Source organism: Bidens hawaiensis, unplaced genomic scaffold (genome assembly GCF_021521415.1).
Source record: "Bidens hawaiensis isolate Kalapana, Puna unplaced genomic scaffold, B.hawaiensis_p1.1 tig00032777_1, whole genome shotgun sequence".
Lineage (NCBI taxonomy): Eukaryota > Viridiplantae > Streptophyta > Magnoliopsida > Asterales > Asteraceae > Bidens > Bidens hawaiensis.
In genome coordinates, this window is record NW_027495595.1 from 87,208 (window position 1) to 159,296 (window position 72,089).

The following is a 72,089-nucleotide window of genomic DNA, read 5'->3' on the forward strand; positions in this document are numbered from 1 at the left end:
AATGCACTCTCTCTCTCCAACTAATACAACTAATATAACCATAATAAATATCTCTAATTAATATATCTAACTAATTTAACTATAATAATTAAAAATATAAAAACACTACTTTAGTTTTATTTTTTATTTACACATTCTTCATTTTATTCAACATAAATATAATTTATTAATATAATACTATTTCTTTATATTAAAAAAATAATTTCCACTCAATATATTAGCATATATCAACGTATTTAAGTTCAATAAATATACAACCTACACAAAGTTATATAACTTACACTTGTGTTGAGCAATAAAAACGTACATACAAAAAGCATATAACTTACATATGTAATTTGACATCAACAATTATATAAACTACACAAAGATACGCATATTTTACATATGCGTAGGTCATATGTTTTTTGTATGTAAGCTATATGTTTTCTTATTCTTAGAACAAGTGTAGGTTATATGTTTTTGTGTAGGTTGTATATTTTTTATTGACATGTAACGCAACCATGTGTAAGATAGATTTTTGTATTATTCATCACAATGTAACTACGTGTTGATGAATATTGATATGTTGAATTTGAAGAAATTGGTTTTGAAAAGAAATTAATATATGAATAAATTGTATTTGTGTAAGATAAAATTTTCGTGTGTAGGTTATATGTTTTTTGTGTGTAGGTTATATGTTTTCGTGTGCGTGTGTATTTTATTGATGATGAATTTTGTGTGTATGTTAAATGTTTTTCGTGTGTAGGTTATATGTTGTCTTATTCTTAGAACAAGTGTAGATTATACGCTTTTGTGTAGGTTGTATGTTTTTTTGTTGATAACTAATGCAAACACATGTAAAATTGTTTTTTGGTATTATTCATCATAATGTAAGTATGTGTTGATGGATATTAATATATTGAGTTGGAAGAAATTAGTTTTAGATAGAAAGAAATTTTAATGTATGAATAAGTTATACTTGTGTAGGATAAAAATTCAAGAAACAAAAAGTAAGCTATAAAAATAAATGAATTCTTAATATTTTCTAATTATAATAATATAATTAGTTATATTTATTAAATAAATAAGTATTATGGTTTATTAGTTATATTAATTAAAGAAAAAGAATAATTAATAGTTTCTTTATTTAGCTTTAAGCATTTAAAACTTAAAACAAAACTAGTGGTCCATATTCATTTCTTACAATTCTTGCAATAATATCATTTCTCTCTTGAACCATCCCATATATATATATATATATATATATATATATATATATATATATATATTAGTTTTTTTATCCCTCGTATTACGGGAGTTGTTTTACATTATTCCTTTCTAATATTTATATATATTTTTGGATTTTAATTTTATTTATTGCAAAGAAACTAATAATATAGTTAAGGTTTGATAATGAAATAGTTTCACAAATAAATAAGATTTATAACCCGATAAACTATCTGGGTTTGGTGAGACCAATGACCCACTTATTTTTTTTACTGTAAATTGTTTCTTAATTATAAATAATATATTTTAAAAAAAAAGCGAATATATGTTTTAGTATATCCATATTTTATAGGATTTGCATATAAAATATTTGGTGGGATTAATTTTTAATTTAATAAGACGTTATATCCAATAAAATGACTATCTGGGCTTGGTAAGACTCATACCTCTGAATTCGAGTCAAATGCATAAGAAGTCTACATTTACAAATAAAGCAATATGGTGACTTGAGATGAGGTAATGAGCAACCATATAGTTTTTAAAGGTTTATTTTATGTATATTTAGTAGTTTTTATCCATCGTATTACGGGGTTGTTTTACATTATTTTTTTATATTTGTATTTTTTTTTTTGGATTTTAATTTTATTTATTTAAATGAAGTTAACAATATACTTACGATTTGATGATGAAAGGGTATCACAAATAAATGAGATGTTATAACCTGGTGTAAAGGCTATCTGGGTTTGGTGAGACCTATGACTCGCTTATTTCTTTTTACAATAAAATTGTTTCTTAATTATAAATAATATATTTTATAAAAATTGGGTATTAATTTTTAGTGTATCCCTATTTTATAGGATATTTATATCAAATATTCGGTGAGATTAATATTTAATTTAATGAAATGTTATAACCCGTTTAAGGGTTATATGAGTTTGGTGAGAACCATACTCGTGAATTCGGGTCAAATGCATGAGAAGCCTCCATTTACAAATAAAGAAATATGGTGGCTTGAGAAAATATATGAAGGTTTCGTTTATATATATTTAAGATATATATATATATATATATATGAGTTGATTTCTTTTAAGAACATTTTAAGTTTTAAGAACTCGAAAGAACATAACGTAACATTTTTTATTATTTCTTGTTTTTGAATTTTTTTTACATATATGTAATATATGAAGGTTACATATACGTAGAAAAATTACAAAATATTTTACGCATCGAGTCGACTTTTTACATAGGTGTAACAGACGTTTAAATTAGTGTAATCATTGTACATATTTATTCTCTCTTCTCTTTATTCTTTTAGTCAGATTTAATCTCAACTACATAATCTAACCAATTTAATTAAAAGGATTACTTCATAAAATAGTAACCAATATTCTAAATTGTTCCAATCAAGTCACTTAAATAATCTTTTGCTCCAATTAGGTCATTAAAGTTTCTTTTTTATTTTAATCCTAGATATTTTACCTAAATTGCAGATAATCTAGGTTTTTTTAATTTTTAATTATTTTGGCATTGCAAAATAACTTTTAAAGGTTGCGAAAATTAGTAAAAATTGTGAAAAATAATTTTAAAATTTCAAAAATTTGCAAAAAAAAAAGTTGAAAAATTGCAATAAATTGTGGAAATTAATAAAAAAAATTGCAAAAACGTTCAAATTTTTTTTTTACAAAATGCAAAAATCCACCACTTTCATTATAAATATTATAACCTTTTATAAATAATTCCAAATTTTTAACAAAGAATTGAAAATTTAAGATCGTTTTAATTATATTGTTCTACAAGAATATGTCTAATTAATGACTCTCATTCAACTTTACCATGTCAAAACATGTATAATGCTCAAACGATCATAATATACCAAAACCCTTAAAATGTCAAAATAAACCAAAATAAATCCAAACGATTCTGATACCCCCAAATGGATCAAAATACACCAAAAACCTTAACATATCAAAATAAACCAAAATAAATTCAAACGATTCTGATACGCCCAAATGGGTCAAAATACACCAAAATACCCCACAAAAAAGACAAAAGACACCAAAAATGCGCCCAAACGGGTATAATCACCTACTCTGCCCCCTCGTGGGTCACACTTCTTGACTCTACCATTTTATTTCTACCTTTTGCTCTTGCCACCTTTGGTTGTGGATCTTATTTCTCCTTCGTGCAAGACCTGATGTTATGTCCAGTTTGTTTGCAGTTTTGACAAGTTACTTTTCTTGCAGTTCCAACCTTTTTGTTCTTATTTTCTTTCTCTAAAGGGTCTTTTTTCCTTTTCAATGTCGGTCTACCGGGCATTTGTCTTTCTTTTGGAGGTAGGGGTTTTTAACATCATCTGTTTTAGGCCAATGCATACTTCCCTTCAACGGTTGGATAAGATGTTTATAAGCTTCCTTAGACATGTCCTTTGTAAACCAGTTGCTGACATAAGTTTCTGGCTTTATGTTAATGAACCCTAAAGCTACTATCGTATGAACACAAGGGATGCCTAACAATTGCCATGATCAGCACGTTCAAGTTTGTTCCCGAATCTTCACTACATATGCATTTTTTTCATTCATTACTTCAAATATGTTGTTACCGCTTGGAATAACTTCATAGTGTCTACATTATCAACACAAAAGTCTATTAAAATTAATAACAAGATAGCAAAAGGATAAAAATATAATGATTACCTTTGTTTTTTTAATATCTTCTAGTTTTTTTTTCTGATTATAGGGCATACTTCATGTTCAAATATTTCCAATTTTTGCGCCATTAAGAACATTCTACGCATCACAAATCTTCTAATATTCTCTAATATACTGATAATGGGTTCCTTCGTGCGGTTCGTATGCACGAATTAAAGCTTTCACTCATTCCATTCTCGAATGCATCACATGCCCTACCAACTTCAAAAAAATCTTTTGACCAAGTAATCGGATTTCTTTCCATAATATGATCATACGCACCTTTGCTACTGATTTTCAACTTTTCCATATTCATCAAACCATTGCTTACTGGTAGACTTCACTCACAACCACTCTTAACCCTATACTATAATTTACAAAATCTTCTCACGAAATATAAAGATGGGTTAAGAGTGCTTTAAGGTATCAAGTTTGAATTGGATCCCATCTAGGTCTTAACATAATGAGCCTTAGGCGGCGAGTTTTTCGCAGAACAGGAGATGGTGAGCTTCGTTTATCTAACGCTATATGCGATTGTATGCGTATGTGATCGTCTTCTGCCATTGGGTTAACCCGAGTAGCATGGCTTATTCGTTGGTCGCTCAAAAAAAAACTTTTTTTCTAAAGGACAAATGTTACTCGTACTTTATTTTACACCAAATAAACCAAATCTTTAGAACCCCTTATTTAAAAAGACAAGTATCTCTACCAAGTGAGTTAGCCTTGAATTCAACCCAAGGTTTAACAAGAGTGAAAATTCCCATAATAACTCCTTTTAGAGAATCCCATAATAGCCCAAAAAAATTTCAAAATCCGAAATAACCCTTCAAATCTCACCTGGGGCGACAACTAGGTAATCGAGCTTATGAGATTCTAAAAGGATTTGAATCTTCTAGTTGGCTCCGTCCAAATACTAAGTAATCTCGTTTCCCCCCACCAAATTTTAAGCAACCACATATGCTCCATCCAGCTTTTTGTTTAAAAAAATTGTCCTCTTCTATAATATTTTTTCTCTCATTCAACCTTTCTCTTCTCTTTCTTTCTTCTTATTTTTAATCCTCATCATCTTCATCTTCATACATTTTAAAGGAAATTATTAAAGTTCTTTAAATCTAAATTTTAATTGGCCCATATGATTTACAAGCCTGATTTAAAGTTTAATCATTATCCATAGAACGGTGAATCAATTCTATATTTTAAGAGCTGATGATCATTATGAAGATGAAGATGAGGAGGCAGAGGACAACGGCGTCGAAGAAGAAGAAGGGTGAGGAAGATGAGGAGCAAAAGGAGGAGGAAGAAGAAAAAAATTGTTTTCAGAAACTCCTTTGCTTTTCTTACTCCTAATCTTATTAATAAATTCATTTCTATCTAAATAACGTGTTTTTAAAGATAAAAGAATACAATATTTTAAGGCATGCCAAAAGAGTTATATAAAAGTGTTTTTATGTATTTTAGTGTTAAAATAATATTTTTTTTGTTATAGTCTTCATGTAATGTCATTTTATATTTACCCATCAACTATCCTGGACTACTCTAGAGCTCCATCCAGCATTGTCACATCATTTTTACTCATCAACTACTTTGGACTACCCTAGAACTCCATCAATCACCCACCCATTTTACCATCAACTACCATGGGCTACCCAATAACTCCACAAAATTTCGTATTTCCACCTCAATATTTACCTATCAACTACCTTGGATTACCATAGAACTCCAATAAGCATGCACTCTCACCTCTATTTTACCCATCAACTACGTTGGACTACCCTTGAACTCCATCAATCCTACATTGTTATCTCAAATTTACCTATTAACTACCCTGAACTACCCTCTAGAGCATTCTCAATGTCACACCCCAACCTACAACGAAAAATTTTGGGGGCGCAAATGATTGCGCAGTAGCTCACTAGACACTAATAATAATATAGCGAAAATATCTAATGATTTAATTTTAAATAACCAAAGTGTCACACCCCAACCTATGGCGGAAATGCCGGGGCGTGAACTGATTGTCATAGCTCTCAAGGTTACTATCATACAACATTATAAGTTTCTATATCTATTTAATAACTTCAAACAAATATTCATTACAATATCCCAAAAACAAATAAAACATCAAACAAATATAAAATCATAATTAATATTGTCTCATTTAAGTTCTTCTAGCATAAATCCTTAAGTGATCTTCTAACTTCAATTACTTCACATCATACGATGACCTGCATATGCGTTGTAAATAAAATAGTTTTGTCAGCACAAGGTTGAGTGAGCAACACACCAGTTTAAATGTACATATAGTATATATAAAAAATAAGTAGTGCAAAAAGTCATATGAGAATAACAAATTAACCAAGTGAGCAAGTATAAATGAGCTGTCGAGAAGCACAAAGCTATAACGACTGGCGTATGATCATACTATTATGAGATTATGTTGGACCTCTCCAAATGCAGTTCACGTAAAGCAAATAAGCACATAACAAGTACGGTATACAATTCATTAGCATATAAGATAATAGTTGCAGTTTTGTGTATAAGAATATATGAGAAATACAATTTACGCATATGTCCCCAAAAAGATTTAAAATAAGTAAAAGGGGGAATGTGGTACTCATTTAATCGGATGAACGAAATAAAAAAGATGATGTGAGAATGATGAACCCTTCGAGATATACCGTCAAGGATTCCTAGTTAAACTATATTATTTCAAGCGTTAATTATAAATGGTATAACATGATTTAATGAATTAAGCTTTCGATGCTATTTAAGTTCTGATTGGGATTATAGTAGTATAGTTTAAACGATTGATATCTATGGATTATTGTTTATTATGAAATCATTATTATTAGTTTAATTAAATATTTATGAGTTGAATAATTATATGATTATTTAAATAATATTTAATTAAATATAATGCAATTATAAATGTGTACATATATAAATATAACTTGTAAGGTATTAATTAATTCAAGACAAACGTAAAAAAATATATATTTTTATCTAAAATTAATATAAACAAGTTTATGCAGATATTCAATGACAAGAAAACACCAATAATGGTGTCGGGTTCAAATAAAATAACGATGATTTATTATCATTAAAATATATTCATAATACATGTATATATACACACATATACGAAATCTTGAGACGAGATAAATTTACAAGAACCATAAACCCTAAAGATGTCGGTTTAATAAAAATAATGTTTATTAGATATTAATATTAACTAAAAATTCATTTAATACATAAAAATATAATTAGGAAAAACAAAATTAAAATACAAAAGCCGCACCCAGGGGAGCTTGAACCTGCGCCCCTGGCCGGCTCAATCATTAAACACGTACGCACCAACCAGCTGAGCTGGGGTGCCATATGGCAACCAAACAAAAACAATAATTTAAGTAGTATACTGATAGAACCCCAAATTGGTTCACAAACCCTAAATCTGCAATTGATGAACTCTGATCAAGTTTGTTGATTTAAGTTTAGGGCTATTGTAATACTGATTTAGACGACCATAATCATGTAATTAATTACCTCGAACAAATAATATTGATGGGTTAATGGGATACAACCATAGCCAGCTATAAGGACGACGAACAAGATACCAGGAGCTAAACAAACTTAATTGTTAAAGGGGGTTTAGTTGGCGCTGGTCTGCGGATTATATCGGTAGTTTTAATTAGATTATATTGTTCGTTATTGTAACATCCTACTTTTGGTTATAATATTAAAATAAATTTCGTTTATTTTATATTGTGTCGTTTATCGGTTTAGATAATAAACTGTACACGGTTGGCTTGGACTTTAAAAGATAGAATAAAAGATGGAATGGGCCTTAGGTCCATGGGCTTAAGGGAGTATAAATACCCCTTAAACCCTAAACCTTTCCATTTTATCCATCTCTAAACCATAGCCTACACCTTGAAAAACACACACAAACACTATTCTATATCCCGAGACGATATCCGAAGGTGAAAATCCGAGCTTGTTGGTGCTAGATCATCGTGACGAACCTAAACAACATCAAGGCTTAACCGTGTCCGTAGTTCGACTCATTTAAGGTACGTTTATATTTAGAAATCGTTCATAGAGGTTCGGTTTGGTTTTGGAAATCATAGATCTGTTGTAGTATGTTATAAACGAGTCCAAAGCAACAAATCTTATGGAAATTGATTAACATTTGATGGGTTAATTGTTAACCTAAAAGAACCCGTATATATATGCCTAAATCGCACCCTTTAAACGTGAACGTTTGGATGAATAAATGGTTAGGGTTTGTAGGCGCTGTAATTCTGAATCCATTGATACCTAAATCGTGATATTTGGTTAAGAAACGAGGGTTTAATTGCAGATCTGATGAATGTTGACTATTCCGTGTTCTTGGCAATTTTGACTTTGAACCTAAGTTAAAGTTTGGATAAGAACATGGATGATTCGTTAAGAATGGTGCAATTCGTTATGCCCAGATAGCGAATCAGCTCACCCAGTTCGTTACATCAAGATAACGAATTAGGCTAACGAGCTAGGATAACGAGCCAGGTAACGAATCAGGTGATTCGTTACTCAGTAATTCGCTAAGTTCCAATAACGAATTAGACCACGAATCAAGTCGTGTTTAGATAACGAATTGGAATGACGAATCAGAGGATAAGATGACGAATCAGGATAACGAATTATGGAAGAAAAACATAACGAATCAGAGGCAAACTGCTATAACGAAAGAGTTTTTCGAATTAGAAAATAATTTAAAAATCCTAGTGGAAAATGTGTTAAGACAACTAATGAAAATAAAATTTTTCCAAGCTGATCTGGCAGCTTAACCCCAGCCAGGGGCTCTGCCCCTTGGACCCCGCTAGGGGTTGCCGCCCCTAGAACCCCGCTGCCAGGGGCGCTGCCCCCGGACCCCTGTTCGTTGTGGGTTATAATTGAACTAGAAACACAATATAGATAGCGATTGTTGATTGATACATGCAATTGTTATACAGTTAGCTGTGCACAGCTCAAGAAAGGAATAACGATTAACGGTGAACGTAACCGTGTTCAGGTGAGTTTCTAGCCCCATTTCCTTGTTATGTTTTCGGGGCTGTGTGCATACTCGATGTGAATGTTAATACACTTACCTTAAATGGTAAGTGTATGTCTAGATGATGATTGTGATAGTTATGTATGTATGCTTGGCAGTACGTGAACGACCTTCGGGTATTGCACGTATTGTTAAGGCAAGTATAGTGTAGTATGTATGATATGTGTAGGTGAATAAGGAAGTATGTACGACTATGATATGTATGGTATTAAATGTATGGATATGATAATGAAAGGTAAGGTAAAGTTAAAGGGTTGCATACCCTAATAATATATGCGAAGGATAAAGGGTTGCATACCCTAATAATATATGCGAAGGTTAAAGGGTTGCATACCCTAATAATTTATGCGAAGGAAAAAGTGTTGCGTATCCTAATAATATATGCGAAGGTTAAAGGGTTGCATACCCTAATAATATATGCGAAGGTTAAAGAGTTGCATACCCTAATAATATATGCGAAGATTATAGGGCGAAATGCTCTTTAAAACGTAAGGTACGTTTTAAATATGAAAAAATGCTCTTTATAAAAGAAAAAATGAAGGTAAGCAAGTATGAAAATATGAAAGTATGAATGAAAGTATGTATGTGTGTATGTAGTGTATGTTATGTGATTAACTAGAACTCACTCAGCGTAGCTGACTTTTAGTATGCACGCAGGTGAGTAGAATGAGGCAGCTCGCTTGAGGGGAACACATGGCATGGAATTGAAGAACTGGCATCTCAAGGAAGTGTTATGTTATTATTAAGACAATGTTTTCTTTTTAAACTACTTTTGAATGTTTATGCTGATAAGATTTGGAAGCTATGTATTATATTCTGGTTGAAGTTTTAATATTCCGCGAATGTTTTTATTAACTCTGATATTTAGAACTATGTTTATGAGTAAATCCAACGTCCAATGTGAGGCGCCGGTAACGGGGCCTTACAGTTATGATGCTTCCTCATAAATGAGTTGAGACGGTGAATTATATTTAGTAATACGTATAATGTTTGATATGGATTTCTTAATTCGTGTTGTCGGTAGGGTTGATTAAAGCAAGAGGATCACAAAACATGATTCAAATTCCAAAAATTTTGACGATAATTGCGGTGCAAGATTTAAACTGGGTCACGGGTTTGGTTATGGATCACAAATACGGGTTTTGGGTTATTGGATTTGAATGTAATATTATAATATGGGCAGTTTTGCATTTAGGTCCTTGAACTTTAGAGATGGAAACAAAAGGGGTTAAATTTCTATTCTAGGGTTAAAATTGTATAACATTGAATAGTATTTATATAAATTAAATTAACAAATAATAATAAAATAATACTAACTTGAATAACGCGACATTTTAATTTACAAAAATAATCCGAAAACGAAAGTGGGTCGGGTATTGGATAAAAGAAAACCCGAGTTGTTACAGTCTTCCCTTACTTTAGGAAATTTTGTCTCGGAATTAAGGAATACTATAACAAATCATTTAAATTTCGAGGAAAGAAAATTTTAAATATTGTAAGGTCTCGATGCCCTACTTTAGCGTCGGATTTACACATAAACACAGTTCTATAATCAGAGTTAATCAAAACTTTCGTCATTCTTTACAAAACATTACAAACTTGTCTTTAAATCATAACATAAAACATCATGTTAAAACATCATTTATTTTTTCATTAGATGCCAACCATTCAATCCATGTCATGTGTCGTCCTCGTGCTAGCTCTTTTAAACCTATTTACCTGTGTGCATACTAAAAGTCAGCTACGCTGAAGAGTTCTAGATAATCACATATCATACAGTACGTACACTTACCTTCAATTATGCATCAGAAGATACATAATAATTACTTTACTAGTTTACTTTCATTACATAACTTCATACATACTTTCATACTTTATTACTTTCATAACAAATAATTATTGTCCTTTCTATCTCAGATATTATTAGGGCCTGATTCCTTCCTTTTCTATCTCAGATATTATTAAGGTCCGATCCCTCTTTCCTCTGTCTATCTCAGATATTATTAGGGTCTGACCTCTTTCTTGTCTATCTCAGATATTAGTAGGGTCTGATCCCTCTTTACTTCTCTATCTAAAATATTGTTAGGGTCTGATCCCTTTCTTCTCTATCTCAGATATTAACAGGGTCTGATCCCTTACTTCTTCATCTTCGTACAATGTGTCTTTACATAACCGTAACATATACATTCTTTACTCATTCATACATATTCATATGTTGTACATATATCTATCATACAAATTCATCTATTATATACATACCTCCTTTGTTAATACGTGCAATATCCGAAGATCGTTCACGTACCGACAAGCTTTCGTTCACATTCAAGATATACATAATGAACATATAAATCATACATGGCATACACTTACATTTTAAGGTAAGTGCATTAACTATCACATCGAGAATGCACACAGCCCCGAAAACATAACAAGGAAATGGGGCTAGAAACTCACCTGAACTCGGTTACGTTCACCGTTTACGGTTATTCCTTTCTTGAGTTGCGCACGACTAACTGTATAACAATTACACGTATCAATTGACTATCACTACCCATATCGTGTTTCTAGTTTAATTATTACCTTCAACGAACGGGGGTCCGGGGGCAACGCCCCTGACAACGGGGTTCTAGGGGTGGCAGCCCCTAGCAGGGTCCAAGGGGCAGAGCCCCTGGCTGGGGTTAATACCGTGAATTGTGAGCTTCGTCGAGTATACAAGTACGAAGGTCATCGCGATTGGGAACCCACAAACGATTAAGAAAGTACAAAAGACCATCGGGTTTGGTTTTGAGTTGAAGTTCGGCCCCACATGACATTTCGTCATACATGTTACCTTCTTCAACGGAGGTACGCTAAGCTTGAAAGATACGGATTTGAAGATCGGTTCGAACAACAACGCTTAAGAGCAGAACGGATTTAACATTAACCTTTCGACTTAGGGCGTCGGCAACAACATTCGCTTTACCGAGATGGTAGCGAATCTCGTAATCGTAATCACTAAGTAATTCGGCCCATCGTTGTTGTCTCATGTTGAGATCTTTTTGGTCAAAAATATGATGAAGGCTTTTATGATCGGTAAATGCCACACATTTTGTACCATAAAGGTAATGTCTCCAGATTTTGAGAGCGAAAAGGACGGAACCAAGTTCTAGATCATGAGTCGTATAGTTCTTCTCGTTGACCTTAAGTTGCCTTGATGCGTAAGCTATGACTTGACCTCGTTGCATGAGAACACAACCAAGACCTTGATGGGAAGCATCGCAAAATACAACAAAATCATCATTTCCATCTAGAAGGGTTAGAACGGGAGCATTGCAAAGCATGTCCTTGAGAGTTTGAAAAGCTTCCTCTTGTTTCGAACCCCAATCAAATGGTTTTCCTTTATGAGTGAGGGAGGTAAGCGGCAAAGAGATCTTGGAAAAATTCTGAATTAAAGCCGATAATATCCGGCCAAACCGAGGAAGGATCGAATTTCCGTGGGAGTCGTTGGAGTTTTCCAATCCTTAACGGCCTCAATTTTAGCGGGATCAACGTGAATACCTTTGTCGTTTACGATATATCCCAATAATTGAACTTCCTCGAGCCAAAATTCACATTTGGAGAATTTGGCGTAGAGTCGTTCGTTTCTAAGGAGTTCGAGAATGGAACGCAAATGATGCTCATGTTCGGCTTTGGATTTAGAAAAGATGAGGATGTCATCAATAAAGACAAGAAAGAATTTATCAAGGAATGGTTTGCAAACGCGGTTCATTAGGTCCATAAATACCGCGGGTGCATTTGTTAACCCGAATGGCATAATCAAAAATTCGAAATGTCCATATCGAGTACGAAAAGCGGTTTTTGGAATGTCTTCTTCGCGAACACGCAACTGATAATAACCTGATCGAAGATCGATTTTTGGGAAACACGTTGCGCCTTAAAGTTGGTCAAAAAGATCGTCGATTCATGTCAAAGGATAACGATTTTTAATAGTGAGTTTGTTAAGTTCTCGATAATCAATGCAAATGCAAAACAAACCATCATTCTTTTTCACGAAGAGAACGGGGGCGCCCCAAGGAGAAGAGCTTGGAAGAATGAAACCTTTATCGGAAAGTTCTTCGAGTTGGTTCGATAATTCTTGCATTTCCGACGGGGCTAAACAATAAGGAGCCTTTGCCACGGTGTGACATTCGTCAATTTCAGGTCTTATTTGTATTCGTTTATTATGTAAACCGGAGCGTTTTGTAAACTGAAACCGTCGATATAATCAAAATGATGGATTTTATGTTACAATATTGTTTTACATATGTTGGGTCTTGAAAACACCCTTTTCGTTCCATAAACTGACCTTAAAACGCTTAAAAACAACTCCAGGGGCCAAAACTGCCAATTTTGAAAGTTCAGAATTTCCACCTGGTGACCTTAGCGCCGCGCTAAAGTCCAGTGGCAGAGACCTTAGCGCCGCGCTAAGGGAGGTCTGCACAGAATTCGTTTTTCGCTTATTTTTATGCAAACATGTGACCAAAACACCCCATTTTCATGCAAAACACTTTATGCTTGACCCATTTCAACTTAACCTATATATACATCACCATTTCCACCCATTAATCCCTGCTATAAAACCAAAAAATTTCTCAAATTTAAAGATTTAAAGGTTGTTTTATTAGTTTTCTTGAAGGTTTGACTTCCAAAGTCAAACTAAGTTATTTCTTTCATTTTAATTAGTTTATGTAGTCTTATTAATACTTGTTTACGGTGGTACAACATATATATATATATATATATATATATATATATATAATACACACTCCTTGTTACCTTTGGTAGTTACTTCTCCGACTCCGGTTGGTTAAGTATCGGACCTCGTAAGGTAAGGCTGCTTGGAGGAATTCGTGTTCTTGATATATATACACACACATAACTTGTTGCACATATTAATCTTGTTTAAATTATGATCTTTTTAGTTTGTTTGTCATATTTATGAAGTTCTATGGTGGGGGTTTGTAGAGACTAACCTCGGTTTAACCGTAAATAGTCCAAACCGTGAACCGAACTTGTTACTAGTTTTGTTAAATAATTGTTTTAAACATGCTTTATGTTAGATTTAAGTTTCTAAAATTCATTTATACAAGTTCTTGGTTATTTGGGCATGTGGAGACCATCAAGGAACGTATTGTGAGATGGAAATCGAACCGATCCGATTTTCACACGCTTAAGACACACAAGTGTGTTTTTAACTATCAAGACTTGTATATTTCTATAAAAATAGTTTACAAACTGATTTTAATTATCTTCATAAGTACTTGGAAATGTTGGATACAACTTGATCTCATAACATAGTTTGGACCGACAAAACCGAACTCTCGCTTAACGTACGTTGTTAGTTCTAAAACAATAGATCTACATACTTGGTTAAGTCTTATAAAGTTTTATTGAGTTATTTCATAAAATTCATTATTTTGGAAAGTTGACTTTAAGTTTGACCAATTATCAAGACCCAAACCAACAACCCGAAACACTCGTTAAAGACCCGTTTTAGTATCTTTATCCCAAAGGAACTTGCATCTTTGCATTTTTCCCACCTTATTACTTAACATAGGTTAAGTAAATATTAAGGTTAGATACTTTAACCCGGTTTCGAGCAAACTTACATTTGAATGGGGTTATTATTATACATTCTTAAATAGTTACATTTTAAACCTTGAACTTTAATTGTTTACTTTTCGCAACATGTTTTATTTAAAGATCTCCAAGACAACCTTTCTAAATCCAAGAATTTCTTTTATTTAGGCTTCATACGTTAAACTCATCGTTCCGACAAATCTCCAAATTACCAACCTTTCAAGTTTATTACTTGAACGTGGGTACTTTCATACCCCGTTTTCCATCTTTTATTTTAGGGGTGACATTTCATACTTATTCAACTAAATGCTTTATACTTGAATCTAAACCCATAAACGTTGTTGTATACTTTACTTAAATAAATGCTCGATTTGGTGTTCTATGCTTACATGCGTATATGCTTATGTGTTTACCGCTTTTGGAAGGTTGATTCATAAATCCGTGAACTATCTGGTATTCTCTTATAGCACGGTGCCGTTAATGTATTCTTATTAACGACCTCATGAAATCCGAATCTATTTGGTATTCTCTTATGGACGGTGCCGCTAATGTATTCTTATTAGCGACCTCATTTTATCCAAGTTCTTGATTTTATTTATTGTTTTGTATACAAGTTTTGTGGCTTTTTATTACTATATACTTATATGCTCAAACTTATGAATTGCTCACCAACCTTTGTGTTGACAAACTTTATTTTATGAAATGTTACAGGGTTGACTTTTGTTGACTCGAGGACTTGACGAAAAACGTTACCAAAACTATTAGGATATTAGTAAAACGAACAATATAATTGTTACTTGTATTCAATTTGTTTGTATGAACGAGATTTATTGTTTATTGATTTATGAAATAAAATGAGTTGTTTAAATATTGTCACTTTAAATAGTGTCTTGTGTATTTGTCCAATAACGTTGCACCCCCGGCATGTTCCGCCGCCTTTGGTCGGGGTGTGACACACGGGAATTCCGCCGGGCACAAGATCGATTCGGATTTCAATAGGACGAACGGGTGGAAGATCGGAGACATCATCAGGAAAGACATCGAGGACATCGCGAACAATAAAAATATCTTGGATTTTCTTTTCCTTTTTGTCTTTTGTCACCGCGAGAGCTAGAAACGGAACATACTTTTGGCGTAAGTATTTTTGCAATTGGGAGCACGACATAATATTAAGCCTTCTAGAAGTTGCTTTGCCGAAGACTTTAAGAACTTTACCATTGACAAGCGGAATTCGAATGAGTTTATCAAAGCAAACGACTTCGGCACAGTGCAAAGATAACCAATCCATGCCTACTATAGTACTATGACATCGAAACTTTCCATTTGCATCGGAATGAGATCGATGGAGAATTTATGATTAGCAAGGATGAGAGTACAATCGCGGAAGACATAATTGATGGTAATAGAATTTCCATTAGCGACTTCTACAGAAAACGGTCGGGAAAGCTTGGTTCGAGGCATAGCAAGTTTAGACTCAAATTTCAAAGAAATAAAACTTCTATCGGCACCAGTATCAAATAAAATAGAAGCCAAATGATGGTTCACCAAAAACATACCGTTCACGACATCGTTTGCCACTTGTGCTTGATTAGCGTTCATCATAAAATCTCGCCCTTGATTGCCATGGTTGACTTGAGGTTCTTGCTGGAGAGGTGGAGGTGGTGCTTGTTTGGCTTGGATGGCTTGGATGAGTGGTGCATTGAGTTGAGGAAGTTGGGGTTGGTAAGTTTAAACTTGGTAGGCTTGGGTTTGGTAGTAAGGTATGGTTTGGGCTTGGTTTGCGAAGGTTAGACGTGGGCAATTGTTGTGGAAATGGTTAGGATCACCACAATTGAAACAGGCTCGGGGTTGTTGGGGTTGGTTTTATGGGTAGGGTGCATAACGGTTTTGGGCATTTTGGGGAGTGGTTCTTGATGGGTTAGGTTGGGTTTGTTGTGAGGATCGGCATGTGATGTTGAGATTACCAAAACGGTTACAAATAGTGCATTGGCGACATGGCAAGTGTGATGGGTGGTGACGTTGGCAATTGTTGCATAGTGGAAAGGTACCGGTATAGGGTCTTCGGGTTTGTGGAGGAGCCTGGGTTTGTTGTTGAGGTTGGGGTTGAGTAACGGCAAAGTTTCGGTAGATGGTTTTGGGTTTCTTTTTGTTATTGTGGCGGGAAGAGTTTGAGTAGTTTATGGCTTGGGGTGCTGGTTTAACTTTGGTTTGCGGTGCGGGTTCGGGCTTAGCTTTCTCACTTGGTTTCTTGAGGGTTAGTGTACCCGCTTTCACATGGTTTTCCGATAGCACACCGGCTAGAGTGATAACTACCTCAAGGTTCACGGGTTTGCTACTCACTACTGAGTCCCATATTTGCATTGGTAAGCCCCAATGTATTTGTCAAGTTCACATTCGGTCGGGGTAACCAAGTGCGGGACGAGGATGCTCAACTCATGGAAACGGAGTGAATAGGCGGCGTTATCACCATTTTCTTGCTTGAGGTTCCAGAATTCCTCCTCGAGCTTTTGAAGTTCGTGCTTGGGACAGAACTTCTTTATCATGAGTGCCTTGAGATCGGACCATGGAAGAGCCATAGCAGTTTCCGATATTTGCAGGTGCATGACACTACCCCACCATGTAAGAGCCGTTTTTCTAAACATGCTCGAGGCGAGATTTGTCGTTTTCAGTTCGGGGCACTCGCTATGTCGGGACACACTCTCAATCGATTTGAACCATTGCAACAAAGTGGTCGCACAGTTGGTTCCAAAGAACTCGGTTGGGTTAGCACTTGTAAATTGCTTAAACAAGTAAGATGCGGGTTTAGGTTCAACGATTGAAACAACGGGTGGAGGTTGGGTAGCTTGGATATGGGTTACAAGTTTGGGAATCATAGCGACCATTTGCTTGACGATGAAAGCAGCCATACGTCGGTTGGAGCTCTTGCGCGGGTGACGTCTTACCGGAGGCATGCTAAAAATTATAAAGAAATGGGATAAGTTTGAGGTAAAAAAAAGAAATAGATATGAGGGTGTATAAAAAAATAAAATAAGATTTCAATTTTTGATTGTGAATGCTAGAGTTAGTGAGGAGGAGATGTTAGTGTTAAATAAAAATATAAATCTTTGTATATAAATAACAAAACCGAAAGCAAACGTAAATGATTTTTTTGAGAGGTTAAAGCTTGAAAATTTGAGATTTATAGAGTCGGGAAATCGTACATGAACCACCATGATTTGATATTCCGACACTAAAAAGTTTTATAAAACACCACGTTGGAGTCTAAACATGTGCACGAACCACTGCGACTTTTTCATGTTTTCGACTCAAATAACGATAATAACACATAATAAAACGGAAATACAATGTCATGTCAAAACACTAGTCCACGAACCACCGTGGTCCTATTGTTTTAACACCGAAAATTAGGATGGCAACCGGAACGCTCGCATTCGACTACTTAAAGCATTGACATATATAGCACGGCCCGTTGGCCTAGAAAACGAGCACTATAATTCAACCATCCCATGTAAGTAAATCACCTTTGATTCTTGGAATCTTTTTGTCAAATGGTCGTTTTATAATGCCTCGTTTCCTATGATGGCTACAAACCCGATATATACGCTACCTTTAAGGGATTTGAAACGACGGGATCCAAGTTAATCTTGTAATCCATAAAACACAATAAAAATCTACTTTTTGTGTTTTAAGGTAAGGATACCTTGAGTATACTATGAAAGTGTGTGTATGTGAAAATTTATGATATTGGTGAATTTTAAACAAGTTTATAAATAGCATGCGATATGAACAATCAATTATAGAGTAAACACGTATAAGCACACGTATAGGACCCTAAGCATAACAATACTAGGTCGTTACGTCTAACCACTTATCCTATTGTCAAGGCTCTGATACCAATCTGTCACACCCCGACCAATGGCGGCGAATCATGTCGAGGTGTAAAGATTGCCCATAAGCGCATGACACTAATTAAAGCGACAATATTTAACAAACTCATTTCATTTCACAACGTCGAAAATATCACATAACAATATTCATAAGGTAGTCACAACAAAATATAGCAATTCAAATATTGTTCATTTTTGCTAATATCCTAAAGGTCTTGATGACGTTTTCTTCAAGTCTCGAGTCAACCAAAATTCAAACCTGTAACATTGCATAAAATAAAGTAATCAACCATCCAAAAGCGGTAAACACATAAGCATATATGCATGTAAGCATAGAACACCAAATCGAACAATTATTTAAGTAAAGTATACAATAAAATTTGTGGTTTAAGACTCAAGTATAAAGCATTTAGTTTGAATAAGATTCAATGTCACCCCTAAAACGAAAGATGGAAAACGGGGTATGAAAGTACTCACGTTCAAGTAATAAACTTGAAAGATGGTTGATTTGGAGTTTAACCGGTATGTCGGGGTTTAACGAACGGGGCCTAAAATAAAAGAAGTCTTGTATTAGGAAAGTTGTCTTGAAAGTCTTTAGGATAAAATAAATGCTAAGTATGTAAACAATTAAAGTGAAAGGTTTAAAATGTAACTATTTAAGAAATTATAATAATAACCCCTTAAAAATGTAAGTTTGCTCGAAACCAGGTTAAAGTATCTAACCTTAATATTTACTCAACCTATGTTAAGTAATAAGGTGGGTAAAAATGCAAGAATGCAAGTCCTTTGGAATATAGATACTAAAACGGGTTTTTAACGAGTGTTCAGGTTGTTGGTTCGGGTCTTGATAATTGGTCAAACCCAAAGTCAACTTTCCAAAATAATAAATGTTATGAGATAACTCAATAAAACTTAAATAAGACTTAACCTAGTATGTAGTTTTATTGTTTTAGAACTAACAACGCACGTTAAGCGAGTGTTCGGTTTTGTCGGTCCAAACTTTGTTATGAGATCAAATTGGATCCAACATTTCCAAGTGCTTAAGTAAATAATTAAAATCAGTTTGTAAACTATTTTTAAAGAAATATACAAGTCAAGATAGTTAAAAACACACTTGTGTGTCTTAAGCGAGTAAAAAATTGGATTGGTTCGGTTTCCATCTCACAACAAGTTCATAAATGGTTTCCACATGCCCAAATATCAAAGAACTTGTATAATAATGTACAAATGAAAATACTTAAGTTTTACAACCAAAAAGTTAACAATAAAGCCTTTAAACAAAAGTTCGGTTTACGCTCTAGAGATTTATGGTTAAACCGAAACATAGACTCTTAGAACCCTTAACCATGGAACTTGTAAATATGGCAAACAAACTAAAATGAGCAGAAGTTAAACATGATTAATATGTGCAAGCAAGTTATATAAGTGTATATATATCAAGGACCACGAAAGTCCTACATGAAGCATTGCCTTACGAAGCCCGAAACTTAACTGACCGGGTTCGAATAAGTAACCGCCAAAGGTAACAAGGGGTGTGTATTATAAATATGTTGTGTCATATGCTTCAAGCATTGATAAAGACTAAGAAAACTAAATAAAATTGCAAAACTAACTTAGTTTCACTTTGGAAGTCAAACTTGACATAAACTTGAAAATAACCTTGTATGATCTTTGATTTTGAGTGAGGAAAGAGTTTATGAGCAGGGATTTATGTAGAAAAGGGTTGGGTATTTATAGGACAATCTTAATTTGGTTAAACAAGAGGTTTGTTGGTTAAAAATCGGAATCGTTGGACAATAAAACATGCAAGGAGACACAAGAAACATTTTTGTCTGCAGGTGGCCGCTACCCGCGACCTCAAGGGGTTCCCCCGTCGCGCGGCGCGGCGGGGTAGAGCTTAAATATTTTTCTAACTTTCAAAAAGTGACAGTTTTGGCCCCTGGAGTTGATTTTAATTGTTCTTAACGTGTTTTAAGGCCCGTAAAGGATGTTTTCAAGACCCAACAAGTGTAAAACAATATTGTAATATAAAAACCATCATTTTGATTATATCATAAGTTTCATTTTACAAAACGGGTTGGTTTACATAATAAACGAATCATAAAACGAATACAACAAGTACAAACGGGACCCGATTTTGACGAATGTCACATAAAATTTGAGCAAACGTCGTAGCATGGGTTTTAGAATTACGGCATAGACCGTTGTTGAACGTCTTGTGGTATATGGCAAGCGAAACATAACGAGCAAATTTTGAAGTAAGGTTTTTAGTTGGAGGCGCTATGATTTTGTTGAGATTGGTTGTTAATTTAATTAACAACATATAGTTGATGTTTAGACTTGCATTTGTTATTATTGTTGTTATGAGAATGAGTATGGGTAAATGAATTGAATTTATTAGCGAAGAACTTAATGAACAGGATTGAATTAATTGTATTTATGTTTTGGAAATTTAGTTTATATTTTAGAGATCGCGGGAGCTATCTCCTTGACTAAACATGTGACCATGAGGCGGTTATAGAAAATAAATAATTGATGTTGTTTGATGTTGAGAAAATATTCTATGAGTAATAGAGATGTGATTTAATGAGAAGATTAGATAGCTGTGTAGATTTCATATGAGTTTTGTGTAAAACGAAACGTAAATATGTTATGTTGATGTTTATCATAACTTAAGGATAAGTTAAAATCTAGATTGAAAATCAATGAGTTAATTTGATGAGTTAATAAGTTTTATCAAAGTTTGATATGTTTTAACAAATTAAAATTTGAGGTTGAGTACTTGAACTATGAACATCCCAAGTATTAATGTTGTTTGGTCTGAATCGATTTGGTTCGCCATCGGTACTAGTACAATATTGACACTCGAAAAACTTATGATATCAAAAAAGTATTTTAATTTGAAGATAGCTCTGTTTTAACAAAATTTTTATCAGAATGTTAAGAAAAAAATAAAACTATGAAAAACCATTAAAAAACGAACAAGGGTACCGATTCCAATAAATCATATATCAATAACGATGTTGTTCAATCAGAATTAGTTTACCTTGTCACAAAACTAATATAACGACACTCGTATAGCTTACGATACAAAAAAAAAGTATACTTTCAGTTCAACTATATTTCCACAAAATTTATACCAGAATGCCGAGATAAAAAAAATTAAACAAAACCTTGTATTCATCTTTTTTGTTTTTTATAAATTTAGTGAACACAGAAATTTTTGACGTATATTATTTATAATATAAAGAAGAAAAAAAACTAAAAAGGAAAAGAAATTTGCTATTTGAGTCATAGCTTAGGAGGAAAACAATTTGAACGAAAAAGGAAAAAAAATATTAATAAAGTAAAAATCAATAAAAAAACAAATAAAAATAATATAAAACTTTTATTTACATTAAGTTATTTTTCGGTTTATTTTTATTATTTTTACTTTAATTACAATTTTTTTAATAAAAAATATTTTTCCAAATAAGATTAGGAGTTAAAAATAGTAAGTTATATAGAAAAAAAAATCTATTATTTTTTTTTGAACGACCAACTAAGTAACGCCGGGTACTCCGTACGCGGCCCCCATTGGCTAAAGGTAGCCCGAGCCGGCCACTAGTCCGGACAGACGAAGCCCATAGCGGTCCACCTATTGAGGGATTCACCGGATAAAACCCGACCCCCACGCCTGCCAAATGGCACGACAGCGAGGAGCCAGTAAAACCGGGTGAGATCAGGACTCGAACCATGGCAAGCCATGGTCATCCCTCATATCTCCCATATAAATTGATGGTAGTGAGGTTTGAACCCCCTACTTCTCACTAGTAAAGTGAGTGCTCTACCATTGAGCCACAACCAATTTATAAAAAAAAATAATTGTTCCCATTTTAATAAATAACTTTCAAAATCCCCATTTTAATAAATAATTGTTCCCTAAACCCCATTTTAGGTAAAAACTCCCAAATAAAATACTAAGACAACAAAAATGAATAAATTGTTAACATCCTTATGTCGTGAGTAGTGAATGATTGATTGGATGATCTTTTGAAACTTTCCTCATTGCCAAGTGTTTTTGTGCAAATCTATGGTTGTGTTCGTACTTGCGTAGGGTACCGGAAATTGCGTTTTCATATTCAAATCCCTCCACTTTTAATCGATTTGGTGTTCCGTGCGATTTACCCCAACAATATTTTGTCGAAACTCCACAACAATTGTCGTCTAAGATCCTCCGTTTATGCCTGTCGGGTTATCCGGCGCTTTTATTAAAACCGTCGCCAAGTTCGTTTCTTCGTCATCAGTCCAAGCTCTTCTTTTGATGGTATTCTAGTCTTGTGTGTGATTGTGAGTCTTAATGTAGAATAAAGAGAAATGCATGGAAAAAAATTAATAGGTGTGTATTCAAATAGGTAAAAGTTCGATTAAAAAATACATATTATTGAGAATCAAAGGGTTGGAATGAACATGAATGTAATCAATATTCTTGGTGGTCAGAGAGTTTTTTATTTTATATTGCTTTTGTATATGTAAAAGTTACAGTGAAAGAAGAATATAAATAACATATGTTGGCTTGAAATATAAAAGGAAATACTATAAAAAAATGATCTCTCAATCTCTTGAATGGAGCCTATAACGGTTACTAAAGCTGTCAATCATGCCTAAATGGGGAGATGTTGACCATTGTAATCTTTGCCTTTATTTTTAGTTTTCTAACACTCCCCCTCAAGCTGAGTGATGGGGTCTCCGATGCTCAGCTTGTGAAGACAATTCTTGAATATGGTTCCATTGACGACCTTGGTTAAAATGTCTGCAAGTTGGTCTTCTGATCGGACGAATGGAAGTTCTATAATCTCTGCTTCTAGTTTTTCTTTAATGATGTTTCTATCTACCTCCACATGCTTTGTACGATCGTGTTGGACAGGATTTTTTGAAATTTGTATTGCGGCTTTGTTGTCACACATGATTCTACTAGCTTCGGTTTGGATAAAACCAATTTCTGTCATAAGTTTAAGTATCTACAGAACCTCTGTTACGCCTCGTGCAATTCCTCGGAATTCTGCTTCGGTACTAGATAATGCAACAACATTCTTCTTTTTTCTTCTCCATGTAATTAAATTTCCACCAACTAGAGCGAAGTAACCCGATGTTGATCTTGCATCATCTTTGTCCCCTGCCCGGTCTGCATCAGTATATACTTGAACTTTTAGGTGTTTATTTGGTTTGAAGAGAACCCCGTGGCCTGTTGTCCCTTTAAGATATCTGATAATTCTCCATACTGCTTCCATGTGAGTGTTTTGAGGTTGATGCATAAATTTGCTAACTACCCCTACTGCATATGCGATGTCTAGACGAGTATGCGCGAGATATATTAATTTTCCTACCAAGCGTTGGTATCTTCCTTTGTCTGCCAATTCGCCTCCTTCTTCCATATGGAGTTTATGATTAACCATTATTGGTGTATCAGCCGGTTTGCAATCGATCATACCTGTCTCGGCTAAAAGATCAAGAATATATTTTTTTGACATATAAAGATACCTCTTTTAGATCTCAGTACTTCAATTCCGAGAAAGTATTTAAGCCTTCCTAGGTCCTTCATTTCAAATTCTTTAAACAAGTTTGCTTTCAATTTCGTCATTTCTTCATCGTCGTTTCCTGTAATGATCATGTCATCAACATATATGATTAAACAAGTTACAAGTTTACCTCTGTTTTTAAGGAAGAGGTATGATCGGAATTGCTTTGTCGAAATCCATATCCCTTCATCGCTAGGGTGAATCTGCCAAACCAAGCTCTAGGAGATTGTTTCAGCCCATATATAGTTCTTTTTAAGCGACAAACTTCCTTTGCTTTGAAATTTTTGGTGAACCCAGGTGGAGCTTCCATATATACTTCTTCTTTTAATTCTCCATGGAGAAAAGCGTTCTTAACATCAAATTGATGAAGTGGCCATCCTTCATTTGCAGCAATCGAGAAAAGGACCCAGATGGTGTCCATCTTGGCTACTGGAGAGAATGTTTCTTGGTAGTCAATTCCATACGTTTGAGTGTAACCTTTAGCCACTAATCGTGCTTTGTATCTTTCAATGGTTCCGTCGGGATTATGTTTAATTGTGAAGACCCATCGACATCCTACGGGTTTCTTACCTATTGGACGATCACATATCTCCCACGTATCATTTTTAATCAATGCTTTCATCTTTGTTTCCATAACGTCCTTCCAGTTTTGATCCTAAAGCTTGTTCCACAGAGTTTGGAATTTGTTCAGTGTATAAAGAAGCGTTAAAAGCCTTAGCTTCTTTAGATAGGTTTGCTTCTGCTATGTTGGCAATGGGGTATTTGGAGGATTTAGATTGTTTTTCTGGTGAATATCTCTTTGCAGGAATTCCTCTGTTAATTCTTGGCGGGAGGACATATCTCTATGTTGTTTCTTCTTGTCTTGTTTCTTCTTGTATAGGCTCTTCTTGTTCTTCTTGTACCGTTTGTTCTTCTTCTACTTCATGATTGCTAGTTGTATCAAAATTTTCACCCGTTATATTTTCGGGAATGAGATTTTGAGAATTACTTACTTCGGATTCTATGTTGGAAGCATTTGGATCTGGAACACTAATTGGTGGTCCATGAGGGTGTTGTGAGGCTGGTGACTCATCTTGGGTACTATGGTTAATATCTTCGGACGATGACGCCCATTTTGGAACCCACTTTAACCAATTAAGTGTGTCATATTCTTTCTCCCCCTCACCACTGTGTTGGGAGGCATAAAAGAATTCTGTTTCAAGGAAATCATAGTTCATAGTGGTGTATATTTGACGTTTTGTCGGACTATAACATCGATAACCTTTTTGGTTGACCTCATAGCCTGCAAAAACACATTTTTCTGCACACTCAAGTTTGCTTCGATTGTTTTTTGGTATGTGGAAAAAAACAGAACACCCAAATATTCGTGGTTGAAGTGTAAGGGGAGGTGGCAGTTTGGTGAACTCTGAAAGGGCTTGAAGAGGGGTTTTTAGATTGAGAGCCTTTGTTGGTAGTCTGTTGATAAGGTATGTAGCAGTAGCAAGGGCTTCGGGCCAGAAAGATTTTGGGACTTGTGATTCGATCAGAAGTGCCCGGGTTATTTCAAGTAAAATACGGTTTTTTCGTTCAACGGTACCATTTTGCTCGGGAGTGTGGGAGCATGATGTTTGATGAATTATCCCCTTTGTTTGACAAAATTGTTTCATAGAATCATTTACGAATTCACCCCATTATCGGATCGAAGAACTTGGATATTGGTTTTAAATTGTGTTTGTATCATGGTATAAAATATAGTAAACTTATCAAAAACTTTATATTTATGTTTTAAAAAATAAATCCATGTCATACGAGTGCAATCATCAACAAATAGAACAAAATAACGGAAATTTTGCCCCCCGATAATTTTTGCCGATCCCCAAACGTCAGAATGAATAAGTGAAAAAAGTAAACTAACTTTTGTGTTATTTGGTTTAAAGGTGTGTCTATGGCTTTTGGCCAAGACACAAGTTTCACAATCTAGCGTTGCCTTAATAGGAAATAATTTAGGAAATAAAATATGCAAATAATTGATAGATGGATGTCCCAATCTCCTGTGCCATAACCAGGCCTCTCTATTTATAGTTCCATGGGCTAACATCACGGTACCATGGTGATTCACTTCTTCAACATAGTACAAACCTTGGTGTTCAGTGCCACGTCCAATTATTGCTCCTGTCCTAATATCTTGTAAGATACAGAAGGTCGGGTGCATTAAAACAGTGCAATTTAATTCCTTTGTCACATGACTGATAGATAATAGTTTATGTGACAAGGACGGGACATAGAGGCAGTATGAAAGTTTTAATGTGGGTGATATCTCAATAGTCCCCCCTCCCTTTACGGGAACTATCCCCCCATTAGCAGTTTTTATATGATTGATTTTAGGTTTAGAATTTAAAATAATGTTCGACAATTCAAATGTCATAGTATCGGTAGCACCACAGTAAAAATCCAACATTTATCTAAATTTTCACAAGTGTTGGCCATATTAACTTCTTTAACAATTTTTTTAATATCTTGGTCTGTGTTTGAAAAACGTTCTTTTTGGTTTTTATTGCAAATACTTGATTCTTTAATGTTTTTTTGTAATTTAAAGATTTTTTCATGGGGATAGTTTAACAAATCTAAAACATGGGGGTCTAAAAAATTAGGGTTACAAATACAAGGGTTTGAGAATATACCCTCAACATGTTACCTCTGGTGTCATCGATGTTGGAAGAATCTGTACCAGCTTCTTCTTCTGCTAATGCCATACCACTGAACTCCGATCTCCGATCTTCGTTGTTTAATGTCTGTCTGAATGAATTCAGATCTTCATTGTTCTGGTGATTGTTGCTGTTGTTGGTAGTCATAGAGCCGCCGACAGCCGCCGCCGCTAACCCTAACCCTTCCGATTCAATCGATCCATTGACAACCAATCTTGTTGTCACGCTAGGTTGTGAGGAAGAATTTGAGGTGATTTCAAGATTTCGTTGGTGTGCCATCTCCTTTCTCACATCTGCATAGACACCCTCTTTACTGGGTAACGGGTCCTGTCGGAGATTAAAGGTTTGGAAATTGTCTTTCCCATTGTTGTAAGTCACCAGTAATGCATCTCATAGTGACTTAGCGGTGGGAAATTTTGTAAGATTTCTCACAAGTGCAGGTTCTGTATTTTGTATAAGCCACGAGAACACGACTAAATCGTCATGTTCCCACTACTCATACTCGTTATCGTCTGGATTTGGTGGAGATGATTTCCCGGATAAATGGCTAAGCAGATTTTTAGATTTGCCCTCAATAGCAACTCGAGTCATTCGAGCCCAAAGAGCATAGTTTTGATTGTTTAGTTTGAGACTGATTTTCAAGCTATCTAAAAGGGTGTGTTTCTGATTTTGAGTTTGGGTGTTGAGGTTGGTGCCGGGGAAGTTGGCAAGTTGAGTTGTAAAGTCATCATTACGGAAGTTTGAGTTGTTTTCTACCATGGTGGCTCACCGGTTAAGGTTAGAATGGGTGTACGATGAGAAGGAAAAAAAATTGGTCCAAGAACCACCCACTGCTTTGATACCATATTGAGAATCAAAGGGTTTGAATGAACATGAATGTAATCAATATTCTTGGTGGTCAGAAAATTTTTTATTCTATATTGCTTTTGTATATGTAAAAGTTACAGTGAAAGAAGAATATAAATAACATATGTTGGCTTGAAATATAAAAGGAAATACTATAAAAAATGATCTCTCAATCCCTTGAATGGAGCCTATAACGGTTACTAAAGCTGTCAATCATGCCTAAATGGGGAGATGTTGACCATTGTAATCTTTGTCTTTATTTTTAGTTTTCTAACATATATTGGTTTTTAATACCCCTAACTTTCAATCATTGGTAAATAACACTCTCAACTAACAATTTGTCTCTTACCACTCCCAACTTGTAACTTGTTTTCTTTTGTCACTCCAAAACTTAACGAATCCTAACTTCATTAGTTTTTTTGATGACGTGACATGCTTTTACAGATGTGACAAATCACTCCATCAATGTAATTACTAATCATTATTCTTTAACTCCCTTATTCATCTTCAATATGTTGAAACCCTTGTATTGGCAAATCACTTGAACCACCATCACACCATTGGCCACCCTGACACCACCATACCATTAGCCACCACGGCTGACCACAACATATGCTTCAACCACCTCCATTGCCACCACCCACCTCCACTTCACATAACAAGATCATCGGATCCAGAAAACTCTATTCTCCCTACATCAAACAGCCTCCATATGCCTCGCCACGACTGCTCCATTGTTCACAGCTCAATCTCCGGCCAAAAGAACCCTCAAATCCCGTGAAACACACTTCCCCGGTATACAAGAACACTGCAAAAAATGGCGGATAAGGTTTTGAGGTTCTGATGGCGAATCAAAATCGCAGATAAGGTTTTGAGGTTCTAATGGCAAATCAAAATCGCAGATTTGGTTATGGTATAGCGGCGGTTGTGGTCGATATTATAGAGGGAGAAAAAGAGATGACAGTGGGTGTTTTACTGGTTGTGGTGGGGGTTCAGCTTACCGGAAAAATAGCGATGGTGGTTCAGACACATTTTTGTTTGGGTTCAAAAGTCTTTGATTCGATCAAGGGTCTAGATAGCCACGAGTGTATGTTCTTGGTGTTGGAAATAAGAGAAGACGGCATATGGTAATCTTGCCAGAGAAGATGACATGAGATGGTGGTGGCCGGTCATAGGAGGTGGTATACATATGGAATTAGTTTCTTTTAAGAGATATTTAATTTCACATAATGCCATGTGTGTTAAAAAATCCACGTTGGCAAGAAAACTAACGAAGTTAATGTCCGTTAAGTTTAGAAATTTAGGAACCGCTCTTCTGTTAGCGGGCGAGACCCCTAAAAAAGGAAACATAGTAAATTAATTTATTTAGTTAAGATAAAAGGTAAACTTGATAGTGAGGGACAATACTTATATAATATATAGAGAGAGATATCTGGTTTAAGTTGTTTTCCTCTTTTATAATTATATAAACCCAGCCTGCTGATCATTTTCTTTTCTGTCGATCGGTTGGTGGTTTTGGAAATTTGAATTCCATAAACCTCCCTCAAAATACCATTTCTACCAATATAAAAACCCTAATAATTTTGATCTCATTACAAATCCTTCGATTAGTAAATGCATCGATGCGTATATACTCTCGTAAGATGAAGACCACCTCTTCCAATAATAATAAGAATCTCGATGTCTTCGATTTCAAACCAGATGATGATGTCACCACCCCAAACCCTACGACTCCACTAATTCACAACTTTACGCTGGGCAATTTCACTATTATTATTATCATCCACATTTAGTCTAATGCCGTTGTGAGATATATTATGTTGTAGCCGAGGATCAAATTTTGTTTGTTTATCATCTATAACTATAGGAACCTCCCTAATTGTAGCTGCTTAAAAACCCTAGATAAACTTATCTTAATTTAGGCAATCTAAAACTCGGGTAAGAAACATGATCCAAATAAGTGAGATTATTGTCCCAAGTACCTTTTTCCACTTTTAGAAGCAAAAAGTGATTTCGATGTTTCTTACTGTGTTATGCTACACCTGTTTAGGGATGCTGAATGAGTGGCAGTAGAATTTAGTTAATACACTATAATATTTAGCATTATGCACACTTGATAATGTTCATTCCTGGGGTTGGAGGACGTCTTTATTCCATTTATTAGTATTACTTCAACAACACGTTCACATGCCAGTTTATGTGTCTCCTTTGACAATGCTTCACTTTTCTAAGAAATGAGTATAATGCAATCTGCTTCACCAAGGGTGTAAGGGAGGAAACTAGCTAGTTGCTAGTTTTTGAAAGCAGTCATATATATCTTGTTTTGACGTTCGGACTCTAATTATTTTACCATAAAGACTCATAAGCAGCAGCCTACCTTTTGTTCCGTGATGCTATTAATTGGATGATCCGAATTTTTAGGTTTTTTTTTTATTTTTTTTATTATATATATATATACATATATATTTATGAAATGGTAGTTCTCTATACTTATTAGATATTTTTTTGTTCATCTATTATTAAGCTTTTTTTTTTGTCTCGGGTGTGCACTTTTTGGTCTACCTAGTTGCTAAGTGCTCATATGTTTAGACTATCCTCAATCAATCAATCAATCAATCATACCCAGTAAAGTCTCACCAACAGCAACTAGCAAGCTATAGGTAGGGTCTGGGGAGGGTGGGATTTAGGCACACCGTACCTCTATCCAAAGGGATAAAGAGGTGGCTTCCAGAAGACCCTCAACTCTATATATAAAGCAATACAAAGGAAATCCAAGTTCAACAGTAATAATATATATATATATATATGTGGAAAGAATATACTAATATTATATATATGGGAAGAATGATACTAATAATAATAATAATACTAATACTATATATGTGACCAAAATAAGGTAAATAGAAGCCCTAAGGAATTCTTTTCTTTCTAAAAATCCTTAACCTTAATTCTACTTCTCCATGAATTCCTATCTTCAACCATGTCCTCGGAAAGGTCTAAGTCTATCAAATCATGTTTAATCCTCTCATCCTTAGTCAGATATGCTGATGAGAACTCATGATTTATAAATTGAATAGATTTTTTATTCGATTTAGAAAGTACAAGAAGTTCCGGGAGTTACGAAGGAGGCTTCGACAGAAATTTAGATTATATAGAATTTTTGAAAAAAGCTTTCGAAAGGAAAAACTTACTATCTTTGGGATATGTTCCTACACCACTGCTCGATGGACAATCAAACCTAGTTCTTGATTCAATAGAAGCCAAAAGATGTGAAAATCCAGTTCCTTCGGAAATGGTAAGATTTTTGGCTAAAAAAAATCGTATTGGATTGACCCAGTTTTAGCAATCCAAGTGGCGGCATGCCATCTTCTAAAAGATATCCAATAGATCCTATAATAAAAATAAATTAAATTCCACATTCAATTTGTGACGATCATAAGTAGAAAGTTCCTTTTCGAATGGGATGTATTGTAAAAGAATGACGGAGCAATGAATCTATTTGAAGTGGCTCAATTGTGAATCATTGAAATGGGAGAATCCATATCAAAGAAAGGTCTAACTGATCTTTCTGCCTCACAATAAGGTTGTTGGAGGAAGGGGCTCAATTAAAACTGATGAATAATATTAGTATCCAACAAACAAAGCGTGACTACAAAATTCAGCTATAACTGAAATTCATGTGAACAATGCATAGAAATTTAAACGAATGTTTTGTACAAAGTGAGGACTGGCCACAAACACAAACAAACAGTTTTATGGGTACCACTGGACAAGGAAATATTAAGATTTTGCATTTTGCATAAATGTTACTATTTTAGCTGCTTTTTATGATTTAAAAGGACAACTTTAAGTTAACTTTTACATAACACGATGGCATTTTTGGGATTGCTTATGTTTTATTGTTATTCTTTGTAGCTGCTACTGGAAAAAGTATACCAGCAGATGAGAGTAACTATGTTCCGTCTCTAGACATTGACACCATTAACATGAATTACATCACCACCACCCTAGTACAAAGTCCATCTGCTGAAATGATGGCAGATTCAAATGATGCTTTGACAGTCGTTAAACAACAACCTCAATCAACTACAGAACCCAGAACTGATGAATCTGAGTCAGAAGACAATGTGGCCGCCACATCAGCTTCATCTAGGAACATATATTTAAAATCAGCCATACTTGATTTGTCATCTAGTTATCATGAACCTGTATGTTACTATGTTCTGATTATCCATGTTTCATATCCGAATTTCATTTGAAGTGCTCACAAAAATGGAAGCATGTGTGAAAGATCTTCATCTTCTGACGTAGCAGAAGATGATGGTAATTGCTAAAATATTTCCTTTTTCTTGTATATAACTATACATAATTAATAATTTCAAGTATTATTTGATTGTGCCAGGTGGCGTAGCAGGACCATCTTCAGATCACTGCATAGACTGGTGGGACATGGACAGTGAAGATATGACAACAGTTGCGTTGTTCCCTGATTACGTGATATATCGTGGTAGTTATTATACAGATGAAAAGGGTTTTAAATGCAAGTGGGGTTATAATCTGAAAACTTTTCATGTTTTGGTTATGTAAAAACATATACGGGTAGATTGTCTAAAAACTTTTGGTATTTTCAATTCCGAGCTTGTATAAAAAGTATTTACAGTTATAAAAGATTGTGGCATAGTTTGGCTAGTAAAAGATAATATTACCTAATAGATACTATTGACTGGGTTAAACAGCACACAATCAGAAAATCTTGACAAGGAAGAGCAGGTCAGAATGGGCTGAGGTAGGTTACCAATGTCCAATTTTTTGGTTTGACCAGCCTAAAAACCATATATAAGTCAGATGTTTTAATCAAAGAGGTCGAAGGTGGGGAAATCACCATTCTTTCTGTGAATAATCATGATATGGCCCGTTCTGACCCGCACCCATCCTGACCTCCCATATCGCCTGACCCGACTTGCCCGTTTGGCCTGGTCTAATGAAAGAGGCGCTTAATTTGGCTGAATGAATTAGATTGGTGTATAAATGATCTTATATATGAAATTTGTCTTGCCTATTCATTCATACATTGTTCAGGCACCGAGTTGAAATTTTCAATTGTCGACTCTAGCTGGTATGAGAGATTGGAAGCAATTCTGTCTTTGAACATCATGTACAAAGCTTTATGGACCAGTATGCTCGAGTCAGAGTGAGTTTTTAACCTTTTTCTAGAAGTTCTAGGGGCTGTTTGGGATTCCTTATTTTTGCTCCTTATAACTTATAACTTATGGGTTATAAGTTATAAGGTGTTTGGGAAAGTTGGGTATTGTGAGTGTATAAGGTATAAGTTACAACATTGTAACTTATACCTTATGCCTTAAATAAGGTATAAGGAGGTAAAATAAGGAATCCCAAACACCCCCCTAATTATGATCTTATTATTGTTTTGTAACTTCATTGCGTGTGAATAGGGACACCCTGGAAAGTCTTCTTCAAATTATCTTCCCGTGTAAGTAAAATAATGTGTTTTTTTATAGAAATCTTAAAGTTATATTTGGTTCTTATTTTGGTTTGAATGCTTTTAGTTTTGTTCGTCCTTTTGAAGAGGTTGTGTATCCAAAAGGGGATGCGGATGCGGTTTCTATCAGTAAGAGAGACTTCGATCTACTGCAACCCGACACATTTGTCAATGACACAATCATTGACTTTTATATCAAGTATGTTTACTCTCTTATTTTTGCTTATGCTATTGATATTGGTAAGAGCTAAATAAACCCACTGGCACACTATTCAGATTTCAGACACCACTGACTTGTCATACAGGCTTTATGACAGGGAAAAAATGGTCACAAGGGCCATATGCCAGGGGGGGGAAATGGTAATACGGGTCGTATGAGGGGTAAATCCTATGGTTTGTATGATGTTTTTGACTGAAAGAAATGACTGATACTGTTGACCAAGACATTCGGCCCTTATGAGCATGTTTTGCCCTATCATATGACCCGCATAGGCATGTTAATGACCCCGTTGCTTAGTAGATTATTTGACTGCAAGTTCGTTTATTTACTATTGAAAAAACATGAACAAATTTTTTGTTTGTTTAGTTAACTGAACAAATATGAACACACGCTCTATCCGTTCATTTATGTTTGTGAGTGTTTGTTTACGTTCGTATGTATGTTCACTTAGCCCACCGTAAATTTATCTAAGTTTTATTATTTTTTAGGCCCGATATATAGTTGTTCAGCTTAATTTTGATTGGTGTTAGCCTAGTTATGTTCATTTGTTTACGGTTCATGAACTGTTCATTTGTTTATAACAAAAATACATAAAAGAGCACAAACATGTTTATTTTTTTAACGAACACGAACAAGAAAACCTTGTTTGTTTCAATGTTTGTGCTCAATCAATTAAAGTTAAATGAACAAACACGAACATGCTATGTTCGTGTCCATCCAGCTCGTTTACATACTATTAAAGTTATAGCTTATGATAGGTATTTGAAGAACAAAATTAAGCCTGATGAGGAACGCAAGCTCCACTTCTTCAATAGTTTCTTCTTCCGGAAGCTAGCGGATCCTGATAAAGATCCAATTGATGCTTCTAAAGGAGCGGCTGCGTATCAATGTGTGAAGAAATGGACAAGAAAAATCAACCTTTTTGAGAAAGATTATGTTTTTATTCCTGTAAACTATAAGTGAGTCAATGAAATGAACATTACTCCAGTTTTACTAAATTATTAATATCAATTAAGATCTTCAATTTGGTTTTTGACAGTTATCACTGGAGTCTTATTGTCATGTGTCATCTCGGTGAAGTGGCCACATATGAAGGTTAGTTTCTTAATATATATAACTATATAATAAATTAATAATATATTGGTTTTGGTTTTCTGATGTTATTTATTCATTGGTTCAGATGAAGATGTAGACAAGTTGGTTAAAGTTCCATGTGTGTTGCATATGGATTCTCTCAGAGGAAGTCATACTGGTCTACAGGGCTTTGTTCAAAGGTATTTAATCTTTCTATTTAAACAATTAATGATTTTAAAACGATTAAAACCTAATTTGGATATGACAATGCAGTTACCTTAAGGAAGAGTGGAAAGCAAGGCAACATGTGGATTCTGAAGACATCTCTTCAAGATTTGATAATTTGAGATTCATTTCTTTAGAGGTGTCGTGTAATTTTTATTAATCGATAATTCGTTTGTTATTTTGTTATAGTTATTAATGTTTTATGTTTATTGTTTATGCAGTTACCTCAGCAGCAAAATTTGTTTGACTGTGGTCTGTTTTTGCTCCACTATGTGGAACTGTTTTTGGAGCAAGCTCCTGTACAATTTAATCCTTTTAAAGTCTCAGAAAGCTTCAACTTTGTAAGTTGTTATCTCATCTTCGTGTTTTTAGTATAATTACTTTTTAGAGTAATTTACACTTTTTATCCTTAGTATGTATACTGACTTGCAGATTGTGTCTTTAAACTAAGATAATTACAAAAAAAAAAAAAAGAATCTTGTATTTGAAAAGTTTAACGTGTTATGTTCTTTCCACTAACCGGTGTTAAGGTTCCTGTCTACTTTTTAATAAAATTTACAGTTATAAGGACAAAGTATGTAAATTTCACAATTTCTAATTTTCTAGATTTTCTTTTTCAATTGTGAGAATTATATATTTTGTTCTTTAGGTGTAAGGGCAAAATAATTAATTTCTAATAAGTTAGGCATTCCCAGCAGCTTCTCTATCTCTATATCTACAATTACACTAAAAACACTACATTTTCTTTCTCATATACAATTAAATAATATTTTTTTACATCTTTATCATTATCTTCTCTCTCCTCCACTCACAACCACTTTGAAATATATTAAAAAATAAATAAAGGATGAACTGTGTTCCTTCAAATTTACTAAAATCATTTAAAATTTTCTCTCCACCACTCACCACTAACAATCCTCTAAAATTTTTTAGAGATTTCTCTCACAATATTTAGAGGGGCTGTTGTGAATGCTTACAGGGATATTTTAACGCCAGTTTGTTAAACAGATGTAATATGTTACAACTTTTCAAATAAAGAATGTTTTTTGTAATTATTTTAGTTCAACTGCAAGTTGGTATATCCCTGAAGGACAGAAAGTGTAATTTACTCTACTTTTAATTATAATTACAAATTTCTGAATTGCAATTACATATTGTAATTATAATTACATATATCTGAATTTTAATTATAATTAGATATATCTGAATTGCAACAGTTAAATGTGGACTGGTTTGTGCCTGCTGAGGCGTCTCTCAAACGAGTACTTATCCAGAAGCTAATCCGTGATCTTCTGGAGAATCCTAATCAAGAACCTTGTTCCACTGCTCACGAGGACCAACAAATGCTCCCAAGGGTAAATTTATCCCCAATGCAGCGTCAAAAAATTGAGATACCATCATTATCAGTTCCAAGTGGTGATGATCCCAATACAACTTTGAAGCCGTCTTTTAAATTATTCAGCTGCCCAACAATCGAGGTACTTGAGATCTTATTGAACATTATCACTTGAAAATTGCTTATATTCACAGGAAGACGTGGAACAAGAAGATGAAATCATGCCTGATGATTGTAGAACTTTGGTTCGTGAGACTGTGAACGACAATCATGAATCATTAATAGTCAATGGAATTGGTCAACCGACATTGGATGGGTATGTTGACGAGATGGTTGATGATACTTCATGTGTGGATATAATAATGCCTGGGTCATCCTTTAGGTTTTCTGATATGGAAATCAACGGTTCAGGTTTGGAATCAGGTGTGCAGCACTCCACCAAAAGGATGAGAACGACACAACTAAGAAAGGTGTCGATATAGATGTTCTGTGAATAGTGTTGAGGATCGTTAGGGTTTTGTGTTTGAATCGTGATAGGATTAAATGATGAGGAGATCCCATTAAAGTTTAGATTTTATTTGTGTTTTGTTGTGGATTTTAAGGTCTGATTTAGGAAGAAGTTGACAGTTGACATCAAGGTTTGTATGCAATGTTTTGCAGCACTCTTGTTATTATGGTATGGGAACTGAGACACCCCCCCAAACATGTGTTTTTGCTTCACTGTCAACGGTATAATGCGACTTTTTCGGTGTTACTATGGTATAAGAGTTAATGATACGGTTGATTTGAGATCAGGGGTCTAGGTCTAAATATGATAACATGTAACCGTGTACCTAAAGCATTCCTATCACATCTATTCGCTTCATTTTCAATTCAGTTCGTGAATTGATCAATTTAAGTTGTAATACATTCAATTGCGTTCGGTCAATTCTTTTCAATCCGAAATTGATCAATTTTTTTTAAATAGATTTGATTTTGCCTTAAGTTGCATTTGTTCATTTCTCTGTTGAAATTGGACAATATAAATGTGGATGAAGTTTCATCAGAAAATTTGAGATCTGATGATTCACCGGAAACAATTGAAGTAATTCTGTTTCATATGCCAAGGTTTTTGATGAAATGCCTAGTAGTAGTAGGTTTGAAAATGAGATTATGAAACATTTAATAGTGTTGATTCAAAGGAAGATGAAAAATAATGATGTTCATAATGAAAGAGATAGTGGGGTTACAAAAGATTATTCGGTTCCTATTGATTCTTTTAATGTCAGGATAACGCATGGAAACGGCATAGATAAAAAAAACGTGACTGAATAACTGTTGGATACCATCATTAATATGAGTATCAAAGTGGACATTGAACAAAGTTATCACAAAACATAAGGTAGCTGCTATGATCAAAACTAAGAATACAGTTTGACATTGAATTGGTGGTTGGCACTGTTATTCGGATGAAAGGTTAGGGGAAGTTGAACATGATTACATTAAAAACGTTATAATTTCCATCGCAGTGACACCTTATGGTGACTAATAGTTTGCATTATACAAGGAATGCATTGATGCAAATGTTGGTGACAAATAACACACTGGAGCTTGGCATTCATGGAAAGTTTTGGAATTCAAAGCTAATAATGTAATGTAATCCTGTTGGTTTGCATGGGTTACAACTGGAGGTAACTGCCACATGAAGTATATTAACAAGGCAATGGTACATTACATTTATGGCATAAATGGAGGTCCAGTTTTTTGTATTTTTAGGTCATTTTATTAAGATTAAATCTACAAAATAAAGTTTGCAGGGAGATATTTTCTGTTCATGCTTGGCCCATTTTTATAATATTTATAGCAAGCCCCAACTCTATTAAGTGAATCTTTTAGTTCTTTTTTGAGTACCATATTTATACTTCGGAACTGTTGTAATATACAGGGGAAAGTTAACATACATATAATTACACTATTGGATTCTCACAGTTAGCACGCTATTTTAATTTGTATTGAACCCAAACCCATAATATATAATAGACAAAACCGTACACTTTACATACAAATGTCTTTGTTATCTACATAAAAAATCATTAAACTAAACTTTTGCATTTTTTAATATTTTTAAACGTTTACCGACACATGTATAGGTTCTATAAAGAAACTAACAGAGGTTTACGCTTGTGGTAAGCGTCAGTGTTCAAACATTGAAATCAGAGATGTCGATGATTTGTTTGCTGGATGTGAGCATTCTTATGTTTCTTTTCTCATATCCGTTATCTAACTAATAATCAAGGGAAATGGAGTCGAATTTAGCTGGATCAAGCTCTATAAGACGCACACATATATGTATATTCGTATACAGTTTTTGTTTTTGCCATTATGTAACACAATCAGATACAAACTCCAGAAGATAAAAAAATCGATCTGATTCAACCATACCATGAACCGTTTTATAAAAAAACCAAAACTATAACGACTACAATTCATCTTGTTTTATTGGTCAGCATAACATTGCTTACAAAACAAAATGCTAACAAAAGATGAGTACCACCACAAAATGACACATTAAATGGTAAATATTGTCATTACCGAGTACTAGGCGTCAACACGGAGCTTAGAAACCCAAAAATCTAGCTGAGCAGCTACACACTCTGAACCGGTGGAACCATAAGAACTAAACTTCTTGATTGAATTCTCCACACCAAGATAATCATACACACCATCATCAAAAACTGTATTAATGGTGTGTAATTCATCAAGTGTGAGGTCCCGAAGCTGACAGTTTTTGTAAACACACAAAGCAACAGCCCTTCCAACTATATCATGTGAAGTTCTGAAAGGGATACCCTGATGCACAATATTATTATTCGTTAGCCCACATTTAACAACCTTTTAAATAACTAACATTCGCTATTTGGCACTCGGGTCAGGTTTGAAAAAATACACTTGCCTTGTGAACAAGATAATCTGCAAGTGTAGTGGCATCAAGATGACCAGCTGGCAAAGACTTCTGGATCCGGTCCTGATTATAGGTGATGTTTAGTGCAAACTCGGCCGACACTTCTAGCATTCCTATTATTGTTTTAACACTGTCGGCTATCGGTTCCTTGTCTACCTGTAAACAAACCACAAGATCGTTACACTCAGGGTCAAATTGGCTACATTCAAGGGTCAAACTGGCGTCTTCTGGTCAATGTTCATAGTACCTGAAGACCATGATTGTGGGCGAGTTGAAGTTTGACCAGGTCTCCTACAACTCTAGCAGACTTTCCACGAACAAGTTCCATAGGGTCGGGATTTTTCTTTTGAGGCATTATACTGCTACCTGTTGAGACCGAGTCACTCGGTGTAATAAACCCAAATTCTTCTGATGCCCATAATACCCATTCTTCACCGAGACGGGAAAGATGTATGGCGGTTATGGAATTAGCAGAAGCAAATTCCAAAACAAATGCAAGATCCGAAGCCACTGGCTCCGTGCTATTTTGATCACAAATTTTAGAAATGATTCAATAAAAAAGATATTACAATGACAAGTAACTAAAGTGTTTGTGGTATACCTGTTCTTCATTGTATCTAGCCTAACTCTGCAATCTTGAAGACGTTCTGCATCACGTTCAAGCTGCATAATAATAATTCAGTTAAGTTTTCTGAAAATAGATATAAATATTTTTGGGATAATTTCATATATTCCTTCAAGTTAGTATTATAATATTACCATGTATTACCCAACTAAAAACTATAGCATGTCCAGAGTTAAGACATTTATACCCTTTCCATGAGGATGTGAGAATTTAACGTGTAAAGAGAAAGAGAAGAGTATAGCTGCCATATTACAAAATGTATTTAATCATTTAGTGAAATTAGGCCTGTAAACAAACCAAAAGTTCAGTGAACCGTTCAACGGGAAGTTCGTTTATGTTCACTCATTTAAAAACAAACGAACTCAAACAGCATTTTTTGTTCATTTAGTTAAACGAACAAGAATGAACACATATCTCGTTCGTTCATTTATGTTCGTGAACGTTCATTTACACTCGTGTATGTTCATTAGTACACGCTCGTGAGTTTGTTGTTTGTATATTCATTTAAAATTTTTAGGCTGATTACAATTTAGTCTAGTTTTATGGAATCACACATTACAATTTAGTCTAGTTCTATTAACTTTTTGGGCGCATTAATGTCCACGTTTAGTTTTAATTGGTGTTCACTCAATTATGTTTTGTTTATATCGTTCATTTATGTTTAATTATTTTTCTTTATTTGCGTTAATTTGTGTTTGTTTATGTTCGTGGACCGCTCGTTTATATTTTAAGGAATGAACATAAACGATCGTGTTCATTTCCTTAGCGGCCGAATACAAATAAGAAAACTCTGTTCGTATTCGATACCTTGTCCGGTTGAACATGAACATGCGCTGTTCGTGTTTGTTCTATTTGTTTATAGGCCTAAGCAAAATGGGTAATTATGAAATTTTAAGTATTTTAAGTGAGTATATCTGATATTGATTCTTTTCGTTGGCTGAATATGATAACATGCAAGTTTTCAATAACCTGTTCAACGTATGCTAGAAGATGATGTTGAAGAAGAACCGGTTGTGCCCTCTGCAAATGTGTATAACCGGGAACAATCACTCCAGTATTCTTCTTAGCAAGCTTCACCAAAGCAACCTTCACACCACAAATTACACCATTAAAATGACAAAAACACCCCAATCATTTTCATATTCAATTCCAATGATAATAAAAACTACATTCTCAGAATATAAATACTGAAAGTTTTGTGAAAAAGAAAGCATGAAAGTAAACCTGAAGATGTTTAACATATGAAGCAATTGAATCAATAGCATCAGAACACCACACACGAAAATCAGTTGAAAGTTGACCATTTTGACCTCTAGCTGTTAAAAGATTCTTTGCAGATTCTTCATTTTGAACCAACACAAACTCTCCACTTTCAATTTGTTTCTCTATCTGATCTAGACCTTCTAAAACACCATCCCGGTCAACAACCAAACCATGGTCAACATGACCAGACGGTAAACCCTTCTGTGTTTTCTCCTGATTATAAGTAATATTCTGTGCAAAGTCGGTTGACAGTTTCAGCATTCCTGTAACCGTTTTCACACTGTCAAATACAGGTTCTTTGTCTTCCTGAAACAAACCAGAAAACTGTTAAAACAGATTCACATTCACAAAACTAAAAGTAACAAAATAAATAGTAACATGATGCATAATACCTGCAAATCACGGTTGTAAGTAAGTGGAAGCCCTTTACATAAAACTTGAAGGGTGACCAAATCTCCAACAACCCGAGCTGACTTCCCACAAACACCTTCCAACCCGAACCCAGATTCATCGGACGCCCACAAACCCCATTCTTCACCGAGCCACGAAAGATGCAAAGCCAGAATCGCATTACCAGAAAGAAGTTCCAAAATAAAATCACGGTCTGAAACCGCATCCATGCTATTTTAATTCAAAATGTCAGTAATATTTCAACCACATAAATAAAAGGGTATTAGTTTATCACAACTGCAAGTTTATTGTGCTACACGTGTTTACCTGTTCCTCATTGGAGCAGTAAAACCGAGAGCCTCAGAAGTCATGAATCGGTTAATGGGAAGCCCAGTGCCAGCTAATGCACACGCACCTAACGGGCAGAAGTTTAACCTAGCTCTGCAATCTAGCAGACGTCTAGCATCGAATTCAAGCTACACAAAAGTAACTTAGTTAAGTTTTCGGCACATGTTAAACGTAAAAGTTTTTGGAGTCAGGGGTAAGGTTTGCCACCATAAAAACCTCCCAGACCCTACCAATAGCTCTGCTATATAAGATCATACTAGGTACATTTGTATGATAAATGCATATTCAAACCTGTTCAACGTATGCAAGAAGATGATGTTGCAGGAGAACCGGCTCTGCACTCTGCAAATGTGTGAAACCGGGTACAACTACTCCAATATTCTTCTTAGCTAACCTCACCAAACCAATCTACAATACCACAAAGAACCCTCATTTGGTGAATATTCTTCTTAGATTTTAACTGTTACTACTATAACTTTCTTACAACCTTTTAGAGGGATCATTTTTGTAATAAACGAGATATAAGAATTAATTTATAGAAAATCCAAAAAAATTCATGAGAATGATATGTAAAATTTGGTACAATGAAAATAATACTCTAATTTGCTTGAATAAATTAATGCATATCAATGTAACATTTAAAGGTTTTGAAAATAAAAAACAGGAAAACGAGCTCACTAGGATAATATATTGTTATTAGTAATTTACTGCTATAACTTTCATCAGTACCTTTTTTTTTGCACATTTTATGTTATCTAGTTTGTTATGAGCATAAAAAAGCTTGATGTTATACAACATAATGAAACATCAACCTGAAGTTGTTTAATCTGCGAAACAATGGTATCAATAGCATCGCGACACCACAGCCGAAAATCCGTTGAAACCTGATCGTTGCGACTGCGAGCGGTGTGAAGCTTCTTAGCAGGCTCTCCAATTAAATCAGTCAAAGTGGCCTCAATGTTCATATGGACATCCTCTCTGTCAGTCCTCCACAGAAACTCCCCTCGTTCAATTCGCTTCTCAATCTGATTCAATCCTTCAATTACACTGTCCCTATCACTCTCACTCATCAATCCCTGCACATTTCAACAACAAAACATAATGCATACATTATAATCATTATAAAACCGAAAGAACAAAATTAATAATAATAACTAAAAGTAAAAATTAGGTTATAATAATGGTACTTGATTGGCGAGCATAGAAGCATGAGCGCGGCTGCCATGAATGTCCTGTTTGTAAAGAGCTTTATCGAAGGAGATGGACTCCGTGAAGCGTTCGACGGCGTCCGTGACGCCTTCCTCGAAGCGGCCGCCCCAAAGCTTAGCTTCCTTGGCCATGTGCGGTTGTTGTTGTTGTACGGCGGAGCAGGTGAGTGACGGCGGTGGAGGATGTGAACACCTAATAGAATGATGGAAGAGTTGAAGACGATTGAGGTGTGGAGGAGGAGGTGTTAACTTATTAATATTATTAGGGTTTTGAGTGGAGAATGAAGAAGAAGAAGAAGAAGAAGAAGGCAACAGCATCGATTCCATAATATTATTATTATTATTATTATGTTGTTTGTGAGTGATGGATGGATTAAGCAAGTTGCGTGTGTGTGAGAGAGGATGAATAGAATATACTGTAATAGAATAGGGTAATAGGGTGGTCCTGGTTAGAGGTGCACAAATCGGTTTTTTTAAAAAAACCGGTTCGGTTATTAACCGGACAGGTTTTTTTTCACCTGGAAAAAAACCGGTTCGGTTAATAACCGGACCGGTTAATAACCGGTTTTTTTATCTGAAATCCCTAACCGGTCTAACCGGTTAGGACCGGTTTAGAAACCGGTTCAGACCGGTTAATAAACCGGTTTTTTTATTAACCGGTTTTCTAAAAACCGGTTTTTAGGTTAACCGTTTTTTTTTTTTTTTTTTTTTTTTTTAAATAACCATTATTTTTTCACAGTATAAACAAACCGGTAACTACAAGGCAAACCGGTAACTACAAGGCAAAATGGACTCACTCCATTCTTTGCTTTCGTTGTTAGGGTTCTTTGCTTGGAAGATTAAAAACACATAACTTTCATTTATAGCTTTTACATTAAAAATACAAACATTAAATCGTTATCGCATATTCGTATCTCAAAAATACAAACATTAAAGAATGCTTAGACACGATTACATTAACAACTTGCTGTTTCTTACTCATTATTTGCCTCCATGTTTGCTGTTTCTTTAACTAATTTTCTTCGCTACCCGATCCCGAGCTATTCCTTAGGTAATCGTCGTACGCGGCTTCTTCATCGGTCATTGGTTGAGTGTGTCCTTGATTGACCTCGTCTTCATACAAGCCCGCCTCATACTCCATTTCCCCCTCGAGTGAGCGTTGATGTTGTGCCCTATCTAAAGAGTCCAAGTAATCCTTGTAGCAAATCGACATCTCTACAGCTGGTGGAGTGAGTCGAGTCCTCCTAATCCATATAACCCTGCCAGAAACAGAAAAAGCAGACTCCGAAGCTACCGTGGAAGCTTGGACCGTTAGTAAATCTTTGGCCATGGCGGCGAGGATCGGAAACTCATCCTCCTTACCTCTCCACCAAGCCAGCAAATCAAGACTTCTAAATTCATCCGGAGTCATGCGTTTCACAAAGTTGGTACCACCATACCTTCCAAGTTCACTGCTTGGGGTGTTTACCTTTTGACGTTTACCGGCGTCTTCCCAAATCATGTAGTACATCCCCATTTCAAGGTCGGTTTGGGATTGGGATTGGGCAACAGCTCTTAACGAGTCATGAATTTGGGAAGACGACCCGTATTTTGTAAGGTAAACATCATACATGTTTGACAAGGTGGTGTTGAAAGCATTCTTTAAAGTTTGGTTATAATAGGGGTTTTGATCGTCGTTTAACTCTAGCTCGTCACAAATTTTTTCTATTAAAGCTTCAACACCACCAACATTGATGCAAGGGTTTAACGCAGCAGCACATGTCAAAACAGCGGGTAGTTCTTGAAAATATTTTCGGAATTTTTCTTTCATTTTTACACCCATATCAAAATAAGGTGCACCCCGACAATGAAGTTCACTCAACTTTGTGCACATGACAGCAATTTTTGGTAAAGCAATGGGGCTTGTTGGATAGTAAACCCCGGATAAACTAATTGTGCAAGATTTAAAAATTTGAAGGACCTCCGTAACGATCTCAATCAATAACCAGTTTCTAGGATCGTACGGTGCACATTTACCCCTACTTGACAAAATTTGATGAAACGCAATTAATGATTCTTTTTGTTGGATGGCTTTCTCAAACATATCACAAGTCGAGTTCCATCTTGTTGGACAATCCCAATTTGGCCCCAACCATTGACAATTAGCTTCTACACAAATTTTTTTTTATCTTGAAAATGTTTTATTGTTGCTAAAAACATCTCGTAACATTCTTTTAAAATTGTTTCTTTGCGTTTCGATCACGTTTAACCCGTCTTGCACGGCCAAGTTGATAATATGTGCAATGCATCGGCTATGAAAAAACGCTCCATCACAAATAGGTTTATACTTTAATTTTAAATGGCCAACCGCGGCCGTATTGTTGGACGCGTTATCAAACGAAATTGAAAAGATTTTATGTTTAATCTTGTATTGTCGAATGACTTTATCCAAGAGTTTAAAAATATTTCTACCCGTATGCGGGTAATCAAACAATTGAAACGCAACGGTTCGTTTCATCATTTGCCACGACTCGGGGTCAACCCAATGAGCCGTCACACAAATGTATGAGTCGGGCGAACCATTAGGTACCGACCACACATCCGTTGTTAAGTTTACACCAGTTTGTAAGTTTGAAAAGTATGAAATTAGTTCGGATTTAGCGTTTTTCCAAGCTTTAAGACAATCTCTTCTAAGGGTCGAACGACTTACGTGTTGGTAGCGTGGTTGAACATACTTTTGCATCATCTCCGTGAATTGAGGGTTGTCGAAGTGGTTGAAAGGAAATGTTTGTTGAATCACAAAGTTTGAAAACTGTTGACGTACCGCTTCAAGGTCGTACGTAAACACCGTTCCTTGATTCGTCATCTCCGGCTGCGAACTACTTCCCGATTCGTCCTTCAAGGCCTTGCAAAAGGGCCTTTGTACATGCGCTTTTAAAGTGGAGTTTGCATCTTTGCCATAAAACTTCAAACAATGTTTGCATCGAGCTTTTTGGCTACCGTTAGACATTTCGCATAAGTCGAAATGTTGCCAAACATCTTGGTTTCGTTTCGTGGGGATGACCCGAACGACTGTTTCTCCCGTGTTCGAGGCACCCATGTTGACGGATGAAGCAGCACTTTGGGAGGCCATGATAATCGACTACGAAATAAGAGCGTATGGAGTGGTAATGTGGTATAATTGAGCGTGAGATAACAAAATAATCGCGTATGAAATAAACGTTTAGAGCGTTTGGAGCGTTTGGAGTTGTATAATCGAGTGTGATCTAACCAATACCCAACCTAAACTATATATAGATGTTTGTGGGGGTAAAATGGTAAAAAAAAAAAAAACGGTAAAAAAAAAACGGCTATATAGCCGTTTTACAACGGAAATAAACCGGTTTTTAACCGGTTAACCGGTTACTAAAAAACCGGTTAACCGGTTTTTCTATAACGGTCATAAACCGGTTTATAAAAAAACCGGTTAACCGGTTTTTTAGTAACCGGTTATTTAAAAAAACCGGTTTTTTTTATAACCGGTTTGGGCTGTAAAAAGTATAACCGATATACAAACCGGCTGTTTGTAAACCGGTTTTAAAAAAACCGGTTTTTTAAAAAACCGGTTTCTGGTTTAAACCGGCAAACCGGTTCCCGGACCGGTTTTTTTATCTCATAAATATGTTTTATTTATGAGATGTTATTAGTGAAAATTTTTATGTTAAGGTTGTTCTTTTTAACATTATTGAGAGAAACATTAGGAGTCTATGTTGACATTCTTGCAAATGTGGATTTCATGGTTACAAAATCACATGCTATGTGAGTTTGTTTAATTCACACTTTTAAATAGGTAAGATGTATGTATGCCCATGTGATTAGGAACAAAATCAACACCACATCATTAAGCCCCATCAACGTTATAGCTTCACTTATTCAGCAAAATACATAGGTTTAATATTAAAAGAACAATACAATTTTCGTATAAAAAAGTTACCATGTAATCATGTTATGTGTAATTAACTTGTATAATATAAAAAGTTTATTGCTCATAGATGCGATCAATGTCACTCAGATTTGTCTCATCTTATTTGACTAGTTTTGTTTTCTTTTTACGTTTTCAGCTTAAAAATTGTATAGATTTTTATATAATTTTATTCTTCTACTTTTGTTTACTTTTCGTTAATAGAAACTCTAACATTATTATTATTATTATTATTATTATTATTATTATTTAGTAACCAAGTTAATATGTTCAAATTAAGTTATCCAAGTTTAAAATGTATTCCAATTAAGTCACTCAACTTTTTGTTTTATTTAAATTATAAGTTTTAACATGTTTTCTTAATATGTTTTTCTTTTAACTATTTCAATGAGAAAAACTTTTTTTATTTTTTCATTTTTTATGTTGATTAAGAGTGATGCCGTAAATTTTATTTTTTAATATAACTAATGTTTTTTAATATTTTAAATATAACTCATATATTGCAAATTCTCGCCCCGACATCTTCTCCTCTATTGCTTTCTTGACGCACAAAAAACTGACGAGACTCAATTTGAAGATTTAGTGCCTCGATTTAAGCAAAAATTACATAAATGACTTAATTAAAACAATTTTAAAACTTAATTACTATTCTGTAATATTTTCCCTTCTTGTTGTTGTTATTATATGGACACCTAATGCCTAATGGAATGGTGGAATAGTTGAAGACGGGTGATAACTGTGACTGAAGAAAGGAGGAACAACATTGATTCTATAGTGTTTGGTTGTTTTAGTGTTGTGTTGAGCAGGGCCGGCTCTGAAAATTGGAAAAATATTTTGGGCCTAAAGTAAAAAAGAGTATTTTTTTTGTTTAAACAATTTAATTTTTAAATTGGTTTCCTTGGTTATGGTTTGGGTTGTTTAAAAACTAATGTATAAAAATAGGCTAAAATATGTCTTAAATGAGGCTAGAACCAACAACCTTTTGGTTGGGAGGCATACCCCTTTACCACTAGACTAAGTTAGTTATGTAATTTTGTTAAAACATTAAGTATAGATATAGTTTTTTTATAAAAAATATATATAATTTATACAAAAAATTCCGGGTCTAGCGGGTAGTCGGGCCTATGGCCGTCGACTACCCTGCCATATGTCATGGCCGCCGTTGGTGTTGAGTGACTGGAATAAGCAAATTGGGTGTGTGAGAATGAGTACTAGTGTGGTGGTAGACTGGTATCTTATTTTTGCTTTTAAATGATATGTGACATTTTGAATCAAGGGTGACACTATCTATGGTTGACAAATACCCAACTTAAGTGAGATTTAAGTTTGGGAAAAAAAGTAGTAATGTAAAGAGAGAGTGCAAGCGGCAACAACTCACTACCAGCGATGCATTCGTTGTGAAAGCATAGCTAGGCATGCACGCATCATTTCTCGTTGAAGTCGTGCCCAATAAAGTCTGAGACGAACCCAACAAACCCACCCGTTATGCACAATTTAAGCAATTCGATCTTCAAATATCTAGTGTGTGACACCATGCTAGGGTTTAGCCTACTCACATGCCCTCTTTTGGATGGGTTTTTGGTAAAGTAAGGATCCGCTTTGGCTCTACTTTGTTGACTAGGCCTCATGATTCGTCTTACGACAAGGGAAGGTATTTCTTTTTACCCTCCTCATCAAATATGTTCTATGATTTTGAGTTATGAGATGTTATTTTGTCACAACCCCCGATTCCTATACCCCGGGAGGGGAGCTGTGAATGTTGAGTGGTGGTATCGGTGTTTTATTAAAATAAATTTGCAACGGAATATTTCATTAGAACTGTAGTTAGGAAAAATGATCAGAGTTATAAAAACATCATATTTTTTTTCATAAACTGGGAATAAAACCCAATTCTATACAAATATAAGTTTTATATGGATAAACCCTAATTTACAAAACACGTTTCTTTATTCTAGTGATAAGCCACTTATTTAAGCTAGAAGCCCACATGCATCATTCCTTTGTCTGTAACAAGTCACTTGAAACATGTTTAAAATTATTCGATCATCAAGAAATACTGGTGAGAGCATTCACATGTAAATGACACATTTTACAGTTACAACATTAAGATATTTTTACATCTGCCTACTTACAAATTACCAAAAGGTACTTGTCGCTCTACCGTATCTATGATTGTGGTCATATTACTTATTGGCTAACACTTGTTCAATAAGTAACGTGTAATAGCCCAGTAGGCGAGCATTGTATACAAAACCCCACAATACTAGTAGTAATCATCCCGTAAGTCTACAGAGACTTAATCACTGTAATGTACTTTAAAACATTTTGAAAATACTTTTGAAAGCATTATCCGTCATGAGTTTAATAGGTTTAAAAATCATCATGACAGTATTGGAAAACCAGTTGTCTCACGTAATGGTGAGTTGTACAGAGACTCGAATGTCTCACCTTGTAAGTTTAAAATAAACGAGCACTTCCTAGTATTAAACACCTAGGTTAAACAGAATGTATCATATTTAATTAGTATAAACCAAATAATTATAACGATAATCACAAGATTAGAAACTTTACACAATGGCACAATGTCTTACCTTGTACAGGCAGAGCTTTCAGATTCGCGTATAAAAGTTTCTTATCGATCAGAGAGGGTATCGTTACGACTACTCGGGGGGTATTTATACCAATATATATGAAAATTTAAGAGAGAGATCAGAAGTTGGACGAAAGAATGAAGCCCGGATCCCAACCTATTTATAAGTGAAACTTGACTAGTTAGCACAGCGAGAACCAACACCATGAAGTGCTTCGCGTAGCGCGAACGGAACATAGGGTTGCCGAGTCAGCCCTAGCTATGCCACGTGGCAGACTACATGTCACTGTTGTTTGACTACCACGTCGCGTAGCGTGAAGGACAAAAGAGTTTCTAGATAACTAAGAGTACTTCGCGTAACGCGAAGGAACAAGTTTTCAAAAACATTAAGTTCAAAGTGCACCATCAAAGCGCCACATTGCGCCCATCGCACTTTGCCTGAGCTCGTGCGTGTCAGGTGCTTTGCACCCTCTGTTAGGACCACTGGGTGCATGCTAGGCACACAAGAATATTATTATGAAAACTCATCTAATAAAGAGCTTCCAAATTTATCTTACTTTCCGTATGGGATAAGAACTCACTTTCATATTTATACCAAGGTGTAGGCATTCCATTTTCTTTCCCTCACCAATGTGGGATGTAATTCTTTTCTTTTCTTCACTTTTTCTTTTGTTTAATTTTTTTATAAGTTGTTATATATTTAGTGAAAACATTTATATTTGGGTTGTTCCTTTAACATTATTAAGATAACACTTACGAGGGTGTTTTTTTAGTCCGATATAAGCAACCCAAACAAAATAAAGAAAAAATACAAAACATACAACGATTATGAGAGTCTATGTTGATATTCTTTCAAACCTAAAGGTTTCAAAATAAATGAAAATAAAGAAAAAAATACAAACATAATTCAATTTGCCCAGTTAAGCTAAAGGTTTTAGCCCATGCTCTCAAGTCCCACCCAAAGAAAACTCAAAATCTTTATATCTTCTACTAGCTTGGTCAAGCTTGTGTTGACCCCATCAAATATCTTTTTGTTCCTTGCATTCCATAACTCCATAATGTGACCCGACATATTGCTTGTATTATCATGCTTTTTGTACGGCCTTGGCAATAATGAATTTGTATATCCATTACATCCGATATCGAAAAAGCAAAAAAGGGAGGAAGCTTGCACCACCTTGAAAGCTTTTGCCAAACGGAATCAGCCAGAGAACATGCGATTAACACATGGTCCACCATTTCATCATGCTTCGAGCAAAATCGACAGAGAATCATACTCATGTTAGTATGCCTTCTCAAAAGCCTAACCCAGGTTGCTATTCTTCCTCGATTGATAACTGATATTAGTTCTATTAGTGTTCGATTCATTTTAAATACTTCTTCGTAGGCTTTTTAATCTATTTTTCATAGCATGAAAATGAAAATGTTTTATCTCATAGTAATTGACAAAAATGTGTGTCCAGGATATAAAGTGAAATATAGTCGTGTAACAATTCTTGAAACCATATTTTTAAAACATCTAAGATTCACCTTAAACCCTTAAGTTGGTGTAGGAAGTGTTGTGTACAAATGACTCGGGTGTTGTTTGTTTTTCTGAAAAATGTTTGCGCAGCCTCTTTTGTATGCGCCGTGCAGATCACGCGCCGACATCGATACCGCAGACTATTTGTTTTCTCGAAGACATTTCATTAAAAAACATATGCGTAAGCTCTTCTTGGTGCAGACTTGGCCCATCCACTTGTGAGATCTTATAAGGTTTGTAGAAGGTTAAAATACCAAAACCTACCAACACCCATTTCCACCATCACCACCTGTAACATCCCGGAATTTCTAAGAATAATATTTAATATATTATTTATCTATGCTAGAAAAGTTTACTTGAGTTGCTAGAGAAATAATAAAGTAATAAAGATGGAAGGATAAGTAGGCTAATTAGATGGAATTAATTATGGACCAAAAAGAAAAGATGGGCCTTAGGTCCATGGGCTTAAGGGAGTATAAATATCCCTTAAACCCTAATTCTTTCCATTTTCATTCATTCTACACATTAGCATACACCATCAAAACACATACTTAAGCCAAACACTCTCCACTCCACCAATTCATCTTCCTAATTCGGACCATGTCAAGAAGGATCAAGTTTGTTTATTATCTACAATAACAAGAGATCATCAAGCTTAGCTAGGACTAACGTTAAGCCTAGGAATCGGTCCGTTTAAGGTACGTATTATCCTAAAGATCGTTTATTTGATATCGGTTTTTCTATGAAAAATTATAGAACCTTAGATCGGGATCTAAGGGTTAATAAAAATATAAACTTGACGTTGAAACGTAAATGATATGGATCGAATTCATTCAACTCATTAGTTAAGTTCGGCTTGTTAGTATTCTAGATCTAGCTAAACCGGGTTTTGAAAACGATAAAGGTTCAAGCTTTATACCAAAAATGGGTTAGATCTTGATGATATATAATGATGAGAGATATATAATGATGAGAGTAATAAGGATAAGAAAAACAGGCATGTTAATAAAAATAATGATAAAGATCATCAGCAGTTACGAGAGAAAAGAAAGAAATGAAAAGAAAAGAGAACCATCAGACATGGGTTCTCGGTATTGAGTTCTCAGTCACGAGTTCTCTGTTTGGAGTTCTCAGTCACGAGTTCTCTGTCAAAGAGTTCTCGGCTACCTTGAGTTCTCGGTTACCTTGAGTTCTCGACCATTTAGTGTTCTGTTGTGGACTTTGGGCCTGGTTACCAGTTGGTCCCAGATGCCATAATGGATAGTGGGCTTGACCTAACCAAGTTCATGAGTTAACTAAGCCCATATCCTAATTAAAACAAAGCTAGCCCATCGATATAAACTAAACGAACAAGCCTAACTTAGCAAGTCCTTTAGTTAACTAAAATACCAACTCAATTAATTATATGGTTACTTAACAAATATATATTTATCAGTTAGCTGTGCACAATTAAGGAAAGGGATAATTGTCGGCTCTGAGCGTAACCGGGTCAAGGTCGTGTGCATACTCAATGTGATTAGTTAATACACTTATCTTATGTGGTAAGTGTATGACATGTGTGAATGTATATGAATGATGGATGTATGATATATGAATGTATATGAATGATGTATGTATGATGTATGACTAATATAGAAAAGGTTAAGGGTATGTACGAAAGTATATAAATATAAAAGAAAAGGAAGGTTTGTATGAATTGACGATAAAGGGTGGCAGACCCTAATAATATCCGTGAAGGAGGGTGGTAGACCCTACTAATATCTGTGAGGTTATATGGCAAAAGGCTCTTTAAAACATATAAGTATGTATGTAAAGTATGAAAGAAAGGACGAATTTATATATGTATGAAAGAAAGTAAAACAGGATAAGTATGTAATATATGAAAGTATTGTATGTTGCCTGATTAACTAGAACTCACTTAGCGTAGCTGACTTTTAGTATGCACACAGGTGAATAGACTGAGGCAACTAGCCTGAGGAGGACACAAGGCAGGAATTGAAGAGGCTGACATCTGAAGATTTGTCATGATGTTTTAATAAAATATTTAAGTTATGTTTTCAAAGACAAGTTATAAGTGTTTTGTAAGAAATGATTGAGGTTTTATCATTCCGCGAAAGTTTTTAATTCACTCTGATAGTTTAGAACTGTGATTATGAGTAAATCCAACACCAAAGTAGAGCACCGGGACCGGGGCCTTACAAGTTGGTATCAGAGCATAAGTTCGAGAGAATTAAGCATCCTACATGCTTAGACTCGAACAGAGATTGGGAATTAAGTAAGAAAATAAAGAAGATGACAGCTCAAGATAGCCATGTGTAGGGGTGCAAACGAGCCGAGCCGAGCCGAGCCCGAGCTCGACTAGGCTCGAGCTCGGCTCGTTTAGCTTACACAGAGCTCGGCTCGTTTCGAGCTCTATTTTCAAAGCTCGAGCTCGGCTCGTGAATGGATTTTGAAGCTCGAGCTCGGCTTGGGCTCGACTTGTTTACTAGTTATCAATTATTTTCTTATATATTTTTTCTATTATAGTTTTATGTATAAATGAATATATATTTTTTAGTTATTTTTATTTATTTTTTCCATAACATTATATTTATTAATTAATAATTATTAAATATATATTTTAAAAAATATAAATGGCAGGCTCATTTAGGCTCACGAGCCGGCTCGAGCTCGATAAGTAAAGCTCGGGCTCAGGTTCGTTTATTAAACGAGCTTATTTTAGGCTTGAGCTCGGGCTCGGGCTCGATAAAGCTCGGCTCGAACGAGCTTTTTAACGAGCCGATCCTGAGTAGCTCACGAGCAACTCGCCTCATTTGCACCCCTAGCCATGTGTCACTCAAGCAAGCTGAGTAAAGGTAAAGTATATGATTATTGTCATGTGTAATGTAAGAATGTGTAAGTAAGGTAGCTTAAATGTTAGAGATATGAGTATATGATTTTGAACTGTTTGATTGTCTAACTGTTTGAAAGTAGAATTAGCACAAGTGAACTCACGACGGGAATTGTATAGGACACGGAAAGTAACGTGATCAGCTAATCACAGCTGGCCATTTTTATTACCTGTTAGCCTTCCTATCCTTGTACTAAATAGTTCCTTGAGTGATGACGTTTGTGTTTCCTTATAGAATAAGAATGGCTGGAGCAAAAAAAGCTACTGGTCAAGGAGGTCGTACGAGACGCCGTGGTAGGCCACGCATAGTCCGAGCACCTTCTAAAGAACCAATTGTTAACTCAAGAGAGGAAAGAAGTGAAAATTTGCGAGGGCCAAGCCGCGATGAAGGGAATCAACTTGACCTTGTTGTTCAAGCCGCCATCACTCAGGCTGTAGCTGCTGCCGTGAAGAACTTGAATCCAGAAGGGTCCGCTAGAAGCCATGCACGAACGGCTGAGAGAATAGGAGATAGTGTCAAGAAGGATGATGAGGATAAGAGAGGTGACTCGAGTGATGTTCGATCTGTGAAAGTTGATGAGAGAAAGAGAGGCCGAGGTGGGTGTAACTACAAGTCATTCAAAGGTTGCGACCCGCCAAAGCTGACTGGTTTAGGAGACGCAATCGCTACTCTCCAATGGATAACCACAATGGACAATGTTATCCGAATTAATGAGTGTCGTCCCGACCAAGCAGTGGGTTATGCCACTCAGTCGTTTGGTGAAGAGAATATGTACTGGTGGGAGACTGTGGAGCGGCGAAAGACTCGAGAAGAGATTAAGGCGATGAGGTGGGATGACCTGAATGAGTTGGTGATGAAGCGATTTTGTGCTGATGCTGAGGTGGAGAGAGCTGAGATGAAGTTTCTAAATTTGAAGACGAGGAAGATGACACACCGCGAATACACTACCGTATGTCGAGGTTGGTTCCTGACATGGTGAACACCGAAGCCAAGCGAATCAAGTGTTACATAAGAGGACTACTGCAAAATGCCCGCACCTTAGTCAAGGCTAGTAAACCTGCTATTTTTTACTTTGTAGTTGAACTTGTAAAGATGGTTTATGATGACTTGGTTGTGGACGATATGGTGGTAGAAGAGAAAAAAAAAGAAGAAATGGGTACTCGGTAAGGTGGGGCATTACGCTCATGAATGCAACACCGAGCCTACATGTTACAAGTGCGGAAAGAAGAGTCATATGGCAAGGGAATGTGCCGAAGCCGGAGGAGGTGGGAAGAAGGATGCTGAACAAGCTAGGCCAAGGACTAGGGCCTACATGATGACCCAGGAACATGCTAAGCAGATCCCTGATGTTGTGACAGGTACATTTCTAGTAAACGGTACTTCTACTTCAGTATTGTTTGATTCAGGTGCGAATAGAAGTTTCGTAGCTACACAATTAGCCAAAATGAAATGTTGCCGAGTGCCTGAAACCTTTACAGTAGGAACCTCTAGTGAAACTACGGTTAGGATAATGAGAATGGTTAACGATTGTAAGATAGAGTTAGAGGGACGTGAGTTCCCTATTACCCTGTATGTTATGACCTTAGGAGGGTTCGATGTGGTTTTGGGAATGGGTTGGCTATCTAAGTTTGAGGCTCAGATATTGTGTAAGAGTAGGTTAATAAGGTTAAAGTCCTTGGATGGTAATGCGGTGACAGTTTAAGGTGATAAAGAAAGTTCAGGGGTTAACGTCATTTCGATGATAAAAGCCGAAGGTTTGTTAAGGCGAGGGTGCGGTGCCTACCTGGCGTATGTTGTCAAAGCTATGGCCGAGACGAAAGAAGTGATAGATGTTCCTGTTGTGCGCGACTATCCAGAAGTGTTCCCTGAGGACCTTTCGGGGTTTCCACCGGAGCGATAGGTTGAGTTCCAGATAGATTTAATACCAGATATGTGTGAATGTATATAATGATATATGTATGATGTATGACTAATATAGAGAAGGTTAAGAGTGTGTACGAAAGTATATAAATATAAAAGAAAATGAAGATATGTATGAATTTACAGTAAAGGGTGGCAGACCCAAATAATATCTTTGAAGGAGGATGGCAGACCCTAATAATATATGTGAAGGAGGGTGACAGACCTTAATAATATATGTGAAGGAGGGTGGCAGACCCTAATAATATATGTGAAGGAGGGTGGCAGACCTTAATAATATCTGTGAGGTTATTGGGCGAAAGGCTCTTTAAAACGTATAAGTATGTATGTAAAGTATGATAAAGTATGAAATAAAGAAGGTATGAAAGAAAGGACGAATGCATATATGTATGAAAGAAAGTAAAGCAGGATAAGTATGTAATATATGAAAGGCTTGTATGTTTCCTGATTAACTAAAACTCACTCAGCATAGCTAACTTTTAGTATGCACGCAGGTGAATAGAATGAGGCAGCTAGCCTGAGGGGGACACATGGCAGGAATTGAAGAGGCTGGCGTCTGAATATTTGTCATGATGTTTTCATAAGATATTTAAGTTATGTTTTCAAACACAAGTTATGAATGTTTATAAGAAACGATTGAGGTTTTATTATTCCGTGAAAGTTTTGAATTCACTATGATAATTTAGAACTGTGTTTATGAGTAAATCCAACACCAAAGTAGGGCACCGGGACCGGGGCCTTACACCACGACCCATCGTTCACCACCACCAGCCACCCATCGTCAACCACCACCACCCGCCACCCACTGTTCGCCACCACCGCCCCCACCCCGCCTCCCACTCGTCCGCTACCGACATCGTCCACCACCCACCACCACCGTCCGGTGCCGCCATTGTCTACAACCACCACCATTTTTCACCACCCACTACCGCCTTCTACCAACACCACCGCCATCATCCAGCACCACCCACCACTACCACTATCACCATCCAGCACCACCACCATCCATCGTCCGCCACCACCACCGTCCACCACCCACCAACACTGGACGATGCCACCACCGTCTACTACCATCAAAAATATGGTTTCTAGATGCTTCAAAAAAATATAAAATGGTTGCAAAGGAGATGAAGAATAAAGAGAAATAATAAAATGGAAAATTCTAAAAAAAGCCCTTTTGGGAGAGAGAAAAAAATAAAGACCCAAAAATATTCAATTTTTCCAAATTGACCCAAGAAATTTGTTCTAAGCCGACACATTGGAAAACTTTTCGATGATATCGAGGAACCATTTAAAAGGTGGCACGTGGCAATAATCTGACAAGGCCGACCATATTTTTGAATATCGTGGGGGCGTCGTACAAATTTTTAGTAAATCTTTTAATAAAAAGCAGTCTCTCCTGACGGTTTTTTTTATGTTTTTCTTCATTATTACTAACAATTGTGATTATCATTCAACTATAACTTCATCTTCATCTCCTTCTATTGCTACGTGAACGAAAATAGATAAAATATGATACAGACCCATGACCGAAGCCCACAGAATTTGTCCACAATATTGAGCCCATGCATGGAGATCACCTCCTTAGCTGTCACACGTCAACCTACGGTGGAACATGCCAGGGCACGACATTGATTGTGTCATAGCTCAGAAGACACTAAGTAAAATACACGTGTCAATATCTAAATTATTCATTCATATATCAATTTCCAAAGCACAAACATTGTCTCAAAATACCATTACAAATCAATTATTCAAATCATTAATAACTTAAAACAAAGGTGTTCTTCATTTATCAAGAAACCTATGGTATCATCTAATCTCCAATACTTGATTCACCCAATAAAGCTGCATGCGCCATGCGTGAAAATACATATTTTTGTCAACATAAAGTTGAGCAAGTAAACCATAGTTTTTGAGTATATATAATAATAAAAGGACAATTCCATGCAATAATCGTACATTACTACAACTAGTAGTTGTCTTTTCAACCGAATAGCATTGATAACGGTTTACTTCAACAGCGTATGATCATACTAATTAGGATGAGGATGAGGATGAGGTACCAACCAATCATAAAATAAACACATAGTCATATTCGCACATAACAACTAACCGAGCAATTACAATTTTGCATATAACGGAATTGCTAGTGAAAACAATAGGTTGATTTGTGAACGCATAACGCCCCCCAAATTGTAAAGCGATATAAAGGGGGATGTGAATTTACTTACCTTGTAAAAAGCGTTGATGAGGATGATAATACAATAAAAGAAATCAAACTCCTTGCGCTACGTCTACGAAGGTTCCTAGATATAATAAACGAATTAATATGGAACGAACTTGAGAAGTTTTAGAATCTATCGCAAACTTGATTGATTAGAGGATTATTAAGTAAACGGGGAACTTAAACGAAAGATTTAAGTTTAAATAATATTTAAGATTTTTTCTTTATAAAGATGGTACTTATTTAAATAATAATAATAATAACAACAACAATTAACAATGGTAATAATAATATTATTAACAATAGTAACAATACTAATAACAATACTAATAATAAAAATTAATAGTAATAATAATAATGTTAATATAATGCTAGTAAAATCGGTTTTAGGATGGTGAAAAAAAAACCTCAATGAGTCGGTTTATAATATTTAAATGTTTAATTGTGTAGGGGATAAATAATATTAAAATGTTCAAGAACCCTTAAATAAGGTTAACAAAAAGAAAAGGAAAAATAATATCCAAAAACCGGCTGGATCAGGTTCGAACCCGCGACCCAGCCTTTGTTATTCAGTGGACCAACCAATTGAGCCAACTTGACCAGTTGTTAAACTTGCAGATCCGAAAATCTATAAACGCATCTTTAAAGGGACATGAACCCTAGATTATCTAATTGGATAATCTTGTCCATGTTCGATCAAACAAGTTTCGGGTTATTGATCTATGGTGAAACGTGATCCCATCCATACCTATTAATTGGATTATAACGTGTGGTAAGATGGTGAATTTGTTTAAACTAGTTGCGGCCAGAAGAGGGGTAGATTAGGTGACGGGTTGGAATTTTAAACATGGATTGATATGGGGGAAAGGGTGGCGATGGGTAGTAGAAGATTTCTGCAAGTTTAATTGGCACATAGAGAAGGGTTTATATAAGATCACAAATTAGGGTTTTTTTTGGGGCTTAATAAGGTTAATTGATCAAGTTACGGACTAATTAACACGCTTTTACTCTAATTGAGTGTCAGTTACGCATTTCTTCGATGGAATATGCCAATTACCTAACTTAATTGATCATAAACGAGCGGGAATTGAAGATTTTGAATGGTTTGGGGTGCGCGGGTCGGGTTTTTGAGGTTTGGGTCAGCCGGTCGGACCAGGGGGTGGGTTAGGGTTTGGTCTTTAATAAAATATTAATTAAATTTAATAAATAATAAGGCTATAATACTCAATAAATGCGACGTTTTCATTAAACGAGTGACCCGAACCCTTAAACGGGTCGGGTAACTATTACAAGAAAAAAAACACGAAATGTTACAACATTCACTACTTTAGGAAATTTCATCCCGAAAGTAGAAATTAAGCCGTAACGAAGAGGTACTTGGACTCCATTTGGTCTTTACGTTCCCAAGTGAAATCGGGACCACGTTTAGATTCCCAACGAACTTTGACAAGTAGGATACGGCTACGCTTGGTTTCTTTGTCCATATGATACACGATTTTAACAGGTTTCTCGACAATGCGCATAGATTCATCAATTTGTACTTCATCGAAGGGTATGCGGAGATTCCCCTCGGCTAAGCACTTCTTGAGATTGGAAACATGAAAAGTTGGATGAACATTGGAGAGCTCTTCAGGGAGATTGAGACGATACACAACTTTACCAAGCCTTTCAACGATCTCGAACAGGCCAACAAAATGAGGAAATAATTTATTCCTTTTGCCAAAACGAACTACCCCTTTCTAAGGAGATACTTTAAGGAGAACTTGATCACCAACATTGAATTCGAGAGGTTTACGGCGCTTATCGGCGTAGCTCTTTTGACGGCTACGAGCAGCAAGAAGATTTTGACGAATAAGAGCGATTCGATCGGAAGTTTCTTGAACAAGCTTGGGACCGATGATTTGCGATTCACCAACCTTGTTCCAACAAATTGGGGAACGACATTTTCGGCCTTATAGAGCTTCAAAATGTACCATGCCAATACTAGTGTGAAAACTATTATTGTAGGAAAACTCTACAAGTGGTAAGTGGGTGTCCCAATTTCCACCAAAATCTAGTATGCAAGAGCGGAGCATATCCTCGAGAATTTGAATTGTTCGCTCGGATTGACCATCGGTTTGTGGGTGATAAGCGGTGCTTAGATCAATACGGGTACCCAAAGCGGTTTGCAACGATCTCCAAAAATGAGAGGTAAACCGACCATCACGATCAGAATTAACTGTCAAAGGTGTTCAATGACGGCAAATGATGTTCTTGACATAGAGTCGGGCTAATTCGCTTACGGAGGACTTTTCTCGGAACGGTATGAAGTGAGTCGACTTGGTCAAACAATCGACAATCACCCAAATACTATCATTGCGGCTTTGAGTAGTGGGGAGTTTGGTAATGAAATCCATGGCTATGTCTTCCATTTCCAAACGGGGATCGGAGGTTGCTTGAGCAAACCAAATGGCTTTTAATGCTCGGCTTTAACCGTAGAGCAAGTGAGGCATTTATATACATATTCCGCGATATCTTTCTTCATTCCTGGCCACCAAAACATGGTACGAAGATCGGGATACGTTTTATCCGCATCGGGATGAATAGAGTAGCGTGACTTATGAGCTTCATCGAGGATGAACATACGAAGACCGTCACGATCGGGAACCCATAAACGGTCCAAATAATAGAGCAAGCCATTACGTTTGGTTTCAAGTAAGAGTTCAGTGCCACATGACATCTCGTCGTGTAAGTTACCTTCGGTGACGAAGACGTGTTGTGCGTCGAAGATGCGGTGTTGGAGGTCAGATTGGATGGTGACACAATGGAGCAACACGGATTTAACATGACTCTTACAACTAAGAGCATCGGCCACGACATTCCCTTTCCCAGGGTGGTAGCAAATTTCGCAATCGTAATCGCTTAACAATTCGGCCCATCGTCTTTGCCTCATATTGAGGTCCATTTGGTCGAAGATGTGTTGTAAACTTTTATGGTCGGTGAAGACCACACATTTCGTGTCGTAAAGGTAGTGTCTCCATATTTTCAAGGCAAACACGACCGCACCAAGTTCGAGGTCGTGCATCGTGTAATTTTTCTCGTGTACCTTGAGTTGACGCGAAGCGTAAGCAATGACCTTGTCTCGTTGCATAAGAACACAACCAAGACCTTGAATAGAAGCGTCACAAAAGACAACAAAATCATCGTTGCCCTCGGGAAGAGCAAGGATTGCAGCATTGAAAAGCATGTACTTAAGAGTTTAAACGCTTCCTCTTGTTCGGAACCCCATTCGTAAACTTTCCCTTTGTGGGTTAGTGCGGTAAGGGGTGAAGCAATCTTCGAAAAGTTGCGGATAAAACGACGGTAATACCCCGCTAAACCAAGAAATGAATGAATCTCCATTGGAGAGAACGGGGTCATCCAAATTTTAACGGCCTCAATTTTAGCGGGATCAACGTGAATACCCTTGTCGTTAACAATGTGGCCCAAGAATTGAACTTGCTTTAGCCAAAATTCACATTTGGAGAACTTGGCGTAAAGTTGTTCCTTTCGTAAAAAGTCGAGAATGGCACGCAAATGGTCTTCGTGCTCGGTCTCGGATTTAGAGTATATCAATATATCGTCGACGAAAACATTCATGAACTTGTCGAGGTAGGGTTTACAAACACGATTCATAAGGTCCATGAAAACGGCAGGAGCATTAGTCAACCCAAAAGGCATAACTCGGAACTCAAAGTGGCCATAACGAGTACGGAAGGCGGATTTGGGTATGTGATCTTCGTGGACACGGGTTTGGTGATAACCCGAATGGAGATCAATCTTAGAGAAACATGAGGCTCCTTGGAGTTGATTGATGTGCTGTGTGTGGGGTGTATAAATATGATAGATGGAATTATTTACTTTTGCACAAGATCGTGTTTTATATTTATAAAAATGATTTCTAAAAAGACTAAACACACACAAAATAGGCAAGTGTACCTATCGTATATGTAGAATAGTGTTGGTAAGAACCAAATATATATACGTGGACACAAATGTTTCTAATAATAATCGTTGTTTTACTTTAATCGGATGTTTTAATCATTTAGAGGTTAATTTTTGTACTTTTTATAAAATATAAATACTTGTATATAATATATAGGTGACCAAGACTAGAGATTCTAAACGAGTAGTTCAATTACGTGAAGTTTACCATCTAAGATCAAGAATCCACTCCATTTTAGCATTGATAATTAATAGTCAAACATGTGGTAAACTTGCCGTAGCAATATATGATAGATAGATCCTTAAGCCTTAAGTGAGCATCTTTGGCATTAAGGAGGTAACATGCACATTTTAAAGTCCATCCTTTCCTAATGTCATGCTACCTCAATGATGTCAATTTAAGTTGGCAGGTAGTTTCGTAAAGTAGAAAGATTAGGATTGACTTCGATTTCTCAAATATCAATTCTAACAACTTCGGGTGGTTGTAGTTAACTCACACAACCTCCCCTTGGTTGATTTATGTAGGTTATAATTACACATTCCGTTAACATATGATTTCTTTAACTAGCATGATATCTTAAGCAAAGCCATTTTTGGATTACCAAGACTTAGAGAAATACATCACAACTTATATCTCATTATTTCTAAGTACAATATAAGGATCCATGTTTCGATAATGTATCAAAGTATTTATGTCTTTCACGAACATGAATTGATCATGAACGATTACCAATATAATTGACAATCACCAACTTTGAATTAGTAATTTAAGATGGTGAAACATTTCTCATCAAAAGATAATTGTAAGATAACCATGTACCTTACTAGACTACACCACATATTTTATATAATTATCAAGTAAAAAAAAGCTTCTTCATAGATATTAGATGGTGAATGGAGTTTAGCTTCTAATGAGCATGGTGATTAACATTAGGATGGATGATGATAACAAACATATGATTAAACTAGAACAATCTAACCAAATGTGGATGAATCTTCCTTCTTAATGATGATGATGATGGCTAATGATGATGGTTGATGATGATGACCTCCAAGCCTTCAAAATCTTCACTAGATCTTCAATGTGAGTGTTAGTGTGTGTTTTTATAAGTGAAAACCGAATAGAACTCTCTTCAAGGCACACCAAATGAGTGCAACATGAGCCACTATTTATAGGCAATATGGAGTGAGAGGCACGGCCCGTGCTTACGTAGGCACGCCCCCGTGCTTTTTAGTGACATGTGCTAAATACACTTTGTCTTTTCTGGTAGACGAACACGGCCTCGTGGTTGAGAGGCACGGCCCCGTGCTTTTGTTCCTAGATTTTGTCTTTTCTTGTAGATTTTTGTCTTTTCTGGTGTTCAGAAGCATGGGGGCGTGTTTCTTGAGGCATGGGGGAGTTCTTCTTTGCTTTTCTTGTGTTTTATTTTGTTTTTTCTTTGTATTTTCGCTTGTTTCTTCATGTGGGGCTTGGTTTCACCTGAAATTACATTTTATTATGATAAGTAGCCTTTTGTGCTATGTTGTTTAATAGAAATTGTAGTTTTTAGAGGTTATTTGATGCTGAAAAGATGTATAATTTTATGTACATCTTTGATCGAAAAGATCATCAAAACGCGGAAGGGGATAACGATTCTTGATAGTAAGCTTGTTGAGCTCACGATAATCAATGCACATACGAAGAGTACCGTCTTTTTTCTTAACAAACAAAATGGGTGCGCCCCATGGAGACGAACTCGGGCAAATGAAACCCTTTTCCGTGAGTTCTTGGATTTGGTTAGAGAGTTCTTGTATCTCAGAAGGTGCAAGGCGGTAAGGTGCTTTGGCTACGGGGTTTGCTCCGGGTACAAGATCAATACGGAACTCCACTTGACAAATGGGAGGGAGTCAGGAAACATCATCGGGAAAGACTTCGGGAAAGTCGCGGACAATCAGGATGTCAGAAAGTTTCTTTTCTTCATCGCATTTTATGGTAACGTGGGCTAAGAAGGCGATATGCTTCTTGCATAAGTAACGTTGGGCTTCGAGGCACGACATGAGGTTTAGCTTTGAGAAGTGTCTTTCTCCAAGAACGTTTACAATCACGTCCCCATCGATAGGGATTCAAATGAGTTTCTCGAAACATAAAATTTCAGCATGGTGGAGAGAGAGCCAATCCATACAAATGATAACGTCGAAGCTACCCATTTGCATAGGGATAAGGTCGATAGAGAACTTTTGCCCATTGAGAGTAATCGTGCAATTTCGAATGACGGAGTCAATAGTGATCGAACTATCGTTTGCTATCTCTACCGTAAAGAGCTTAGATAATTTACTACGGGGCACATCAAGAATGTATTCAAAATCAAAGGAAATATAGCTCCAATCGGCTCCCGAATCAAATAGTACCGAAGCATGGTGCTTATTAACTATAAACGTACCGTTCACCACGTCATTCGAGTTTCGGGCTTGATAAGCATTGATGGTGAAAGCTTGCCCTTGAGTTCCTTGAGGTGCTTGGGTTCGAGAAGTCGAAGCTTGAGGGGTTGGAGCTTGATAGGCCTGCATGACCATGGGTTGGGCTTGAAGAGTTGGAGGAGCCATGAGTTGGGGTATTTAGGGTTGATAAGCTTGCACTTGATAGGCTTGGGAGGTATAGTAGGGTTGTGGTGCAACATAGGCTTGGTGGGCTTGGTCGAGTCGGGGACACGCGTTTCGGAGGTGATTTGGGTCACCACAATTGTAGCAAGCCCTAACAGGGCTAATGATTGGAGCACGAGGGATGGCTCGGTTGGGTTGGTTTGTCGGTGCAACCCGCGGTGGAGAGGCTTGCACACGAGGTGCTTCTCAAAAATATTGGGTGAGGTGGCCGAATCGGTGGCAATTGGTGCACACCGACAAGTGGCTTGGGTCGGGTGGTGGCGTTGGCAAGTGTTGCAATACGGGTGTGGGCCGGTGTATGGCTTCTTGTTTGGAGGGGCTTGTTGGGCTAAGAGATAATTTTGGGAGTTGGGTTTTCTCTTGTTGTTGCGGTAGTGGGAGGAGTTGTTATGGTTGTTATTCATGGAGGATTCAGGCTTAGATTTCTTAGTGGGCTCAGGAGTGGGCTTATCATTGGGTTTCTTAGAACTTTTCCACGTCAAGGTCCAGGCCTTAACGTGGTTCTCGGTGAGGGTACCGGCTAGGGTGATGGCATCTGTAAGGCCCCGTTACCGGTAGCCCTACTTTCGTGTTGGATTTACTCATAAACGCAGTTCTAAATATCAGAGTTAATTAAAACATTCGCGGAATATAAAAGCTTTCATAAAACATTTCATAACAAAACACGTCTTGTCTTAAAACATCATTTTGTCTTTCAAAATAAACGAAATATTAAACTTAAACGTCTTGAGTCTTCCGATGCCAGCCTCTTATTCAGTGCCACATGTCTCCTCAAGCTAGCTGCCTCATCCTACTCGCCTGCGTGCATACTAAAAGTCAGCTACGCTGAGTGAGTTCTAATTAATCATACACTATACAATACACATAAACTTATATTCTTTCATTCATACTTTCATACTTTCATACTTTCTTTTGTATTAACTTACTTTCATATCTTACGTTATAAAGAGCATTACGCCCTACATCCCTCGAGTATTATTAGGGCTCGGTACCCTCCTTCCTCGAGTATTATTAGGGCTCGGTACCCTCCTTCCTCGAGTATTATTAGGGCTCGATACCCTCTTTCCTCGAGTATTATTAGGGCTCGGTACCCTCTTTCCTCGAATATTAGTAGGGTTCGGTTCCCTAGTTCTCGAATATTAGTAGGGTTCGATTCCCTCTTCGTTACCATACAACCATACATCATACCTCGAGTATTATTAGGGTCCGGTACCCTCTTCGTAACCATACAACCATCCTTTCCTTCTTTTATTAACTTTATCACATTCATACACATAAGCATACATATCCTACTTCCTTATACTTAGCGTTACAACCTGACAGTACGTGCAATATCCGAAGATCGTTCACGTACCGTCAAGCCATCATTCATACATATCACATCATTCACATAAGGCATACACTTATCTCTTAGGATAAGCGTATTAACAAACATATCGAGTATGCACACAGCCCCGAAAACATAACACATAAATGGGGCTAGAAACTCACCTGAATCCTGTTACGCTCTCCGTTAATAGTTATTCCCTTCTTGAGCTGTGCACGGCTAACTGTATAATATTTACACGTATCAATTAACTATCACTACTCATATCATCTTTCTAGTCTTAACTACTACCCACAACGAACGGGGGTCCGGGGGCAGCGCCCCTGGCAGCGGGGTCTAGGGGCGGCAGCCCCTAGCAGGGTCCAAAGGGCAGAGCCCCTGGCTGGGGTCGAGCTGCCAGGTCAGCTTGGAAAAATTTTATTTACATTAACTGTCTTAACACATTTTCCATTAGGTTTTTAATTTATTTTCTAAGCGAACTTAACTTTAGGCGAAGTTAAACCTTAAGCAAACTTAGCTTTAGGTGAAGTTATCAGTTAGGCGAACTTGGCCTTAGGCGAAGTTACCAGCTAGGCGAACTTGGCCTTAGGCGAAGTTATCAATTAGGCGAACTTGGCCTTAGGCGAAGTTACCAGTTAGGCGAACTTGGCCTTAGGCGAAGTTACCAGTTAGGCGAACTGGTCCGTAGGCGAAGTTAAGCTTTGAAGGCGAAGTTATGCTTTGAAGGCGAAGTTAAGCTTTTGCAGGCGAAGTTATGGTTTTGCAGGCGAAGTTACCCAGTTCAGCTACGGGTTTAGTTTTTTATCAAGCATTTTGGCGATTTTAATACCCTTGTTATGGTTCGACATCACCCACTACGTTCCCTAACCGTTTTCGGTCGTATACATATCCCGTATATACTATAAAGCTTGGACCTTTAAGTAAAAACGTTCAATACTGCATAAACTTTAAAGGTCAAGAACATACCTTTAGCGCTCGTTCGATCTTGATTAGCTTGTTCATGCACTTTAGATCTCGTGTAATAAGATCTAATACCAACTAACGTTTACTCTCTCTCGGGTCTTGCTCGTTTATGGTGTGTGTGTGTGTTTGGAGTGTGTAGAGATTATGATGGAAATGAAATGAGGGTTTAGGGTTTTAGCTTGGTTTAGGGGATATTTATATCCCTTAAAGCACATGGACCTAAGGCCCATTCTCATTTAACCCATCTCAATTAATCTAAGTCCATGATCCGTTTTTTACTCGATATTAATTAATTAATAACGCGAAATCACTAAACGTAACTTTCTTTATTCAACATTATAAATTTTAGGATGTTACAGCATCATGGAGGGTTTGAGGGTCACGACTTAGAACGGAATCTAGGATTTGCATAGGCAAACTCAAGGTGTGCTTGTCGGTTGCACGTTCAAGGGGAGTGGCCATGCGGGGAATGAGAAGGATCAGTTCATGGAAACGATTTTTGTAGATGGTGTCATTACCACTTTCTTGTTTCAAATTCCAAAACTACTCTTCCAACTTCCGAAGCTCATATTTCGGGCATAACTTCTTGAGCATGAATTTCTTGAGGTCGTCCCATGGAAAGGCTATGGAAACCTCAACGCCAAGCGTGTGCTTCTCAGCGTTCCACCAACTGAGGGCATTCTTCTTGAGTACGCTCGAGGCGTAAGTGGTTTTCTTGTCCTCGGGACATTCACAATGGAGGAACACGCTCTCCATTTCTTCGAACCATTGGAGGAGAATGGTAGCACCATCGATACCGAAGTATTCTGGCGAGTTGGCACTCTTGAATTGTTTTAGTGAGCAAGCAATTGGGTTCGGAGTTATGGATGATGTAGAAGCATTCACAGTTTGAAATTGGGAGATGATCGGTGGGAGGGCTTCCACGATGCCCTTAGCAATACGGGTTGACATGCTGCGGCCAGGGTTGTCGGTGCAACGGTTACGGTTGAGGAGGCGAGAAGACATACTGCAAAGGTAAAAGATGTAAAGTTCGTAAGTCTCGGGTGAATGTTGCAAGTATAAATAATTGACGAAATATAGTAATCGTACATTGAGGTTGGGATTGTGTTTGAGGTTGAGAATTTCATTACTTACGAGACTTGACTATATAACATTTTATCATCTTTAACATTTTGAGAAAAATTAATATATGATAACAACATAACTTAAATCAAAATGCATTGGTTCATTTGTTGGTTAGGGCTTCATGAACCACCATGGATCCTTCCAGCAAATTAAAATATCGAACACCAAATAAACAAAATCAATCGAAAATCAAATTTGAGGGGGGTGTTGAGGTATATGGTTGAAGTAGTTCGGGGAGCACCCCATTGTACATACTTCATCCATCCGTTCAATAAAACACAATACGGAAAAACCGAGTTTAGCCACGAATCACCGTGAATTCGGTTATAAATTTAAGGATGTGATCGTCACATGACCACGTTTGATACAATGAGGTAGTAGATTCGGGTACGTTTGGTGTGATATGTTTTGGCCTAATAAGTACCACACCTTTACCGAACACTTCAAGAAGGCAACCAGGTCTCGCGGTTGATTGAGATTTTTGCGCATTGCACTTTCTTAGGCTCGCAAGCCTTGGTGTCAAGTGTTCGGTAAACAAGTGCGTCCCTCTTACAGTTACTACATATCCGTCCCACGAATCATCCTCAAGGAGAGGGGAGTAAAAAGGTGGGATTTCATAAGGAATTTCCCAATTAAAAATCATCCTAGATTTTTTTTAAAAATAATTTTTTTGAGAGTGAGACATAGCCTCGGATTAAGTGTGTGATTTTGTGTACAGTTGCATATGATGAACAATATAAATATGCTAAGCTATGTACAAAAATTTAAACAAGCAGGGTGCACATATAGGAACACGTATGGGGACCCTAAGCATGCTACTAGGTCATTACGTCTAATCACCTATCTTATAGCAACCTGGCTCTGATACCAATCTGTCATACCCCAACCTACGGCGGAACATGCCAGGGCGCGACATTGATTGTATCATAGCTCAGAAAACACTTGAGTAAAATACATGTGTTAATATCTAAATTATTCATTCATATATCAATTTCCAAAGCACAAACATTGTCTCAAAATACCGTTACAAATCAATTATTCAAATCATAAATAACTTAAAACAAAAGTGTTCTTCATTCATCAAGCAACCTAAGGTATCATCTAATCTCCAATACTTGATTCACCCGATAAAGCTACATGCGTCATGCGTGAAAATTCATATTTTTGTCAACATAAAGTTGAGCAAGTAAACCACAGTTTTGAGTATATATAATAATAAAAGGACAATTCCATGCAATAATCGTACATTACTACAACTACTAAACAATAAATAAAAGTTGTTTTTTCAACCGAACCGCATTGATAACGGTTTACTTCAACGGAGTATGATCATACTAATGAGAATGAGGATGAGGTACCAACCAATCATAAAATAAACACATAGTCATATTCACACGTAACAACTAATCGAGCAATTAAAATTATGCATATAACGGAATTGCTAGTGAAAACAATAGGTTGATTTGTGAACGCATAACGCCCCCAAAATTGTAAAGCGGTAAAAAGGGGGATGTGAATTTACTTAACTTGTAAAAAGCGTTGGTGAGGATGAGAATACAATAAAAGAAATCAAACTCCTCGCGCTACGTCTATGAAGGTTCCTAGATATAATAAACGAATTAATATGGAACAAACTTGAGAAGTTTTAGAATCCATCGCAAACTTGATTGATTAGAGGATTATTAAGTAAATGGGGAACTTAAATGAAATATTTAAGTTTAAATAATATTCAAGATTTTTTTTATAAAGATGATACTTATTTAAAAAAAATAATAATATTTATAATAATAATAATAATAATAATAATAATAACTATTAACAATGGTAATAATAATATTACTAATAAAGTAACAATACTAATAATAATAATAATAATAATAATAATAATAATAATAATAATAAACATTAATAGTAATAATAATAATGTTAATATAATGCTAGTAAAATCGTTTTAGGATGGCGGAAAAAAAAACTCAATGACTCGGTTTATAATATTAAAATGTTTAATTGTGTAGGGGATAAATAATATTAAAAGGTTCCAAAACCTTTATATAAGGTTAACAAAAATAAAAGGAAAAATAATAGCCACAAATCGGCTGGGTCGGGTTCGAACCCGCGACCCAGCCTTTGTTATTCAGTGGACCAACCAACTGAGCCAACTTGACCAATTGTTAAACTTGCAGATCCGAAAATCTATAAACGCATCTTTAAAGGGACATGAACCCTAGATTAATTAATTGGATAATCTAGTTCATGTTCTATCAAACAAGTTTAGGGCTATTGATCTATGGTGAAACGTGATCCCAACCATACCTATTAATTAGATTATAACGTTTGGTAAGATGGTGAATTTGATCAATCTAGATACGGCCAGAAGAGGGGTAATTTAGGTGACGGGTTGGAATTTTAAACTTGGATTGATATGGGGGAAAGGGTGGCGACGGGTAGTAGAAGATTTATGCAAGTTTAATTGGCACATAGATAAGGGTTTATATAAGATTGCAAATTAGGGTTTGTTTGGGGCTTAATAAGGTTAATTGATCAAATTACGGACTAATTAACACGCTTTTACTATAACTGAGTGTCGGTTGCGCGTTTATTCGGTGGGATATGCCAATTACATAACTTAATTGATCATAAACGAACGGGAATTGAAGATTTTGAATGGTTTGGGGTGCGCGGGGTCGGGTTTTTGGGGTTTGGGTTAGCCGGTCGGACCAAGGGGTGGGTTAGGGTTTGGTCTTTAATAATATTAATTAAATTTAATAAATAATAAGGCTATAATACTCAATAAATGCGACGTTTTCATTAAACGAGTGACCCGAACCCTTAAACGGGCCGGCTAACGATTACAAGAAAAAAAATGAAAATAAAAAAAATACGAAATGTTACATTAGCTTTTGGAACAAGCTAGCTGCATATTTAACTTTTGTAATCTCTTTAGCAAAACTTTAAAAATCAAATTATCTTTCAATTTTTAATTACTCTTCTAGTTTAGTATTTTAATCTTTGTAGGAGATCGCCAATCTCGACTTCTAAGGAGACCGTGAATCTCGACTTTAGCAAGTGAGGTCCACCTGAAACCTAATTGGAAATATAGTTGGAGTAGACAGAATGTATTTAAATTCTGTCGGTCTAGATGGAATAACAAAATATCCTATCGGTTTAGACGAGATTAAACTTTCAAAACTTATAAGAGTTCTAAGAACAAAAGATTAAAATATGATCTCCTTGAAACAAGTTCATTTAAAATGTGTATTGACAGACGTAATTTAAAAAGCTCTTTTCTAAAAAAAATAGAATTTGTACGGATTAGGTAAGAAACGTAAGATAACCGTCTGGAGAGACTGCTTTTTATTAAAAGATGTAATGAAAAAACTTGTACGACGCCCCCAAGATTTTTAAAAATATGGTCGGCCTTATCGGATTATTGCCACAAGTCACCTTTTAAATGGTTCCTCGATCTCGTCGAAACGTTTTCCAACGTGTCGGCTCAATACAAATTTCTTGGGTCAATTTGGAAAAGTTGAATATTTTTAGGCCTTTATTTTTTTTTTCTCTCCTCAAAAAGGCTTTTTGGGAATTTTCCCATAATAAAATGGTTATAAAGGTGATGAAGAAGAAAGGAGGTTATTTGGGTTTTTATAACTTTATTTATTTTTGACATAATTATAGAAATTTTTCTTTATGTTTGTCCTCAATTTCACTCATTGTCCCTTATCTTTAAAATTAATATGTTTTGTTCTTTACGTTTCTAAATCCAACAACGTTTGTCCTTTAACCCTAACCCAATTAGTTTTAACCGTTAAATGAGACCATTTGACTTTCACATGAGGGTAAATTGGTCATTCTATGCATTTATTTAAAATAAAACTTTAATAATAAAAAATATATTTATTTAATTATAAAACATCAAAGAGTCTCTCTCTCTCTCCAACCACACCAGGAGAACCAAACCACCATCACCAGTCACCACCATAAAACCCCAGATCATGAACCCTAATTTGGGGCTGTTTTTTAACCTCTGCCGCTGCCACCACTCTCCGGCTAGTCCCAACCCCTCCTGCTAATCGAAACCCACAACAGATTTAACCCCAAAATCAAAACCCACGACAGAAATATTCACAATAGTCGCCAACACCATCGGAGGTAACTACAGCCGTCGTTGGTGGTTGTGGCAAGTAGTGGTGGTGGTAGTTGGTTAGGTGCAGGTGGAGTCAAGTGGGAGAAAGAGAGACAGAGACGGAGGTGAGTGTTTTTTTATCTATATTAAAAGAGTTAATAGATTAA

General features: G+C 36.0%; 3 protein-coding genes across 3 annotated transcripts; 2 read left to right on the top strand and 1 right to left on the bottom strand.

Annotated features, from left to right (window-relative positions):
• Positions 1 to 29,024: 29,024 nt before the first annotated feature.
• Positions 29,025 to 35,932, top strand: LOC143584036 (putative ubiquitin-like-specific protease 2B; the record flags this gene model as incomplete). Its single annotated transcript, XM_077066187.1, has 12 exons — positions 29,025 to 29,319; positions 31,477 to 31,769; positions 31,821 to 31,884; positions 31,964 to 32,139; positions 32,550 to 32,752; positions 33,063 to 33,260; positions 34,040 to 34,240; positions 34,321 to 34,376; positions 34,462 to 34,555; positions 34,629 to 34,719; positions 34,802 to 34,921; positions 35,798 to 35,932. Coding segments are annotated over exons 1-12 (1,767 nt in total), but the record flags the coding sequence as incomplete, so codon positions are not given.
• A 9-nt stretch (positions 35,933 to 35,941) lies between these two features.
• LOC143584039 (uncharacterized) lies at positions 35,942 to 36,426 on the top strand. Its single transcript, XM_077066192.1, has 2 exons — positions 35,942 to 36,058; positions 36,111 to 36,426. Exons 1-2 carry the CDS (start codon positions 35,951 to 35,953, stop codon positions 36,396 to 36,398), a joined length of 396 nt encoding a protein of 131 aa, XP_076922307.1. The 5' UTR covers positions 35,942 to 35,950; the 3' UTR covers positions 36,399 to 36,426.
• A 1,941-nt stretch (positions 36,427 to 38,367) lies between these two features.
• On the bottom strand, positions 38,368 to 43,036 carry LOC143584040 (argininosuccinate lyase, chloroplastic-like). Its single transcript, XM_077066193.1, has 11 exons — positions 42,671 to 43,036; positions 42,296 to 42,559; positions 41,775 to 41,891; positions 41,463 to 41,611; positions 41,138 to 41,366; positions 40,707 to 41,051; positions 40,452 to 40,568; positions 39,459 to 39,520; positions 39,105 to 39,378; positions 38,849 to 39,013; positions 38,368 to 38,745 (listed from the first exon to the last, which is right to left on the bottom strand). The coding sequence occupies exons 1-11, from the start codon at positions 43,016 to 43,018 to the stop codon at positions 38,494 to 38,496; spliced, it is 2,322 nt and encodes a 773-aa protein (XP_076922308.1). The 5' UTR covers positions 43,019 to 43,036; the 3' UTR covers positions 38,368 to 38,493.
• Between the last annotated feature and the right edge of the window lie 29,053 nt (positions 43,037 to 72,089).

Coding starts and splice junctions, on each gene's coding strand:
- LOC143584039 (XM_077066192.1), top strand. CDS start 35,951: ATGCAGCGTCAAAAAATTGAGATACCATCATTATCAGTTCCAAGTGGT. Junction 36,059..36,110: donor TCAGCTGCCCAACAATCGAG/GTACTTGAGATC, acceptor TTATATTCACAG/GAAGACGTGGAACAAGAAGA.
- LOC143584040 (XM_077066193.1), bottom strand. CDS start 43,018: ATGGAATCGATGCTGTTGCCTTCTTCTTCTTCTTCTTCTTCTTCATTC. Junction 39,521..40,451: donor TTCTAGCATACGTTGAACAG/GTTATTGAAAAC, acceptor ATTATTATGCAG/CTTGAACGTGATGCAGAACG. Junction 39,379..39,458: donor CTAGATACAATGAAGAACAG/GTATACCACAAA, acceptor TGATCAAAATAG/CACGGAGCCAGTGGCTTCGG.